We start from the raw sequence: 72089 nt of genomic DNA, 5'->3' as shown, positions 1-72089 counted from the left end.
TTAATGCATATTGACCTATTCAATGGAGGATAACATGTAGTATTATTATTATATCATTTACATATTCAGCATTGTTAGGACAGTAACACACATCACAAAAATGCATCCCCTTAATGACAATTGACATGCCTACCACGTTATGGGGTTAAACGAGCGTAAAAAGCAATCAACAATTGCTTTTTTCACTCAGCTGGTGTTGCTGCACTGCCTTAACATCTAGGCATCCACCAACACCAACAAAAAAAAATTCAGTGGCCCCATATGATCGCTTCTAGGAGAGGTCATACTCACCATAATGAAAGGCTACATGCATGGTGGCGCCTGGCGGCTAAAAAAGTACTTGATCAACTCCTAAGCTTAGCCAGTGTTCCTGAAGTGCCTCTATCTAGAGGCATTCAGCGACACAAAAAAGTCAGGGGCCCTGTTTGATCGCTCCTAGGAGCATTTCAAATGGCTACTTGATAGAGACATGCTTCCTCTTTCAAAATTAAAGAGTTCCCAGAGGGCCACAAGTACTGCAGCCAACCTTCAGGTCAATGGAGCCCAGAAAATGTGTCCAAATAGTTTTTTAGAAAAATGAAATTGGTGCTGTATCTTCCCAAAATCTTGGCATGAAGAGTGTTAAAATACCAGCATTTGAAATACCCTGCGGTGTCTAGTTTTCAAAAATGTATGGTTTGATGGGGTAAAATGAATTGGCTGTTTTCAAAGATGTCACAAATAGGGCATAGGCGCAAACTGACTAGATGTTGAAATTTTTAAAAAAATGTGCCCACAAACAACCAAACACACTTATGCTTGGGTGGTATCACTGTACTTGGGAAATGATGAACACATATTGGTGTGTTTTTTTAAGTGACATATACCAGGAGTGGTAAATTCATACCTGAAGTAAAATGTGTGTGGAAAAACCCACAAAGTTTGACACAGGCTGGTGGCAGAATTGGTGAATAGAAAGAGTTAAAATACTAGCATTTGAAATACCCTGGGGTGTCTAGTTTTCAAAAAAATATATGGTTTGCTAGGTGTAAATTGAACTGAATGGCTCAAAGATGGCCCAAATGGCACATGGGATAGAATGACCAGGTTTGAAAAAAATGGTTTTGAAATACAATATGTTACTTTTACTTATTACCCCATAACTGGCAAAAAAAGCAAAAAATGAAAACATTGGATATTTCAAAACTCAGGACAAATAGTAGAATCCATTTTATCATCATCCTTTGTAGATGAGTAAAAGACTGGTTTTATAGAAAATTAGATGATCAAAATAATGGTATCTTGTCCAGAAAAAAACCCAATATATAACTTGTGTGGCTTCAGTAAATGAGAGAGAAGAAAGTAACATCTAACCACAAGCACTGCAGCCATTGTCTTGAAAGGTACAAAAAATAAAATCAGCCATTGTCACAAAGGAGTTAAATAAAATAAGAGAGAATTGTACCTTAAATGTTTCCTACATGCACTGCGATTTTTCCTAGAGTTGATCCACATCATTTCTTAAATAGAAGACTAAGGTTACCTTGGTTTTCTTTCAATTATAATAAAGTGAATCTATATGAATATGTCTGCGGAGATAAAATTGAAAACTGGATTTACATGAAAATACTCCACAAGGAGTCCTGAGTCTCAAATCTATGTAATGTGTACCACATAACTATATGAAAAAATATATATATATATATTACTAAAACAAACCTGTGTTTAAAACATGTCAATATAGTGTGGCAAAGTGAGGGAGGTTGTCTATATCAGATTGGAGCGCTCTCTATTCCCAGCATGAAAGGGTTAATAGATCGAAAATTAAATGCGGGGGTGTATATATACATACAGAGCAAATTCACCTAATCGAAACTATCATTGACCTTAAATGGCTAACAAACTGAAGTTTTTGAGAATTAAATTCTACTTAAGCTCCCTGTGTGATATTAATTACTTTCCAGAACAAGTGAATTCATGGCCCAAACATAATTGTTCATGCAGTGTTTATTTCACCCAGTAACAGGAACCAGCCGTTCCAAGCTAAATTCTGATGTTCCTGCTATACAACCATCAGTAAAGGAGATGGCTTTTTTAAACAAATGAAATTGTGTCTTTAATTACCACTTGACCATTAATTAGCACTGGGTTAATAACTTTAAAAAACTAGCTTTCATTTGTAGTTAGTTAATGACTTATCGGGCCATTAAGTCTACACATTTTAACCGACCAAGATGTTAATCTGTCCTGAATCAGCTTATGTTTGTCCCATGGATGTTTACATTCTCTCACTGCATTACACTCCTGGGATGTTGTGTATAAGGAGAGGTGGCACCTCCTCATGTCCTTTTCAACCAGGCTCAGGCAGGGAGAAGATCTTGAACTTTCCCACCCTGCCTGCCTGGAATGGATTGCTAAAACCAAGCCAGTGGTGGCCAGTTTGAAGCTCTTGGTGAATATGATGCTAGAAGTGCTATCTTGGCTGTCAACTGCCAGTGGTTAATCACTCAATTTCTCAAGTGAATAATATGGATTAGTATCCTGCGGTTTGTGGTCACTTTGCCAACGCCTAGGAGGACTATATGATATCCACAACTGTGGAAATTGTGAGGGGACCAAGATAGTAGGGGCAGGTTGTTAATGTCCTCAAGTTGGCCTGGCGGTGGATAGATGTTCACTAAAGCTATGACCAAGCCCTTGTCCACATACTTGTGTCTGGTGTCTTATTGAGGAAGCGTAAAGGTATTCTGCTGATATCTGTATGGATGCTATAGGCCTAAGCAGTGATGACATATTGTCCTTACATTGATATTACTATTGTATATAACTAAATTAAAATTGAATACATTGCACCTACTATAAAAAACTTTTTTTTTTAAATCATAATTTTCACAACACTTTCCAAAATCGGCTTCATGTATGTTCCATAGCGATATAAAAACAAAATGTTGTCAGTGATAACATAGCGCTGCAGAGTTTAAGCATCCAACATGAAACCACTAAACTATAATCAAATTTGCATGTCTGGCAAATATGGTAGTGATTAAAGTTCTTTTTTAAACACTGTATTTATCCTTTTAAATCCTCAGTTACAACTGTCCCACTTAAACACATCTACAAATGCCTAGTGTTTTGGGTTTTAAACACTAATTTTGTAGAAGATGTTTAACCCCCTGCTACAACTGGGACCTATCATTTGGAAGGTGGTAGTAAGGGTGGCTGTAATTTGGATTGTTAATGCAGTTAGAAATTTAATTGGAGGGTAAGCAAAAGGAGGAAATTAAATGTGTATTAAAAATATGATATATTTTACTTTCCTCATGTACAATGAATAAAATACATTAGTGCAGAGGAAGTATGTATAGTTAAAATAAAAGATATACAGCTAGGGATGTTTGTAGGATTTGGGCAACTTTAGGCTAAATGAAGAGATGCCCTAACTGATCATAAACATAACTGAGAAAAGGTTTAAACCTTTACAATTTAACATTTCAGTTTTTCAAACAATTTTCACCTATTTAGACATCTTTCAAGATCCTACAAAGCACACATGATTTTGAGTTCAAAACAGGTCAGTGTATCTTGCGATTTCCTTTTGGGTTAAACCCAATGTTCTCTCACACTCAATGTATTATACCTAACCAAGCAGTGAAAATAATAAATAAAAAGTCCCCAAAGATTAGAAAGTAAAAAAATATTTGGCCAAATAATGTTGGTAATTAACATTCCACTAGTGAAGCCCATAGTTGTTACTGTAGGCCCAGATTAACAGGTTGGCAACATTCTCATGATTGTAAGCTTGCGAGGAGGGCTCTCTCCACCTAATGTATCGGTTTGTCTTAGTCTGTCAATTCTTGTCTTGTCATACCCCTTGAATATATGTATTGTATTAAGCGCTGCGTAAATTGTTGGCGCTATATAAATAAAAGATGCTAATTTACCAGCTCTAACATTTAGCACTGACGAGGTCCATTTTCCATGGTTCTGCTACCCAATGTAAGGGGTAGACAAGGTGTGCATTCACAACCACAAGTGACAAAGATTGTGGCTGTCACTGGTTACCTTTGTTGGCAAAACTAATCAGATTACCTGGGTCAAAATGTACATTCATGAGTTGCAGAAAAGCACTCAGTTGTAAGACATTGACAAAGAAAATTGTAGCAGATTAGTAATGTCTTCTATTCATACTTGCTCTTTTATGTCTGACAGTGTCGGGAGCATACTGCTATCTCTGGCAATTCCCTACCTGGGTCACCCTATTTTAACTATGCCCCACCCTTGTATAGTGGTAATATTCTGCCCCCAACCCCCCTCCCAAGAAAAACTGCAGCCGTTAAAGTGGAGCTGATGGCCTCTCAGTGAATTTGAGTGTTGATGTCTTCCGTTATGACTCACCCACCTCTTGGACTGAATGTAATGGAAGCAAAGTGCTTGAAAGCTTTTTCTATTCATTTTAGTTGAGATCATTTGCTCTGCAGCTGTCCGGTGAACTCAGAAGGACCCTCTCTTTTGTGCTCCATCCATGGAAAAAATATATCTGATGCGCTACATATGAAGTGTGTTTCAGACTGTGCAAAAATGCGTGGAGAACTTAAAACAAATACATTGTACTATACAAAAAGGTATAATACTAAATACGTGGAAGTATGAAATAGTAGGGAATTATCAGACACTTATCTTCAGCATTTTGTACAGTAGTTTTTTATTAAAACATGCAGTGGCCAACAGTGCTTATTAATACAATAATTAATACATTATTCTACATTTATGGCACACACACCTAGCCCAAGTACTGTATGTATTCAGTATCATTGAAATATATAATTTCAAAGCATAAAACAAAAGCGGTATTGTATGGATAAAGATTTGGATTAAAGTCCAGTCAGGGCCGGCCCAAGGCAAAATGGCGCCTGGGGCGAATTTTAAAATGCCGCCCCCCCCTTATCTACCCTTCCTCTCCCTCCGTCCCTGCCGCCCCCCATCCCCCATTATCTACCCTTCCTCTCCCTCCGTCCCCCCCCCCTTGTACTTACCTTTCAGCAGTCCTGCGGCGAGTCTCCCTGTTCGGTCTCGGTGCCGGCTTGTAATGCTGAGCGCTGGAAATCTTCCGGCACTCAGCATTACAAGCCGGCACCGAGACCGAACAGGGAGACTCGCCGCAGAGGAGAGAGAGAGGGGCGCCGAGCGCGTACTGACAGCTTGGTAAGCGAAAACCACTCGGCGCCCCTTTCTCTCTTTCGCTTTTTTTTTTAAAAAAAGGGCTTGGGGCGGAAAAGTGCCGCCCCTTCAAAAGTGCCGCCTGGAGCGGTTGCCCCACTTGGCTCCATTGTCGGGCCGGCCCTGAGTCCAGTAATACCATACATTTTGAGAATAAAGTGATAACTAGATTGCCTTTTTCACAAAATAAAAGCTTCTTGATACTAAAGTGCAATGACAACCCCACAACTCTCATCTCACAATACCTAGGAACTCTCGGGAAATCTGTAAGTACAATGATCTGGGACCACATGTTGGAAGTCCACCTGGGGCTAGTTTAATAAAGGATGTTCTGTATTGGGTGGTCTTCATGACCAACATGCAGATACTATATATTATGTGGTTTTATAATACATTTCCCTAGGTGGCATTTCTAATTTTGCGCTCCAGTTTTTCCATGAAACGTGTTATTTATTGCTAAATTTGTTATATGAAAAGGGACTTTCAAATGTAGTAGTGTGTCTAGACTTCATTGTCTTGGCATTTGAGACCAATAAAACACAGGACAGTGGAGTGTTTTACTCATACACTATTCACACATGCTTGAAATGAGCAGTTGCCATGTATAGAAGTTTTTAATGATAGAAGATATGCCAGTGGGCTTCCTGCTGTCTGCCCTGCCAGTGGGCTTCCTGCCGTCCGCCCTTCCAGTGGGCTTCCTGCCGTCCGCCCTGCCAGTGGGCTTCCTGCCGTCCACCCTGCCAGTGGGCTTCCTGCCGTGAGACTTACCGCCTGTACTTGTTGTACCTGTTACCTTCGTTAATACAGTACCTTATGTAGTAGTCTGGCGTTGCTGTGTTTCATTGCGCCTGTCTGTACCATCCCTCTAGCCGTCATGCATCGTGGGGTACAGACAGAACCCCTTGTATCCCCTGCGACAGGGCTCCTACCCGACCTGCTTACCACGGTCATGACATTTTTGGCATTAGACTGACATTAGTCTATGTTTCTTTTCCTGACATGCCACAGCACTTGTGATATTATTATGTCTAAACAGATCAGCCACTAGAAAGTAGTACTTTAGAAATAACCCCAATTAGGTGGTAAAGGCTTAAGGAAGGTGATGGACAACTTGGGCCATCAGGTGTAAATAAAAGAATGGAAAGTTTGTACAATAAACACTCCAGCAAATTGGCAATGCCAGGAAATGAATCAGTGCAGTATTTTCGAGTTACTCCAAGATGCTTGTCTAAGTAGGAGGATACTTTGTCCATGGATTTATTTCTTCACCATTATCAAATATTTTCCTATTTCCATATCTTTCTATTGGAATCTACTCAAAATCTGCTCCCTCTCCAACAAATCTACTACCATAGGTGACCTCCCTACAGCTTCTTGCTGTTACCGAAACGAGGCTCTCTCAACATAAATTGGCTGTGGGAGCTACAGTCTTACGTGGAAACATGTCCATACACACAGCTCACCCAGCAGGCAGAGGTGGTAGTGGTGTGTGTGTGTGTTTTCCTTCTATCACTTTCAGAACATACCCATACATCTGTTCTTGACTCTGCCTCTCTTATACTTGAGATACTTTGATTCCCTTGGAACTCTTAGATTCTTCATCTATTTTAGCCTTCATCAGCAGACTGAGTCTAGTACACACAAAATTATCATTGTCTTGGCCTTGTCTTTACTATGCATTCCACCTTATTAGGTGTATATTTATTACCTCTCCCACTTTCTGACCACCACTTCATAACCTCCTTTACATGCTCACAAATATGCTTTTTCTATCCCTGTACCCGTTCACGTGTGAAGAAAGTATCTATCTTGGGCAGACTACCTTAACTACAGATATCCCCTATCCTGCTTAAACTTTTGGCCTCTTAGTTTGCTAGAACAGCACTATTATTCTCCATGGATCAATTTTACCAACCCTTTTACTTTTACTATAAAGTATATCTGTTAGTGCCTAATAAATCAAAATACATACATAAATGGCATTCATTTGACATGTCATGCATGGTACATTTATTATGTTAATCATAGTATAATATGTTTTAAAGAAGAGGCTGTGTTCTGTGAAAATAATAACTATTATATTTTCTATTATTTGTGACTGAACATAATCAAGAAAACAAAGAAAACCGAAACTGTGTTTCAGTTTAATGGTGTATGCTGTGAGCCGCTGTTCTGCTAGGACAAAGAAATATAATTACACAGCTTCCAGTCCTCTGCATGTTGATCTTGCAAGCTTTTGAGTGGGAAATCATTCCACGTATAATTCTACCACATGCTAAACAGAGCGCTGACAGAAAAACATTAATATACATGTTCATTACAAGTTCTCAGTCTGGTTTTATTATAGGCAGTTGTGCTAGGAATTAGCTTTATATTTCATATATGGAAGATGAGACAGTTGCCTTTTTGTTAAACATAACATTTCTAGGGCTCGGTAAAATAGCCAGATATTTTTTCTTTTCATACGGTTTCTTTTACTCGTTTTTACACTTTTTTCATACAGCTAAAATGACAGGCGATAAGATAAGACTTCGTCGATAAAGAACATAATTTCACTCATAATTATTTCTAGTTAATTTATTTTTTATTTAAGTTGTTTTCTTTTATAAGGTTACAACATTTTGCAAGTTGCAGGCATGGACATGCAAGTTAGTTTGTCCCATTTATTCGCACATATTTGCAACCAAATGGTTTATTAGTGAATATACTGGTTGCTTTATGAGTTAAGTTTGCATTCAACATCATTGCATAAATAAGGAGGCCACTTGTTGCCTAAAAGGCCACAATTTGTAGCATTATTTTTTGCAACACTTGGTCTCACGCAATGGACGTCATAGGTCATTGGCTATAAATGGTGTCTGATGAACCAAACTGAAGCTGTGTGCTGTCAAAATTTGGAAACAAAATCCATGTTCCTGGAGCAGTAGAGATGATAAAACAAAGCCAGACTGCCTAATTAATTTATCCCATATATGTTTTCAGGTTCAGTTGAGTAATGTGATTTTGGGGGGTTAGCTTGCCCATTAGAAGCTGTTATAATTCATCTACCAGCAATCAGGGGAGTTTCTACAAAGTCAGCACAAGCGTGCTCTCCAAAGACAGAAGAAAACATCCCTTAAGCAGACAATAGGTTGTTTAAGTCAAGGTATGTGACAACGGAGAAAGGAGGACTATAACATCTTTAGAAATCATTAGAATGTGAAAAGAAATTACTATACTGCTGTTTTCCTGGATACTTGCCATAACATCTTCCTAAATGTCTGCTTCATATACTATTATTAAATTAGAGTTGGCTTTTGTTTCAGATAAAGACATCTACACATGGAAGTCATTGAAGTGTGTTTTTTCCCCCTCGTGATCATCCTTTAATCTAAAGAAAAATATATGGCTCATCCGTTTGTTTCGTACATCAGAACCAGCTGTAAAGTAAGAGTACATTGATCTCATTCACACAATGTCTAAAAAATCCTAATACTTACATGGACATGGAATGCCCTATTTACATAGAACAGTTTAAAAAAAAAAAACTTGTACATTCAGATTAGTATGAATTTCATTTTTTTAACAACATTTGCCACTATTGTTAACCCGTATGAATGTCCAAAAATGAGGAAGGACCCCAAATGAAACAAATGAAAATGAAGCAAAGAGCTCTGAATTTTTGCTTACATTTCATAAGTATTTTCACTCACAGTCTTGATCATGCACTCTCACACACTCTCTTTCACTCTCTCTCACACACACTCTTTCACTCTCTCTCACACACACTCTTTCACTCTCTCTTAGAGTCTCCCTACTTTCCCTGCCAACCGCTTTCATGTCCCCTTCTCCCTTTCCACAGCACTGCTTCTTGTCTTGTCTCTTCTAGTTCTACGGTCTTCTTTTTTCCTTCTTGGTGTGCTTCTTCCCGCTATTGGCTCCGTTAACCTGACCTCCTGAAAACTCTTTAGCAGAAGAAAAAGGGACTAGAATGGCAGTCTCTCACTGAAGGAATTTATTACTGCTTAATGTGCCTCCTGTTGTTACCTAAAGCCTATAAAATGGAATCAAAATCAAGGCATTAAACTCCTTTTTGAAACATACTGCATTAATGCGTATCACATACAACCATGTGGACCATACAAGAGTCTTTAATAATAAAACATTCTAATAAAGTTATTGCTAATTACCAAAGTCAGACATTTAATCTTGTAAAACCTTGTAAGAATATATATATGTATTGGAAGAAATCTATTTTACATTGTATATCTCTCATCAACAGCAGAATTAAGTAACTTATTCTTAGATGTTGTCCAGCTATGAGATAATTTTCAAAGACTTTTTTATGGCTTCTCAGCATCACTTGTGTGTCCTCTAGGGAATTTACTTGAAACTGGAGAAAAAGGAGTGTAGCTTTCTGCATCTGGCATCCCGAATTCTCCCTGCACAAAGCAATGCTCACATTTGGCATCGTGATCCGAGCGGTATCATATTGTGCTGCTGATGGAATCCTGGCTAAGCATATACTTGCTGCCCGAAATGAATTATGATACCGTTAATTGCCCAAGGAAACCAAGCTTCTAGTTTTTCCATTTGTTAAAAGAAACCGCAAAAAAACACTGTTTAATTGTATTTTTATTGTCCATTTTTTTGTGGAACATTCTGAAAGCCTTTAGTCCCAGTGACATTAATTGGTTCTTATGATTTATGGAAATAATTTGAATATTGTCCATGATATAGCATCATAAATAATTCTTTGACTTTATTTCTACTGAATCCACACAATCAAACAATTAGATACCCATAGCATTACAGCTGCAATAATGCACAGGTTTTCTCAGTAACTACACATGAGCATGAGTGAAAGATTAATTGCATTAATACTAAAATTACAGTCAAAAGTAAAAAAAAAAAAAATAATATGGTCTGTGGCATTGACGTTTTCATCTGCTATCAGTAGTTGAATGAGTAAGTAACTGTTCACATGTCTTAATGTAACTATTTACTACAGCAACCAATTGAATGATCCCATCAGCAGGAGAACTTTTTGAACTTTGCACCAGAATCAATGTCTATACATAGCATCTACTGTGTTCAAGGGTCACATGTTAAAAATATGAATACATGGGTCTTCTTGAAGTGGTGATTTGTAAGCTTTATGTGAAAGGCCCTTGTTGGTTTGTAGCCATATGGTAGAGCACAGGTACACAGAATATGTTGATATTTTATAAATATTTTACAAAATATTACTCTTATATATCCAATGCCAGTGGATTGACAGAGGTACCAGTAAGTCTTTCTTAATTTGTGTTAAATTGACACCTCTGTGTCTCCTGTAGCCTTACCAAAGAAGAATGCATAGCAAAGTACTCTGTGAGTACTTTAATATGCATTGTTCAACCTGTTAAAAAAAAAAAAACACTTACCTTTAGGAGAAGCTACACCTCCAAAGCCCAGCACAATACCCCCTCTGTTGAACATTTTTTGCACCACTGAGTTTCTGCTTGAAGCAGCCAATCAATTGTAGGAATCCGCTCCCATTGAAATGAATGGCATCTGCACTTGCTAGATCCCCCCAGAACTCTCTAGCCAGCGCTAGAGCTGACTGGTATATGGAGGTATTCTACATAATCCCCTATGCATTTACAAGTGGTCCACACAAAACTTTAAGGGGGCCACTCAGCTATCATATGAATTAACCTCTAGTAAAAATACAAGAATAGACCTGAACTCTCACAGTGAAAAATGTGTCCCGATCCCATGAATTCAAAGGGTTAGTGTACATCAGGCTGGACTGTCCCTTTAGGTACTGGAACAGCAAGACAAGCTGCCAGTTTGGGAATGCTGGAACAAGAACACACTTGTCTAAACAGCTGGACTTTCCCTTGCAAGCAGGATCAGAAGGAGAACATGTAGGTGTTAATACAATCTTTTTACTTAAATGAGCGACAAGTCTCCCCCACAGCCTCCAAAGAATAACATCGCTAGATGAATGTATCTGCCTTCAGAGCTTTTTTCCATCTTATAACAGCTTAGTATATGTCATCTGTTATAAACAAAGAACAAGATAAAAGATATGCATATCTCTCTTGCTGCATACAAAATGACTTTTGTGGATAGTTTAGTTTGGGGCTTAGACTCCTTTGCATCACTTAAATGCCAGGTCAAATGATCAATTATCAATATAAAACCGAGCTAGGAAGCTATCAAATATATCAAATATATTCACATTTTCACAGGTGGAGACCAATGATAAGGTGGCTGTATCTTCATTACGGCAAGTGAGAAACTTTGAATACTTATGCAAGTACCGTACACTAACGAATGTGTAGTTGTTCCCCCTTAGCAGCTATAGCAGCCAATCTTCTGAGGCTTTCCACAAGTTTTTGGAGTGTATCTGTGGGAATTTGTGCCCATTCAGCCAAAAGACCATTTGTTAAGTGCAGGCCCCCAAGCCAAATTCGTCAAACCTAATCTGTATGGACATTACTTTGTGCACAGGGGCACACACAGATGTCTTTGTAGGCCGTAGCATAAACTTTACACTACACTGGAACTAAGAGGCCTAGCCCAAAGCCTAAAAAATAGGATTACCATTATCCCTTCTCCACCAAATTTTATAGTTTAACTACGCATTCCAGTAGGCAGAGCTCTCCTAACATCCACCAAACTTAGTTACGTCCACCAGACTGCCAGGTACTGAAGCATGATTCATTGCTCCAGAGAATATATTTCCACTGCTTTACGCCATTCCAGCTGATGCTTGGCATTAGCTATAGTGATGTTTGACTTGTGTACAGATGGACCAGGGCAGATCTAGTATGGCAGAAATAAAATTAACTGACTTGTGGTAAAGGTGGCATCCTATGAAGTTTAAACTTACTGATCTCTTCCAGTACTTGTCTATAAAGATGGCTGTATATGTGCTTGATTTTATACACTCACCTATTCCCCACATACCTTTATCATGTGCACACTGCTAAAAGGTGGGAATATCAACTCAGAAATGTATGAAATACCATATTGGCTCGAATATAGGCCACACTTTTTCCCCCCACTAAGTCTTTAAAGTGGGGGTGCGGCCTATATTCGGGGTCTAGCACCCGACGCCCGGGACATGCAGTTCCGGGCGCCGGGCAGGCAGCAGAGTTAGGATACAGATCCCCCGCAGCGATGCAGGGGACCTGCATCCTACTCTCTGATACGCTCAGACAGCCTCCCCTGCCAGCACTTCCCACGCATCGTGCGGACGTTCACCGGCAGCAGCGATGCGCGTAAACAGCCTCCGATGCCGCCACGTCTGCACGATGTGCTTTAACAAACTCCCTTGCCGGTAATTCCCAGGGGGGGAGTCCCGGCAAGGGAGATTGTTAAAACACATCGTGCAGACGTGCCGGCAGCGGAGGTTGTTTACCGCGCATCGCTGCAGCCGGTGACCGTCCGCACGATGCGTTTTACCTCTGCCCCCAGGACTTACCAGAGCAGACTCCCGACTGTCTTGGGGGGCCGGCGGGGGACATCTACGCAATACGCGTATACAACTTCCGGTGCTGGCACATCCGCTGAGTGCCGGCACCGGAAGTTGTATACGCGTATTGCGTAGATGTCCCCCGCCGGCCCCCCAAGACACCCGGGAGTCTGCTCTGGTAAGTCGGGGGGGCAGAGTGGCAGCATATCTCGGGGGGGGGGAGGACAGTGACAGCATATCTCGGGGGGGGACAGTGGCAGCATATCTGGGGGGGGGCACAGTGGCAGCATATCTCGGGGGGGAGGAGGACAGTGGCAGCATATCTCGGGGGGGAGGAGGAGGACAGTGGCAGCATATCTCGGGGGGAGGAGGAGGACAGTGGCAGCATATCTCGGGGGGGGGACACAGTGGCAGCATATCTCGGGGGGGGACAGAGTGGCAGCATGTGTATGAAAAAAACTTTTTCTTTAAAAAAGCACCAAACTTTTAGGGTGTGGCCTATATACGGGGGCGGCCTATATCCGAGCCAATACGGTACATTACTAATAAGGCACGTTAACTGCCCCAATAACCCACCTGAATTAGTACACACAAGACATCCCGCAAAGCAGGCATACTCTTAAGTCAAGCACTATGAGACATACGGTATCCACAGTTTTACCTCAGATTTCTTTGCCTTTGTTCATGGTCTGATAGACACAAACATCTGTCAGATTACAAAGACAATCAGCATGAAAACGACTCTGATTTTACCCAGCTTTACTTGTAAAAAGTGACTTACTGAATGCTAAAGAAAAGAGAGAAATCAGCATCTTTGATAGAGCAAACTAAGTATTTCATTGTATCTCAACTAAGAGACTTTAAAGAATGTGTAGCAGATTGTCCCACCAGAGAAAGGTTCAAGTGAGGGTGAATGCCACAAACTGCAAAATAACATGAAATGTTTGCATATATTTATATCACCCATGATCGCTAAGGATTACTTAATGTACATGTATTCATTTCCTCCAGCATACATGATATGATGAAATAGTTGCTTATAATGTTGTCCTTTTTTGACTCTATCCAGTATTCTTCCTTCTTTTGCCTCATAACTTTGTGAGCTTAGAGCTGTTTCTGTTAACATGGAGAATATCATCATTGGGACAGGGTTTTCCCCCCATGCAGTTCAAAACCTATTATTATTTATTGTTTTATATAGCGCCATCAAATTCTGTAGCGCTGTACAATGACAAAACATGTATTATATAACATAACAATTTGACTTAAAGAAACAATATATGACTGATCCGTAGGTTCGCCGTCAGGAGTTAAAGTGCCGTGCAAGCGACTCTATTGGTCGCCTGCAGCGGCCTCCTCTGGCATCAACCAATTGGTTAGTCTCCCCGCTCCAAGAGTTAAAGGTCCGTACAAGCGACTCTATTGGTCGTTCGTACAGACCTTTAACTATTGGAGCGGGGAGACCGGTAGTCTCCCCTGGCCAAGTTGCAGCACCAGGATTTTAAAAGTCTGTACTAGCGACTCTATTGGTGCGACTTGCACTTCATTGGTTGATGGGAGAGAAGGCCCCTGCCGGCGACCAATATAGTTGCTTGTACGGACTTTTAAAATGCTGGCGCCAAAGCTGCTGCATAGTGCGTACTGCGTTAACCCCTTATTAACCCCTTCTACAAAAAAATAAAGAAAAAAACGAAGATGAACATGAAAACGAACACGAAGAGTTGGCCGGCGCCCAAGTCTACTTACAATTATACATTTAGAACACATACAATGTACTACTATACTCCTGCCCCTACACATTATATTATATAAATGCTAGAATTGTTTTGTTTAAAATTCAGTTATACAAAGGGCTCACTTGCTTGCACACAATTTTTAAACTACATTTTTATTTTTGATACATTTATAATTACATGACCAATATATAAAATGCTACTAGACCTTCAGTTCTAAATTTAGCATTTATAAAAAAAAATCCACATCAGTACAAATGAGCAAATTGTGATTGTGACTCCATCCTGTCTGTTGCAATATAATTTCCTTAGTGGCTGGCAATTTACACTCAAAATGTGCCACTTGTGATATTCTTGGAGAGGGAAATTCCAGCCGTTGAAACAACAGTTGTTCTTGCTCCATCTTTGCCAACTTGGCTTCATGTTGTCTTTGTGTTTTAACCCCTTTTTGCTTCTATGGTGACTACCAATAGATTGCCGACCTCTCTTTTTCGCTAGCTTATTCACAGTGTAGAAGGAAAGCAAGGACTAGAATAGTGCCCTAAAAGCATACAGTTTGTGAAAAGAATTGGCAAAGAAAGCCAAGGCTTTTGTCTGCAATAACATGATCCAATCCGTTTATGCCAAGAAGCCAGAACTCAAATTTATATTGTATCTTGGTCATTTTATATGCTACATATATCTCACAAAAGAACACACATGTATCAGAGGCATGTTTATGTTTCATAAGTGATTGTTTTCCATTAGCGAAAAACAACCAAAACTAAGTTATGTTTATTTTTTGAGGGAAGGCAATATTCTGCCTAATATTTTATGTTCTATTTATTTAATGTCTCCTTATGTTTGTAATGAATTTCCTCCAAAACCACATAGCATGCAATAGCTTATGATGTCAGCACTTAAGGTATCCTCTGTTGACATAATCTGTAATGATTTATTTCCTTTCTCGTCTTGTGACTATTAGTAAAACAGGACGGCTATTTTAAGACTGTTTAAATTTTAGGCTTCTTAAGGCCAAATAATATCACGCCAGACAAGTTTCAGATCATACTGTGGACAGATCCACACATTATAATGTACACATCCGGGTGTTCTAGAGAATAGATGGGTAATAGATGAATAGTGATGGGTAGTGTTGCTTATCGGGTAGGTTCAGCAGAGAGTCATATAATATATCAGGGGCGTCCAACATGCGGCCCTCGAGGTGCGGCCCGCGTGAGATCGGCAGCCAGGCTCATAAGAGCCCTGCTGCTTACTTGTGGGAGGGTCTATTCTCTGCTCCAGTCCTGCCTCCTCTGTGAGGAGAACGAGGGAGGCCGCGCCCCCTGCTGAAGTCTGTGAGCGGCATCGAGAGCTGTAGAGCAGGTAAGGGGGTGGGGGAGGTTGTGTGAATGAGTATGTCTGATTGAGGGAACGAATGAGTATATGAATGACTTTGTGTGTGTGTGTGTGTGATAGCATGGATGTGTAAGTGCTGGAACCTAGGCATGATGGGACTATGATTGCTGTTAGCAATCACACTCCTATCATGCCAAGTCAGCCAGTACATGCTGAAACCTGGCTAGCTGCCCCCCCTTGTGTATTGAGGCTGCCAGCAGTATGGGGTCTGCACTCACAGCCACCCTGTACCAGCATGTATTGGCTGACTTGGGATGATAGGAGTGTGATTGCTAACAGCTAACAGCAATCTGCTAACAGCAATCACAGTCTCATCATGCCTAGGTTCCAGCATTCACTGGTTGCTTGGGTATAAAAAGATTGTGTTTGCTGTTAGCAATCACACTCCTATCATGCCAAGTCATATTGTTGATTTTTTTTGTCCAATTTTGGTGTGTAACTTACTTTTATTAAAAGTGTGTGTGGGGGGTCATTTTCAGTTTCGGCTAAGTGAACCCTGAATTTTTGGTTTTGGTCCAGAATTTTCATTTTAGTGCATCCCTAAAATAAATAGAACTATTTTATTTTTACTTATCCAGAATCCTGAATTTGTAGGCCCAGAAATCCCAGAAATCAGTGAGAGGAAAGTAAAGGTTTTGTGTCATTTACTTTATTTTAATCTGCATATTTTATTAAAGGCCATATTTTCTCTCAGTGAAAAATGAGTGCGGCCCTCGCACGTATACAATTCTGATGAAGTGGCCCACTGCAGAAAAAACTTGGACACCCCTGTAATATATGACTGGTGTTTTTTTTAAAACACTTTTTTTATTCAAAGAGGATAATGGCACATATTGAGTACTCAGTATAGGCAAGCCAAGAGATGGTACGTAAATACAATATACATGTATCAGTGTCATACAAGGCATACAAGTCACAACACATAAACTGTCATATCAACAATCAGTGGGAGAGAGTTAGACAGTATAAGTAGGCAAAGGAATGAGCATCTTTCCTGCAAATGGCGTTCCAGAGGAAAAGAAATGCAAATAAATAAGTAAATTAATTAATGAATGAATAGGCGAGCTTGCCGGACCCCTAAATCCATCACATAAGTGAAACATAGGCATTTAGCACTGTGTAAACCAACAGTTTGCTTTACTGATCCTTGAAAAGCATCTGTGCAGAGTAGGGCTGCAACTAACGATTATTTTAATAATCGATTAGTTGGCCGATTATTTTTTCGATTAATCGATTAATCGGATAAAAAAAACAATATGCAAATTTTTAGTTTATTTAAAATAATTTAATGAACTGGATGTTCTTTGCCCCAGCCCTGGCACTTTGCACCCAGAACTTTGCACCCGGCCCTGGCACTTTGCACCCAGCACTTTGCACCCAGCACTCAGCACTTTGCACCCAGCCCTGGCACTTTGCACCCAGCACTTTGCCCCACCCCTGGCACTTTGCACCCGGCACTTTGCCCCCAGCCCTGGCACTTTGCACTCAGCACTTTGCCCCAGCCCTGGCACTTTGCACCCAGCACTTTGCACCCAGCCCTGGCACTTTGCACCCAGCACTTTGCACCCAGCCCTGGCACTTTGCACCCAGCCCTGGCCTGCATCCCCACCCCCACTCTGCCCTGCACTCAGTCTCCTACCCTGGCCTGCCCCCCCACCCCCACTCTGCCCTGCATCCCCTGAAACCCCACCCCCACTCCCGCGAATCGCTCTGTGCGAACGGAGCCACTCGCACAGAGCGATTCGCACAGACATGAAGAATACTTACCTCCGGAACGCGTCACATCCGTCACGGAACTAAAAGAAGGCGGAGAGTGCAGTAGCGGAAGCGGGGAACGCTCGCGGAGGTAAGTAAAAGGAGCCAACAACGAATCGATCACTCGATTAATCGATAACGGAAATCGACGACAACGATTTCCGTTATCGATTATTATCGATTTTATCGATTCGTTGTTTCAGCCCTAGTGCAGAGACAAAATGTTGTTGTGCCATTAGGCAAAGTTATATCCATGAGTTTGGGTGAAGCATTGGAAGGCGTTCTGTTTTTCAAGGAGCAGCCACTAATCTAAGACTGCAGAATCAAATATTTTGGGGTATTTTATTTATGGGGTAGAGCTATGCATTCATTTCATGTAATGTTCACACTTTCATTTTATATAAACCGTTTCCTTGTTTAATGGATGCATTGACAGTCAATAGAAATGAAACTTTTGTTCCTTTAAATTGCCCCATTGTGCTTGTGTCTGTACTAAATAATTCATTTGTGTTCTTGGGAAGCCTCTTCTCTTTTATCACTTTGACTGCCGGGATATATCCTCTACACATTAAGTACACATTTTTGCTGATAACTGTTATTTTATTGTACATTTTAGACTAGAGTCTAGTATATATATGTCCTTGGTTTATGGAACAGTCTTGGCAATTTCTAAAATGTTATGTAAGCAGATTTCATTACAGGGAATTGCTTGCTTGTTTCGTGTCCACGGTACCTTATCAAGCAGATATTTCTGTACAACAAATGCTACATAAAACTCGTTGCCAAGAAAAATCTGGAGTACAATAAACTTCCTTTGTTTTGGAAGAAAATACAAGCTTCCAGCAGAGTTCTAGTGTTATGAGGCATTGGTCTACCCTCTAGACGTGAGTCTTCAAAGCTCTTCTTTAAGCTAGTAAATGAATACTTAGCATCAGTTTGGTACAGTATATAACTGTAGTTTGGGGTAGCCGTATTAGTCCAATGCATTCTTGTACAGTATATAAAAAAGAAGCAATTTGATCATTAAGCAAAAATGCACAACTGGTTTGCAGATAAATAGGATTGGCTTAATAAAGCCGTAGACTTGGTCTGGCATTAAACAGACATGCACTTCATCAACTCGAGCAATACAAAGGGATTGGTAATGAAATTCTCAGAAATTGAATAGTTTTCGATTTTGTCCATTCATTTTACATTTCAGCCAAAATATTGCAAGATTCTGACAATATATATTCCGTTGTCCAAACAACATTAAAAAAGAGACCCTTTTAACCAATGTGTTTTCATAATCATATTAAGGAAGCATAATAATGATCATGATGCTCCGGCTATACTGTTAATATGATCTGTTTTATAACCATTTAGGTGGAGAGCTATATTTGGCACACAGTTTAGCACTGACAGCGTTAAAATAATATTGCAATTTCCTTTCTCAGTTTAAACTACCTCCTGATGTTGGTTTTTTTCCCTTCCCCTGTTTAGTCACACAACATGTCTTACTTTTAGCATGTGGTTGCAATGGGAGTATGAATGGCCTCCAAGAGAGACATCTGCAGTGAAGTTTAAGGATATTTTTATCCATGACATGTGCACTAAAGAACCCCATTGTACTGCGCCACGGAATATGATGGTGCTATATAAAACAATAAATAATAATAAGAAGAACACATCTTAACAATACCAATTGGCATCATTCAATATCTAGCTTTGTTTCTGAAATCTCCAAGACTTCTTATACTCTGGTCTACATTTGCATTTCACAAACCAGGTCCAGGTCCATTGACCCTTCAGCCCCCTGTTCTGTATGCTCTGCGGTTACTTCAGGCCTGTACTCACCACCACTTATGAAATAGGGTTTTTGCATATTTTGTATATACATTCTTCATGAAAAAATATAGGGTAACTCAGAAACGGTGTGACTTTTTTTTTTTACAACATGAAGTTCAGAAGTCAATACACTGGTGTGCTACAGTGACACAAATTGCACTACTTTTCTACTTCTTAGCACTGATATCTTCCAACAGATGCTTAACCAAACCCCACACCCAAATGTGGTTATTTAAAAGAAAATGACTTATAGCCCAACAAGTTATTCAGTATAGAGTCGCATATTGTTTATGGAATGCTTAAAACCACTTAATACGATACAGGTTTCCAGCAACTCTCTGTAATATTTTTATTTAATTATCTCATTACATTTATAGTGTGAACCCATTGATACTATATAAATATGTAATAACAATAATAATAACATCTTATTTAGAAATGAGGAGCAATCTTAAGGGCTTTAGATTGATATCCAACCAAAAATCAGACTAGATAACATTTCAAGTAAAAATACTGTAGTTTTTCAAGATATTTCACTGTTTTTAAGACAAAAATACACACACATGACTTTTTAAGTTACTGTAGTAGCTATAATTATTTTTACTGTACTGGAAAAGCCAAAGTGGCCATGTATGAAATGGAGCATGTAAATACTATAAAACCAGCTTGCAACCTGGAAAAATAAGATTATTTCCAGAACACGCCGCAAAGTGTCTGTTTCATTATGTAATGACGCAGCAAACTTTTCCTTGCTTTACTAGTAATATTTTGACTGGGAGACTTTTTTAACTTGTTGCGGTTGTTTTCACATTGCGGTGATAATTAATGTTCATATTATTAGTTGATTAAATTATATAGCACCATCATATTTCACAGTGCTGTACAATAGGTAAATAGGACATAACAATATTGCATCACTTAAAAATTAGGATTTACAGAAACAAAAATTGAGGAGGGCCCTGTTCAAATGAGCTTACAATCTAGAATACTGACTAGGACCATTTAGAAGTTATAAAGTAGTATTGCATAGTTTACATAACGTGGTACTTTTTTAGATTGTAACGTAAGTGGCCGAAATACTTCAAGTCAAATAATACCATGTATGATTTTCTAAAATAGGCTGTCATGTGAGATGACAAGCAGAGCGGTTATGTCAAGGCGGTTAGTTAAGCGATTGCCCTCTGAGCCCAGTACTTGAACCTCTTTATCTACACTTTACTTCCTCATATAACCACCAGGGGTGTAACACGAACTCTGTCTCTATAAATGATTTCTACCATATCCTGATCCTTTCTGAGATCTTTTTTCTAATTTTCTTAGAAGTGTGGCTAGTGTGTGTTAAAGTAACCAATCTGTTTTGGGCCATCACATAAATGGATTTTCTGCTTGGCATGTCCCTTCTGGTCCTTACCAGGTGGCAAGCAAGTTTCAATTAAAATGTGCCATTCAATGCAGGCTATTATGGGTTAAATGCACTTTCCGTTGCTAAAAAAAGGCTACTATTGTCCATTCCTTGGCTAATTCCTTCTAGTATTCAATCCAGGATTGCAGCTGCTTTATGTTGAGTCTGCTGGGGTGACTGCATTCTCCTCTGGCTAGGATCCGCATGAGGCCAGGCTGTGCATGAAAAGCGTATCTGCTGATGATATATCACCCAGGGATATACAGGAACCTCTAGGATAGATGTTTTCCGAATGCAGGGTCTGAATTAAAAGGCCATCTGAGAATACCCAGGCTGCTTGAGGTGTCTGCACAGCATCACTCACTCTCAGTGGGATTATTATATGGCCAGTATATACAATATGAGCGGGTATTGCATGATCCCTGCGTGGCTGGAGATTGTCAGAAGCAGCAGAGGGGGGATTCTCTCCTCCCTTTGTGGTCTTTGTGTCTCTCTCCCCACCTTCCCCCTATCCCGCCCCTGCAAGGGGGGACAGCTGTACTCCATGCACATCCCATCCTAAAGTAAAGTGCAGACAGCGCTGGCCGGTGCCCCCAGCGGTACCTCCATACACCCGGGCTATGTGTCTCCTGCTGCTGGGACCCTGTGCACTGCTGCTGTCATTGAAAGGTAGGAACTGGGAGGGCTGCAGGACGGCACTAACGGGTTAAACATATACAGCATGGGGGGGCTATTACTTTGTAAACGTAGAACATTGAGCGAAGTGATCGAAAAGCATCAGCACACAACTAGTGCAAAAGTGTCGGTATTAAGGCTACAAGTGCTGTATGCTGAGTAGAGCCATGGAAGGGTTAACGAGGGCGCTCGCCAATTGAGTAAATCCAGGGATAGGGTGCAGCGCACGTAAGGGTTAATCTGCTGTGCGCTTTTGACTCTAACCTCTGTGATCCTTTAGATTGGATCTAAACGAAACCATCAAAGTCAATTTACACGACAGAAAGGAACCCTGGATGGCAAAATGGCACATCAAGGGTTAATTCAGTGGAGGTGAAGATAAAAAAAGAGGTTTAGAAAGCTTATCACAAACTATTAATCAAGTTGTACACAGTGCATGGTCTGTGGGCTGGGGCATGGTGCAGATAACACTGGGGGGGCTGAGGTTTATTCTGATAAAGAATAAATATCTGATATTCAGATTGATAAAGGGAAAAAAATAGATAAAAATAATATAATCTAAATATATTATGTATCATATGTATATATATGTATGTATATATGTATATATATAGTTAATTGTTTTATTTTTTTATTAGGTCAGAAAGACAACCTTTAAACAAAAAATAAAGCTGAAACTACTATATAAATTTGGCTTGTGTACTAATTTTTTTATGGCATTATGTGCCCATATTGCCTGAGAGAGGCCAACAGGTAGGCACAGGAATTTGGGGCAGACTTTTTTTTAATCTCTTTTCAGATGAACAAACACGTAATTAATTGTGAGGTTAACAATTAAGTAATGTTCTTTAAAAGCAAACATTGCTGTACTAAAGCTATACAAAGTATAAATGATACTGTAATAAAATATTTATATTTTCTGAAGGGAGCGGGGCTCCTCTAATATTGGTGGTATGGTCCTGCATGTAGTATGATGTATAACAAGATATATAATATAAGGAGAAGTTTAATGTAAATGGTGTAGTGAAGCATGAGCATGCCACCCTACATTATACTGACCTGTATTAACATTAATCTAAATCCCTTTTCCATGTATCAGGAAACAACATCATCCTAAACAGCAATGTGAGTCTGGATCACATCATATTTCATTTTTTTAAATTAAACCCATACGGCCTTCACCTATTATTTCACAGGTTTGGAATTTGTGGAAATTCACGTTCATCCCAATACTTCATTAGGTCAACCACCAAAGGAACAAGATTCTACTTTTGAACTTCAAAAAAGCACAGCCTGTGATTAAATGTACTGTGTTTTGAGTCTCCGCGTGGCTCTTGGAATAGATTCATGCTTTACTATACAGAAAACCAATAGTTCCGGCCGATGCTAGTAGTAGTTTAACCTGTGCGGTAATCCTATATCACTGCGGCACAGTAATATGGCACACAAAGCATATTTGGCCAATGCATTCCTCTTATTCATTCCAATACACTTATGAGTTTGGGGCATTTTCCTGCCAAACTTCCCCTCTGTGCTGTTCATATTCCCTAAGAGGCCCAGCAAGCTGTGGCACTGAATGCGGGTAATTGCAGCTTCCATATAGCCACCTTGCTGGATGGATAAGGTAGTCCGAAAGTCCTGCAAATGACTCTAACCCCACCCCACCTCCAGCCCCATCCCACTAATGAAGGCATGCCACATGCCAATATTGGGGTATGCTAATAGAATACAACAATATGCTTAATATTGTCTTTAGAGCAGATCGCATTGTGTTCTTGAGGTGCTTTACAGACTTTACCTCTACATTGTGCCAGCTGATTTCATGACAAATATATAGATAAATATATTTATGTAGGGCCCACAAAAGGTGCCCTTGTTTGGCTATTTTGAATGGACACTTCACTTGGTGGAGGTAGCACTGCCTATTAATACTTGAGTGATGGAAGTGTCTTATTCTGTTACAAAAAGTGTTGTTTACACAGTGAATGGGTTTATATTTGGGTTTAAACCTAGCAGCCGCTCCTTCTAGGACGTTTGTTTGGGTATATTGGAAGCAGACCTGAGAACTTCCCAAGGATACTGGCCTAGAAGTCTCCCATTTCCTCTCTGTAATGAAGCCAGGAGGACAGCAGAGGGGCATAGTTAGTTGCAAGTTTGTGGCACAGTAGCTGTAATTGGCCATGAGTGGCCTGAACTAACAACCCCTAACCTGAATATCAAAAGAACTGCCCTGGTGGCTTGGCATCTACTACTACTCTATACTCACAGCCACTGGAGGAGATCCAAAGAGTTGCCAGCTGTGGTTATAAATGATCAAAATCTTCTTTGATACTGGTGAAAATGTTTTATTCAGAGCACACTGTGGTATTGAAAAGCTAAATATTTCCCTGGAATGCTAGTAAAGTTGAACTTGACTGATAGATCCACAACTTTTATGCCAGACGTTTTTCACAATGTTTTCACTGTCAAAATAGAAGACAGGGCATATTATATTCACTGCTACTCTTCGGAAGCAGAAACACAAACTATACCCTCTGGTAAGTTTACCTAAAGCAAAGTGTGCTTTAACTGTAGCTTCACTGCCTGCTGTGTCTGTATTCAGGATTTACAGTATATCAAAACTGACAGCATAAAAGCTAGTTTAGTATATATGTTAACCAGGCGTGGCCCCAAGTGAAAAACTTTTGGGGCCCCCCATTCTTAATTATACATAAACAGAGAATAATATTTATAGTCAATTCATAAACAGAATTAAGAATAGTGAAATACATTTAAGAGAAACCTGTGCCTCACCTCTCCCACATCCGCTGGGGGTCTGAAGACCCTATTTAATGTATTTATATGGTAGCACCACCCCTAATGTTAACAATTTTTATAAATGATCAACTTGTAACTTTCATTTTACTAGCTTCTTGTGCGTGGAAAATAATACATTCCGGGGGGGCACCTGGATGACCATTCTGATTGGCTGCTCATTTTCACATTTCAAATCCTAACTTTGTGATTTTAATTTGTAACTTACTTTTATAAATTATGACTTCCCCTTTCTGTGGCTTTCTGTGTCATCTGGCCATCTGGATATGTTACGTGGTGCCATGCTACAACAAGCTGTTTATGGCATGGCACGGTACTGTGCCACATTGGGCCTTTTGTGAAGATTTCCAGAGTTAGGGATCTAAGGTTTTCTCAGTGGCGGAGACATTGGCAGTACTTTCACTCACTTCATTACTGCAAAGTCCATGCCAGTTATCAACTGTAAGTAACTGAGCTTTCTTTTTGTTGGCAGTTGTGTTGTTTACTAATGGAGCTGAAGTCTCTTCTGGATCCTGTACTTTTGAAAACAGTACATGCTCCTACAAGTCAGCTTTTGCGTTTCTTCCATGGACCGTTAATTCTGAAGGTAATAAATTTAAACTGATTTTACTTCTGCACCTGTTCATGTAAGTTCAAAATATAAAAAAAAAAGAAAGCCTGCATTGACGTTTTCTCAACCAATGAATATACATGTTTGTTTTTTTGTATAAAATGGAATCTCGCGCTGACATTTTGTTACGAATGCTTTATACACAATAGTTAAATTCCTTCATTGTGAAGAGTTAAAGAAAAAGGGATCCAGGTGAACAATAAAATATAACATACTAAAAAAAATATTACAGAGTAAAGTAGTAACAAATTAACCTCACCAAGCTAATCAAAAAGGTTTAATGACCAAATCCTGAATAAATTATACCCAAATACAACCAATCAAACATTTTGCCTCTAAAAGAGGCAAAAAGGCAATACAATTGGAAAATACTGCTATGCACACTACAAGAAACTTTGTTAATCTGAGGCCACACATTAGTCTGGAGCTGGGGAATTTGTCATGAGGGCAATGTATCTGGTGGACACAAAACTGACAATGCAAACTGTTCAGTGTAGGGTGATTAATGTTGGATCAGCATGAAATTCTTCTAACCCTCTATTTACAGAAAAAGACAGAGTAGAACAGTGCTACCTGCTAACTTCATGAAATACAGTTAGTTTTAAACCTCAGCTCACAGAATGTCACGGAAAAGTGGCATGCATTCTATGCTTTAGGTGCATAAGATGGCTACTTTTAGGGAACAACAACTTAACTGGTAAATGTAGGTGTTTAATGAAAGTCTTTTCAACAGTTCACTGAAATCATAGCTGTACCACAGATTACTACAGGAAGTTCAATGTATAAAAGAATTGTTGAGTAACTAAAGCAATAATCAGTGCATGGAGCAATCAGCCTAATGTGGCCACTTGCTATCATGCCATCAGTGGTAAAGAAAATAAATTTCAATGGAGGAGGCCTGTGTGGGTTAAATTCCTTCTAACATGGCTTTTTATTATATTTAACCTTCCCATTCCACTGAGGAAAGTATTGGCGTATGAGGCACTCACTGGCCCAATTTCCTCCTTGATATCATAGTTGCTTTGAGAGTTGTAGCACACAAATTGTCAGCTCTTGGCAATTATGTATGGTGAACTTATAAAAGTGAATTATGACGATGCTAAAACCATCAGAAGGTTTGAAGTGATTCTGAATATTTTATTGTAGTTTGACAATTTGTTATCCAGGTGTCCAGATACATTATATTGTGAATAATTGGAAACAACTGTTTTAGTTGCTGTGTGCTTATGTTGCATAAAAATCTTTTTTTTCTTTTTAAAAGTTAATTGCACTTAAAAAACGTTAATGGTGTTTACAAAATGGCCAAGATTGATGTGATAGAAGCTGGCCTTACATAGAGGCTGATTCCAACTGCTAACTTATTTTACCCTAACAAGGCATGAGGAGACAACGCTTGGTTGTTGAATGTGACAAGGGTGAGCGAAGAGACATAGCTAAGGGAGCACCGAGATACCGCTATTTCTTACTATAAAGAAAATATCTCCAAAAGTATTACATTGAAAACAATAAGCACAAGCTTCACGGAGTGGGGTCGATTGCTCTATTGGGTGATCAGGCTTCCTTGGGCATCGCCTTAATGATCTCTCTGGAAAGGCCATAGCTCTCTCTCTTGTAACATTAGGCACAGCCTTCATAACATGCAGTATCTGTGTCGTGCATCCTTAAGATGTCCTATCCCAGCCGTCAGTAGGAAGGATGGAGGTGAGTTTAGGGGGGCGAGACCACTGGTTACATGTAATTTTATTTAAAGCATTTACGGTACTTAGGCTAAATGCTATGTAGAGCAAATATTGCATCTGCTCGTGTCTTTTTCAGATCAAAAATAAGCATTAGACAAACTTTGCTTTTAAAATAATACATTCAAGCATGTAAAACAACATTATAAAGCTGTCGACCTATGATACACCAAACCTGTATAATATTTATATTGCAAAAGCTAAATAAAAAGATTTCAACACAAAAATACGGTTTGTTATTACAAAGTAAGTAAACATCCATATTTTGTTCATCTCCATAGCTGTGGAAGATGTGCTCTTTGGCATAGATTTTTGGGGACAAAATGCCAAAAATGCCAATGAAACAGGATTGGAAATAGAATAGTACAAAAAAGCGAGATTTGTCAGAAATATTTATAGGATGACTTTACAGTTGAATATCTGATCCTTAATCTTTTATTGATACTTTTGCAGAAAGTGGTGTGGAATCATTTCATGTCTTAAGGTTAAGGTATCTTGATTGAGGAGAAGGAATATTCTACTTAATCAATTGAAACTGTGAATACATTATTTCAGTTTATAATGTAGGCCAGTTGCAATAGTATTGTTGGGATCATTAGATTACATGCAGATGTATGTACATTATAAAAACTTGCAATTTACTGATATTTACGGCTTATATCATCTGAATATATCTGGTTTATTTAAAAAAAAAAGACCCCACAATTCCCATAGCAATTAAATAATCTGCATAAAAAAGGGTGATGTATTTTGAGACAAATCTCGGTTAATAACAGTGTCCCAGTATCTTCCGGTTTTCTTTCTTCTACATGTGTCCACCAAATGTAACACAGATGTTTCCATATTTTCATGTGCACATAACATACCACATTAGAATTCCCTCCACATTTGGGGAAACATGCGGCGGTGTATTTAATATTTCTAATGACAACCAAGGATGACATATATTTATTTGCATAGACATCACAGGCATCAGTAGAGCACAGGCGAAGAGCCTTTCTTCTTGCTTGATTTGGCATTCATTAGCCATTTTATGTCTCTTCCCAACATTATTAGAACTATATCCTTTTCACTGCCCCCTCCCCAACCAGGCTTCAGGCTCATTCCTGCACCTATTCCATCTCTCTCTTGTCATCCCCATTACTGCTGCTGCCTCATGATCATTCTTACCAGTTGTCTAAGGACTTCTCTAAACCTCACCCCTAATGACTGTTTTCAGGGGTATATTCGCTACAGGAAGACTTTGCAAGTGAGCTGCAGTGAGTAGGAATAATTCAACTCTGAACCTATAAGCTTATAATGCATAGTTAAATCAATGAGATTTTGTGAGCCACCTCGCCAATTAAACTATGCATTATGCAGGGGCAGCTCACAGTTACTTGTGGGAGAAATCTGCCAAGGCTGAGCTTTTACACAGTCGACAAGGTGAGATTTACCTGCTGGTTTAATGAATAAGCCTAAACTCTTCTGTTGAATTCATTTAAATGAAATGTTTTGCATGATGTCCTTAACAAGATCTCCAAGCATTTTATTACTGTTTTAACAATGATGATGGAAACTTACATTATATTCCCATGGGCATTATTTGTAAATAGGTATTATTTCAGTCTTGTCATCGATTCTTACACAGTATCTCTCATATATGGTTGCTGCTTGCAAACACAGCTTGGCTACCCTACCTCAGAGTCCATTTATTCTTCTTGATTTATATAGTTAATCTCGATTCCAGTCACAATTTTATCTTCAAAGCCATTTCTGAACAATGCATTAGTATGAAATATTTTCCGTCATGGTTTTTCAGTTCCATTTTTATATTCAGACCTTTAGCAAAACTAATCTAAGTCACCTAATTCTGACCTTTCCATCTGGATACTCCCATAAACTCTTTATAACCTCTTCTTTTAAGCTTAAATTTAACAGACCATAGAAATTCATGCGTTTCAGAAAACTCCATATAGACTACTGATTTTATGTTTCAGAACAAATGTGACATAGATCATTCTGTCAAATGGCACAGGGAATTGTATCAGCATTAATATGCACTACACATACTTTGTAAGAATAACATATAAAGCTGTAATAGCCCAAGATAAAATGGAGGCTTTAGTCAAAGCTAATACCGTTTATTAAAAAATATGTAAAATTACATAAAGTTTTAGGACCTCTGATGTTTTTTCTACAGATGGAATGAGACTTCTTATTTCACCCAGAGAAGGGACCTGAATTGTTCCAAAATATTAGGCAGCTATATCTTTTCCAATGTTGGCACAATAAAAGGTATCGCCTTGGACTAAAGATGCCATACCATTTTTAACATTCTGTTGGCATCTAAGAATGCTCTAGAATCTAGAAAGTGCCTGTATTTAATGGGTATTAAGAGCTCAATTTCACAGTTTGATATAATAAAGATTGTTGCATTCTAACTGATGGGTAATGACGCATCAATTTTTCATTTTCTTCCCTTATCATGAAATATGCAAATTTGGTAAAGATATTGCATTCGTTATCTAACTGAAGAATAATAGATTGCAGACTTTCGATACTATCTAGGTCTCTTCTTCAGGCATAGTATACATTTGAAGCAGAAAGTATTATTCAAATGTATAAAATGCCTACAGAAGCAGGGGAGGGCTGGCACATTTTGGCCTAGGAGGCTTATAAGATCAACATACGCACTGCCACGCATGTTTACACACACTCTCACACTAACACACTTACACAAACATGCACACACGTGCTACACACCCATATACTTATACTAACATACTGTCGGGGTGCTAGCTGGAAAGGTAGGGAGCGTAGAGCAGGGTAGCACCAGATGGAAAGAATAAGCCAAATACAAAGTCCGAGTGATAAATCCGGGTCAGGGCAGGCAGCGAAGGAGCACTAACGAGAAACAAGCCGAAGTCGAATACCAGGAGGTCAAACACAAAAAGGCAGGATAGCTAGAAGCTCAATAACTAAGCCCAGACTGAAGGGTGAGCTGGGTTTTATATTCAACAGGCCAGGTTCCTCCCACTGACTCACAGGTGTTACACCTACACCCGAGAGCATAAGTATTCCCCACCATGGGGGTTAATTCAGGGGTTAACTCAGTCTGCCCTGCACTACCGTGCGGCGGCCAGCAGAGGGCGCCTGAGATTGGGATTGTGCGGGAGCGCGCCTTGCTGTAATTGCCGTGCGCGGCCGCAACAGCGTGGGGGCGCGCCTCGCAGCAACTGCCGCTGGCAGCCGTGATGGCCGGATGATCTGCCGCGTGGTTGCCGGCACGGGAGGCACCGGAGGACGAGGACGTAGTCCGCCCCGCAACGGAGCACGGCGTCCAGCCAAAGACCCCGGTAAGGGGCATGATGAGGGGCTGGGGGCCTGACAGATCCCCCCCCTGAGACGCGACCTCCGGGCGCGACATGGTGCTGGACGGCCAGGATGGGCCCGATGGAAAGCTCGTAGTTTGGCAGGAGCGTGGATGTTGGACAAAGGTTCCCAGGATCGTTCTTCTGGACCATAGCCTGTCCAATGGATTAAGTATTCGAGGCGACCATAACGAATCCGGGAGTCAAGGATTTGGGCTACTTCGTATCCCTCAGCATCAGCAACTGGGACAGGAGAAGGAGTAGCGTGAGTTGATGCTTCCGAGCTTGGGTACCATTTCTTGAGGAGGGACACGTGAAAGGTAGGGTGTACACGCCAAGACGGAGGAAGGTCAAGGCGAACTGCCACTGGGCCGATTAAGGAGGTGATGGAAAATGGTCCAACGTATTTGGGGTTCAGTTTCTTCGCAGGACCGGGTAATTTGAGGTTGGATGTTGAGAGCCAAACTTTGTCCCCGACTTGATAACAAGGAGCGGGTCTACGTCTGCAGTCAGCATATCGCTTGTACCGTATTTGCTCGATTATAAGACGAGGTTTTTTTCAGAGCAAATGCTCTGAAAAATACCCCTCGTCTTCTAATCGGGGTCGTCTTCTAATCAGACCTCAAATAGAGTCTGATTAGGAGACTAAGATCCAGATCCCCCGCACCGCTGCAGGGGACCTGGATCCTCCTGTCTCACCCCCCCCCCCATCATACACACACTTACCGGTGCTTCCTGCTGTATTGCCGGGGCAGCGGGTTGACGTCTACGCGATCCGCGTAGACAACGTCCGTTGCAGCCGGAAGGAGGTGTGGCTAGCAGCGGGGGTTGTCTGCGTCCGTCGCGCAAACCTTCCCCGACTGTCAGAGATCAGAGTTCCCCGCACCGGTGCGGGGAACTCTGATCTCTGACAGCCGGGGAAAGTATACGCGACGGACGCAGACAAACCCCCGCTGCCAACTCCACCTCCTTCCGGCTGCAGCAGAAGGCGACGTCAACCCGCTGCCCCGGCTGGAAGCACCGGTAAGAGAGGGCTGAGAGGGGAGGGGAGGGGAGAGTGTGTGTGTGTGTGTGTGTTAGTTAAATGGGGGTATAGGGTGTGTGTGTGTGTGTGTGTGTGTGTGTTAAATGGGGGCATAGGGCATTTCTGGAGTGGCGTTAAGGGGGCATTTAATAGAGCACTCTGCCTCCTGAAATGCCTTATACACCTATATGCCACTCTGCCCCATAATATGCATTTTAACCCCCTAAATGCCAGAGTGGCATATAGGGGTATAAGGCATTTCTGGAGGCAGAGTGCTCTATACAATGCCTTTTAACTCCCTTAATGCCACTCTGCCTCCTGAAATGCCTCATACCTCCCTATATGCCACTCTGCCCCATAATATGCATTTTAACCCCCTAAATGCCAGAATGGGATATAGGGGTATAAGGCATTTCTGGAGGCAGAGTGGCATATAGGGGTATAAGGCATTTCTGGAGGCAGAGTGGCACATAGGGGGTCAAAAGGCATACCATGGGGCACAGTGGCATATAGAGGGTTAAAAGGCATATCATGGGCCACAGTGCCATATTGGAGTGGCAAGCCTGGGGGCAGATGTGCGTAACTGGGGGACAGGTTGGAAAATACAAGAAATAAAAACAAAAAAAATATTTTTCTCAATCATAGCTTTTATTAAAAAAAATTGTTTACATGAATTAACATTTACTGGTAAAACTTTTTTCCTTTAGGGTCGTCTTATATTCAGGCTTTTTCTTTTTTTCCTAAATTAATATTCAGATTTTGGGGGGTCGTCTTATAATCAGGGTCGTCTTATAATCGAGCAAATACGGTATTCCTTTTGGGCTCGGGAGAGATGTGATTTGAGGGTGTCCTCAGGTAGCATTGGGGACCAGTCGTCTTGAACGGAGTTGATATAACAACGAAGATAGGTCTCCAGTATTTGGTTTGTCCTCTCAGTTTGACCATTGGTATGCGGATGGTATGCGGTGGATAAACGACGGTCGATACGTAGTCCAGTACAGAAGGCGTTCCAGAAGCGAGATGTGAACTGGACCCCCCTATCGGAGAGAATAGAACGTGGAATCCCATGAAGACGAAAAATAGCGTTAATGAAGAGCTCAGCGGTAGTGGAGGCCGTGGGTGTTCCGGATGTGGGGACAAAGTGGGCCATCTTGGTGAGCCGGTCAACTACTACCATGATGGTGTCACAATGGTGAGACAAGGGTAAGTCGACGATGAAGTCTACAGTCACATCGGACCAAGGTTGTTCAGGAATGGGTAAAGGTTGTAACAGTCCAGCGGGTTTTGTGGTATTCCCTTTAGAACGGGCACAGGTATTGCATGATTGTACGTATCGCTGTACGTCTCGCCCCATGTTTGGCCACCAATAGGTGCGTTGGGCCAATTTTAAGGTGCTTTTGACGCCTCCATGCCCAGCTAAGGGATGGTCATGTACAAAATGAAGGACAACGGTTCTAGCTTTGGTGGGCACAAAAAGGAGTTTGTCCTTATATAAGAGTCCATGTTCGCAACGCAGAGGAGGGAGACCAGTGGTTTGTTCAGGATCCCGACTGTTTTCACGGATTTGGCTGAGGATGGAGCCTTGCGTGGCTAAAAAATGACCAGGTTGAAGAATGGTGTGGGTAGGTGAGGGACCCTCTTCGACGGGATCATGGAGTCGGGAGAGAGCATCGGCCTTTTTATTTTGAGCCCCCGGGCGATAGGTGATGTGGAGTTGAAAACGAGTGAAGTATAGGGCCCACCGTGCTTGTCTGGGACACAAGCGGCGTGCCGACCGTAGATACTCCAGGTTGCGGTGATCGGTAAACACCGTGATAGGATGATCGGCCCCTTCCAGAAGATGTCGCCATTCCTGTAAAGCAAGTAAAATGGCTAGCAACTCCCGATCTCCGACACCGTAGTTCCGTTCAGCAGGACTGAGACGTCTGGAGAAGAAAGAAACAGGGTGGAGGAGGCTCTTCTCTCCGTGACGCTGTGAAAGCACGGCACCTACCGCTGTTTCCGAGGCATCAACCTCCAGGAAGTAGGCTTTGCGGGGATCTGGAAGGACGAGGATGGGTGCTTCAGTGAACCTCCTTTTCAACTCATCGAAGGCCTGTTGGGCTTGTGGGGTCCACGCGAAGCGAGCATCCTTCTTGGTTAGGCATGTGACAGGTTGCATGATTCGGGAAAAGCCTTTGATGAAGCGCCGGTAGAAGTTGGCGAACCCTAGGAACCGTTGAACCGCCTTAACTGAAGTTGGTACAGGCCATTGTAGTATGGTTGAAATTTTCCTGGGGTCCATCTCTATCCTCCCCGGCGTAATGATGTAGCCCAGAAATTCTACTTTAGTAGTTTCGAATACACACTTCTCCCACTTTGCATATAGTCGATGTTGTTGGAGACGTGTTAGAACTTGAATCACGTGTTGTCTGTGTTCCGCCAAGGTGGGTGAGTAGATCAGTATATCGTCTAAGTAGATGACCACGAACCTGTCGAGCATGTCCCTGAACACATCATTCAAGAAATGTTGAAAAGTAGCGGGTGCATTGCATAACCCGAATGGCATTACCCGATACTCAAAGTGGCCATATCGAGTCCGGAACGCTGTCTTCCATTCATCCCCTTTGCGAATACGTACGAGATTGTACGCCCCCAGTAGATCAAGTTTGGAGAAGATACGAGCCTCACGTAGCCGATCCATCAATTCAGGGATTAGGGGAAGAGGATATTTATTCTTTATCGTTATCTTGTTGATTTCTCTATAGTCCACGCAGGGTCTTAGACCTCCATCCTTCTTCCCGATGAAGAATATCCCGGCGCCGGCTGGGGATGTTGAAGGCCTGATAAAGCCCTTCTTTAAACTGTCATCCAGATAGTCCTTGAGCACCACCAGTTCAGGTTCTGATAGCGGAAAAATGCGACCGAACGGTATGGCCGCTCCGGGTTGCAAGTCTATAGGGCAGTCATAGGGTCGATGTGGGGGTAAGTGCTCGGCTTCCTTTTTATCGAACACCTTACGGAAAACCATGTAGGGAGCGGGGAGTTGAAGACTTGAGTTTTCTCCCGGGGTGACTCCATTGGTGAGAGCCAAAACGGAGTTAGACAGACACTGATGGCGACAATAGCGAGATGTAAACGAGATAGTACCGGTCGCCCATCGTATGAGAGGATCATGGAGGCGGAGCCACGGTAAACCCAGGATCAGAGGAAACAAAGGTGATTTGACTAAGTTAAACTTTATTGTTTCACAGTGTTTGACACCAGATATCAACGAGATAGACACAGTCTCTTTGATGACAGGTCCCGATTGAATGTTGCTCCCGTCCACGAGTTGGATCGTCAGTGGATGGTGCTTGACTTGCGTGGGTATGCAGAGGGAGTCTGCCAAAGACAGGTCAATAAAGCATTCGCTGGCACCCGAGTCGATAATAGCGGTTAAAGCTATCTTCTTATCTCCCCACTGCAGGGAAACAGGGAGAGATAGGTGAGGAGCGTTATTTCCCAAAAACGTTGACGCCAAGTAAGTAGGAGGCTTACCTCGGGAGGCGAGTTCGGGGCAGTTGTGCACGATATGGCCCGCACCACCACAGTAGAGACACAAATTAGCTTGGCGTCTTCTATTCTTCTCAGCGGCGGAGAGAGGTCCTCGAGTCATCCCGATTTGCATGGGTTCCTCGGCTGGAAGTTGTGGTGGGTGGTCGGGAGTGCGAATAGGCACTGGGGAGCGCAGGCAAGGTGTGGAAGGAGTGGCACGTTCCAGTCGTCGTTCCCGAAGACGTCGGTCCATCTGGGTGACGAGGAAGATAACTTCTTCCAGGGTGCCGGGAACCCCTACCCGAGCTAGCTCATCCTTGAGTGTGTCAGACAGGCCTAGGCGGAATTGATGCAATAAAGCAGGTTCATTCCATGCCGTTTCAACTGCAACCCGCCGGAATTCTGCAGTATAGTCCTCAACAGGTCGACGTCCTTGCTTCAGGGCACGCAAAGTGGTTTCTGCTGAAGCCATTCTATGGGGATCGTCGTACAAAGCGTCCATAGCCCGACGAAAGGCTTGCCATGTGGCTAGAGCCGGGTGGTTTACATGTAGGAGGTGGTGTGCCCATGTCATAGGGCCGCCTGTCAACAAGGAGATAGCCGTACGGACTTGTACGAAATCAGTGGCGTACGTTCTTGGTTTGAGCGCGAAGAGGAGTTCACAGGCCGTGATAAAAGATTGATACCGTGTACGGTCCCCGTCAAATCGTTCGGGGAGCTTGACCTGTGGCTCTGGTGCAGCGGCCGCCCCCTCATCATGGAGACCCTGATAAGGAATCGGGGGAGGCAGTGGGACCCCCATAGGAGGGCCCGCTTGCAGTGCTTGGACTTGAGTCTGAAGCTGGTGTTGCTGATCCTGTACACCCTGAACAGTCTGTGTCAGCGTAACAAGTTGCTGGGTCAAAGCTTGAATGGCTTCGGCCACACCTGCAGGCTCCATGGCTTAGTTATTCTGTCGGGGTGCTAGCTGGAAAGGTAGGGAGCGTAGAGCAGGGTAGCACCAGATGGAAAGAATAAGCCAAATACAAAGTCCGAGTGATAAATCCGGGTCAGGGCAGGCAGCGAAGGAGCACTAACGAGAAACAAGCCGAAGTCGAATACCAGGAGGTCAAACACAAAAAGGCAGGATAAATGGGGAATCGCACAGAGCAGAACACAAGGCACTAGAAGCTCAATAACTAAGCCCAGACTGAAGGGTGAGCTGGGTTTTATATTCAACAGGCCAGGTTCCTCCCACTGACTCACAGGTGTTACACCTACACCCGAGAGCATAAGTATTCCCCACCATGGGGGTTAATTCAGGGGTTAACTCAGTCTGCCCTGCACTACCGCGCGGCGGCCAGCAGAGGGCGCCTGAGATTGGGATTGTGCGGGAGCGCGCCTTGCTGTAATTGCCGTGCGCGGCCGCAACAGCGTGGGGGCGCGCCTCGCAGCAACTGCCGCTGGCAGCCGTGATGGCCGGATGATCTGCCGCGTGGTTGCCGGCACGGGAGGCACCGGAGGACGAGGACGTAGTCCGCCCCGCAACGGAGCACGGCGTCCAGCCAAAGACCCCGGTAAGGGGCATGATGAGGGGCTGGGGGCCTGACACATACAATCTAACCCACACCCTTATGCTAGCGCACTTACACATTCACACTCTAACACACATACTTACACATACACACCTATGCTTACACATACACTCATGACAGCACACACTAATGCTAAGATACAATTACACATAAGCACTTATGCTAACACATACATGTCATGGATATAGGGCTGCAAAAGACAATTTCGTTGCAGTTTCCTTTATTATTTTATATATTTAAAGTGTTTTTTAATGTAAATTTATCAAGATAAGAGCATGATATTATGTCCCATACATTCCTTGTTGTTTCCCTGCGATTTCCTGGAACTGTTTGGCGACAGGCAATTCGTGCTGAATTTTTTGGACAGTCGATATGGCTGCCTGTTGCCTTATGTGAGGGCCCTTTTGGGGATATGTTGGACTCACAATGGGGCACAGGTTGGGAGCTCATTCTGGAACCCTGGTTTTCCCTCCTCACCTGAAGACCGGAGTTCTGTAGCCGCGGCCATAAAACTCTGGTCCATCTACATTTCGGACTGCGTCTGGGTAACATTCCATCACAGTTGCTCGGAGCAATGCCCTTAGATTAGGACGCTTTTTGAACAGAGTCCATCTGTACCCCGGGATTGCCGCCACTCCCCCGGAACACCCCAAAATCAGTGCTGGCTGTAGTGGCCAGACTGTGGCTTCGGGCTGTCTGGGCAGGGCATTGTTTGCTAATGGGATCATGCTCTTATTGCGTATATATTTGTTGGTATTGTTTTCAATAAAACCCAGTCCATGTTTTACCTCCACAATAGTCCTGTCTGGTGCTTGGGGTAATATGCAATGAGCTGTATTCTCTTAACCCTTTATATGCTGGATCTTGAGTTCCTGTCCTGGGCTTAATGAGCTGCTTCTGATGGTGCTTCCGTCACAATATGCAATCATGCTAACCAACACACTTTCACTTATACACTTATGCTAACACACACTTACAAATACATTTGTATATACTCACTCAGTACCTAACTTCCTTATCCTCTCACTCTCTTACCCTCTCTCCCTTACTGTCTCACTCTCATTTCCTTACTCTTTCTTCCTTAACCTCGCTCTCACATCTTCCCTCTCTCCCTCACCCCTTTACTTTACCAAAGCCTTCTTTGTAGCTGCTCACACACACAATAAGGTTTAGAAATAGTTTGGGATTGATCCAAAACTGTATTCTCTGTCCTTCCTCAATATTTGATAATGTGATTGCTCTTGTCATATTAAGGTGTACAGTGAGTTAAGCGTCCAGAAGGTATTGGACAACAAGATCAGATTATGATAGCACATGGTTTGTTTTAATTTTTATTCTAAAAATAGTCTATTCTAATCTAATTGTTTTGTATGTACTGAAATATTATGACAAAACCATAACTTATTAAGTTTCAGTAATGGAAAACTTGTAAGCTCCCTGTCTAATAGTAAATAATGGGATTCTATCATTGTATAACACGCTGAGCCAAATGTATTAAGACTATTTCCATGTGTATGCATAAAATATGGAACAACTAGTGATTAAGGGGACGGTTTATTGTCCAAAATGTCTTGGATATGCTGAAGGGGACATACAAAGACATTTTGGACAATGCTATGTGGGAACAGATTGGGGAAGACCCCTTTCTTTTCCAGCATTACTGTGCCCCAGTACGAAGAATGGTCTATAAAGGCATGGTTGAATAAGTTTGGCGTGAAAGAACTTGACTGGCCAACACACAGCCCTGACATAAACCCCATCAAATACCTTTGGGGTGAACTGGAATGAAGATTGCGATTCAGGACTTCTCGTCCAACATCAGTGCCTAACCTCACAAATGCTCTACTGGATAAATGTACAGTGCCCTCCACTAATATTGATACCCTTTGTAAATATAAGCAAAGAATGCTGTGAAAAACCCTTTGATCTGGTCTTAAAAAAAATACAGAACAATACTCTGCTCTCATGGATATCAAACAATTGCAAACGCAACACAGGTTTATACCAAAAAAGTGAAATATGTGTGTGGCACAATTATCAGCACCCTTATGAACTCATATAAGAAAAATATATTTATTCTTATTGATAGTTTACATTTTTAGTATGCTTCGGTGACTAGGGACAGGAAATTGTTCAACCATTACTTTCTGTTTCACAGGGGTATAACTATTAGGTAACATATAGGTCAGATTCAATTAGTAATTTTTCACAATGGGTAACACCAAGGATTATAGCTGTGATGTATGGCATAAGGTTGTTGAGCTTCATAAAATGGGAAGTGATTGTAAGAAAATAGCAAAAGCATTGAAACAGCCCATTCCACTATCAGGGCAATAATTATGAAGTTCCAGTCAACTGGAAATGTTATGAATCAACCTGGACATGTGTCTATATTGTCTCAACGCACTGTGAAGAGGATGGCTGGAGTGGCCAAAAAATCTCCCAAGGATCACAACTGGAGAATTGTAAAAATCAGTTGCGTCTTAGGGCGAGTCTCCACAACTATAATCCCACATCACCTACATCACCACACGTTGTTTGGAAAGGTTTCAATAAAAAAGCCTCTACTCTCATCCAAAAACAAACTCAATCCTCTGTCAGAAAGCTTAAAATGGGCTGTGATCCAAAACATATATCAACATCAACAGAAAAATGGTCTACTGACCATAAAGTCAAGGTCCAACAATGGCCATTCCAGTCCCCTGACTTGAACCCCATAGAAAACCTGTGGGGAGAGAAGAGTCCACCAGCATCGAGCTTGAACTTTGAAGGCTCTGGAGAGATTCTGTATGAAGGAATGGTCTCAGATCTCTTGTCATGTATTTTCAAACCTCATCAGGCATTATAGGAGAAGACTCAGAGCTGTTATCTTGGCAAAGGGAGTTAGCACACTGTATTGACTAAAAGGGTGTCAAAATTAGTGAAATACATTCGTTTCACATTTTTTTTTCCGATAAACCTGTGTTGTGTTTGCAATTGTTTGATATATAAGAGAGCATAGTATTTTTTGTATATTTGTTTGATCAAAGGGTTTAAACAATAAAGACAATTTTTCACAGCATTCTTTGCTCATATTTACCAAGGATTTAAATATTAGTGAAGGGCACTGTGTATACATAAATATCATTTCTATTGTCTTTGTAAACAAAGTTGATTTTAAAACAAATTTAACCGGTATATAGTTTCATTACTGTCACTAATTGTGCTTTGATAAAATATGGTTTTGTCCTTATTGTTTTCTCTCTGCTTCGGCTGGTTTGCTTTTCGATTAGTCACATTATGAGCTGTGAAAGTTAATGTACTGAAGGATGGCGCAATGATTCAGATGTGTCACTTAGCATTCTATTGACACCAAACTAATAAACAAGGGAATAAATACAATATTTGTGTTTGGTATTAAATGTAAAACATTTATTACACTGGATTAAATATTGCCTGTCTACTAACCAAAAGTTTACCCTGGACTGGATGACAATTTCAGAATACTTTGTGTTAATTCATTTATGGTCTTCATTCAAGAGGTGTGTAGTGAATGGAACGTTTACATTTTGTTGCACACGTGGGAATACATGAAAAATTCTGGCATTAAACCTAAAAAATCTAAATAAAAATAATTATGTGAAAATGAAATGGGTTGCCCAGACAACTACTGACCCCTTCACAATGTGTGGTGGGTGAGGTTTAATTAAAGAAATAACTCTTGTGTTCAGTGGCATATGGGCATAAATTAGCAACCTAAAGATAGGCCAGTGTGAGATAAAAGAGTTAAAGTACCCTATACGAGGCACATACTGTAAGAGCCTTTTGGTTCTGTGTATCACATGATATGGTATAAAATATAAAAAAAAATAAAACATACCTTTTTCTGCCAAATAAGTTTCAAAAAATCTCCAACCTCCTTAGTTAATTTATTATTGCAAAGTTATATGTGGTTGTAAATACTTCTGAATTGCACACCAAGCCCGTGTAAAAACAACATACTGGTATGTTAGGAAAGGCACACTTATATGCCACAGTTATACTATAATGATATACTACTGAAAAACGTCTAGCGAGAAAATGCAAATGTTCTGTAATATGACACATCCGCTTTACTGGGGTATGGCTTCTAAGATGGTTGTCATCTTTCTTCCTTTTTTTAATATATTTGTATAAACTTATGTAATCTTTTAATTGATTATTCTTTCTTATTATCATATATTCCTGCTCTATTGTTATGTTTTTGATTTCTGTTGTTGCAATTTACTTTGCGAAATAAAAAAAGCACTGTAAAGTGCATGTCATATTTATGTCATATTTATGATCAGGAAGCATTAGTGGAAATGTTGTTCCACTTGCAATACTGAAAGCCCACAGCCAAACTGATCACGAAGTGCATTAGAGCTAGTATTACTTTTTTTAGTGTCTTTTCTAATATACTGCTGAATTGCCAGGATAAATTCCATTAGCATTAGTTGTTCATTAAAACATTGGCCATGGAAGTTGTTATAGTTTTGTCCTCAAAAAACAGGCCTTATTAGTCATCGAGTTATGCAAACTAAAAGGTTCTTTAAAGGAAACAAAGGGAATGGCCTGTTTCAGTAAATCTAAAACACTTTTGTTTTGAACTAATACTTTTTTTCTTCCGCTGCTTAACCAGTATACAGGAAAACAATTACCTATGGCCCCTTCTTTAATAGAAAAAGGTTACTACTATAAAAAAAGCCCAGAAATTAGAAACTGTTTGGTATGCGAGAGGCTGATGTGCTTTCTCCTTATTGTTTTGGAAGGGATGGTGTACTACCGACTGTGTAGGGCTCATCAGAAAAGCATTAAAATAGAAAGAAGCCCGGAGGAAAAACTACAAGTGTGATTCATAGGTAATTTAAATACTGTATATGGTGAACATGTCACACTTCTTGCTCTATACTTTTTATTTATGGTCATCTCAATTTAGGGTTAAATGAATTATGAATACTGATGATTAACACCTTTACAATCATACAATCTCAATTAAAGGGTCAGGGAAGCTACTCTTGCCCCTGTTCCTACAAACAAAAATATGTCCATGTTAAAGCATGTGTATGATTAGCCAAGGCTTAAATTCGTCCAGACTAGAAAGCAAACCCTTTGTATGAAAGGTGAGAGGTCTAACTAATAAGTGGTACCTTTTAATGGACCAACATAGAAAAAGATGCTCCGTTCCATAAGCATTTGTGATCTAGCTGGTCTCATCAGCTGGTGAAGACAAGGTCTCAGAGGTTCCTAAAGCTGTGTAACTCAATATAGTGAAATCATAACCCTCTGTAGATGCCATATTTAACCATGAACAATACATTTTACACAGAGTTTATGATTTTGCCATAAATTCTGGAAAGTATGGATACGAGCCAGCACCCAGCTCTCCTCCTGTCCTTTTTAAATGTTTCATTCAGATTCTGGTTTGAAGGCCACAGTGGCAGTTCTTGAGGAGGTTGGTACTGTACAGGCATTAGCCATTAAAGGGAAAAAAAGAAACCATGAGATTTTCATTCAATAATAATACAATTTGGATCTTATCCCAAGACTATTCATCAGTTCCTAAAATATGAACCATTGAAGTCTGTGGTTTTTTTTTAATTATCAGATAATAATTCCAGATGGTGTATTTCCTAGTTTCTGCTGTTTAGACGTATTGTTTAAATATGTATAGTATATGCAGTGTAGATAGAGATTATAGTGAAGGATTTTTGTAGAAGTATGCTAAAGCAAAAGCTTATTATGGTGATCAGTGGATTGTCAAAGCAACAAAGTAATTTTTAATTCTTTGATACTCCGTGATGAAAATGCTAGGCAAACTAAAAACAATCGGAATGGTTACTTCCATTCAACAAGCAAAAGATTCCTTAAAAATATGAACACTCTGGACACAGGATTGGATTAAACTAATGTGTGTGATGCTGGGGTGACAAGGGACCTAATCCCACCACAATTGTCCATGGAGAACCTGTAGAATGTGTATGAGGCACTACTCACCTCAAATGTGTGTAGTATTATGAAACTAGGAACCATTTTTTGTGTTTATATTTTCTTTATCATAATCTTCTAGAATTTTAAAATGTAATCACGGAGGAATTTGTTATGTGTTGCATTAAAAACATTGTGTTTGCAGCCCTCAAGGACTAAGGAGTGCAACAAAGTTAATCATCCTAAAATGTGTGGGAAATGTTAATTTAGGCTGCATTGTGTGCGCAATGTATTTGCTAGAAATGTATCTAGCAAAATATAAGTACTAGGTTACTGATATACTTTAGTTGTTATTTTATGTAAAAGTCCATGTAAGGGACCTTGACAGCCTACTCTGTAAGTACTTATTATGAATTGTTGGAAACACCAAAAAGCATCTAATCTGAGGTAGAAACTGCAGCCCCGTAGCTGCCCTCCTCCTCTGTAGTGCAACAATTCTAGCTAGTGATGGCTGCTTGCCAATTAGTGCCAGGAAAGCCCTCTCATTGAAACCACAATCTGCACATGTGCATGGGGGCCACTTTAGACCCTTTGCCCGGAGCATATATTCTGCAGAATCTCTCCAAACATTTGCAAGGAGGACACCAAGAAAATATACATAGATATACCTTAAAGAACATTTGAACGCTGGAGTGTCCCTTTACGACCTAGTCCCCATTAGAAATAGTCTTACCCATGTCTGGGAAGAAGGGTTCAACCAGTCCTTAGGTTTAACCCCGATATTGCAGTCATTTGATTACAAATATTTTAACTTGTTAATGAAAGAATGCTAACAATCATATACAATGATGCCAAAATATAGAAAAGTATGCATCTGAAATACCAATCTAAAAATAAATGATATATACAGGTATTGACTTGGATTTTAAGAAAGAGTACCAGCTCAGTTATGCGGGTTTGCCATCATTCTTTCATTTCATAATACCTATTTAGAAATTCTCATGGTTATGGACTAAGGATTTTTATGTAGAGTCTATGTATTTTAGATTTTAAGACACAGGCATCATCTCACATAATTAAAGAGGGGCAGATTAAAACAGATCTTTGCAAGGCTTACACCCTGTATTTAAATATATTTTTGGAACTGGTGCAAGCCTTCCAACATATGATACATATCCACACTATTTATATTTCCGTACAAAACCATTACTTTTTAAGGTGGTATAATAAATGAGAGTGAAAAAGTCTGCCATCTGCTTCTGAAAATGCTAGTTTACATGTTAATTGAATATTATTATAGTAAACTGTGTATTGTCCTCACTAATTACAAGGTTTTGTTGTTTAGGAAGTTGCTGGGATATGTTCTCCATACAGATTTCCTTCCAGTTAGAATCCTTGTTATATAAATTCCAACTCAACAAACAAATCGTAATAGCAAAATCATAAAACACTGTCTGTACCACATCATTTGCAACCACTCACTAATATCCTAGTTTTTAAAGTACTATGCTCTGGCGGACACCTCTTGACCACAACAGCTTGGAGAAGTCAAACAACAGCTCGTTAAGATGGTTCTTAACCGCCGTCAAGTTCTTTGTCTATATGCCAAGTGTGAGCCAGTGTCTTCAGCTCAATGTTAATAAGCAAAGATAAACCAGATTTGATGAAACAAACTACCGGTATAGGTTTGAGAAGGATAGACACATTGATTGCCAAATCATCAATATTTTTAAAGTTTATGTTTATCATCTGAATTGTGTATAATATCTACACAAACACAATGTACTTTTTTTGTATTTTAAGCATCCAGTTATGCAGATGTTCAATAATATTTTAGCTTGGTTGCATGCAGTGGGGGGACTAATCACGCAGTAGTTAAATCTGACATTATTAAGAATATTTCATGAATCTAGGGTTTTCAGATGGCCAGGAATCCAAATGAATACAATATTTACCATGAAACATCTTAGGCAATACATTGAAATCACAGCTTTTTTCTTTTTAAAAAGTAAGGTAAGGTTTTGGTAACGTCCCAGCTGTTCTAATGCAATTTTCTATTATTTCCTATGATCCCTAGTATTAATATTGTTGCAATGCTAATATCATTTCCATAAAGCTATTATCACAACCATCTTGTAAAGCAGCAATTTAAACATGATGCAGACTTGAGATGTCAGGTCTCAAATGCAGCAGAAAGGAAAGTGAGGGGTGCAGAGATTAACCTGAGATGACAAGGCAGCTCAAAACCCTGGCTTAAATCCTACCTCTCTGACCATACCTATAGCATGTGTTTCTGTGGTATTTGACCACCTCAGTGTTGGGCTTCTACTACACTTTCTCTCTTGGTAAATTACTTTTATTCTGAAGACCTCTGCTAGACTAATGTTCTTATTCAATTATTATTCATCTGCTCCTACTCTTGGCTAGTCCTTCAACTGGCTCACCATACCCTCCAGAAGAATATGTCCACAATTTCACCAGTGCTGTGTCAATACAACCCTACCTCTTTCTGTCAAACTCTCCTTTACTCTTACTGTGAACATTTATTAAAAACCCACCAGGTTAGAGAAGCATACAGTCTATCCTTTTGCTACCCCATAACCTGAATGCTGGAAAGAAACCATTCCCCACCCGCCTTCAAGATCTTCAAGCCACTGAGTTTTGCATTTGACATTTCCTACAATCAAACCATTATCAACCAGTCACGTCTCTCCCTTTTGGTCTCATTCCCCCTTAATCCCCCCAAAGGACATTTATCAAAAGAGCAGGCCCCCATTGTCCTTCTTTATCACTATATGTTATGTTTTTGTGTATTGTTATTTTTGCATTCTCCATCATTGTAAAAGCACTACTGCTGACAGTCTATAGGTAACATTCATTAATAATAGAATTTATAAATTATAAAGTCAATGATGCTCACATGATTAGATTTTTGTAACAGTATATACACATAATTATAAAATGATGTATTTCTGATGAAGGCTTCACATTAATAATGACAATACAGTATACCTATGATTTCAGGTCATTTCATTTCGGTGGACACATCCTATGGAACAGCAGGACAGAAAGCTGTGCTTGTCAGTCCAGACCTCCAACCCGAAGAGTGGAGCTGTCTCAGACTGGTCTATCAGATTGCTGGCACTGAGTCCTCTGCCAGTCCTAGTAAGCTAAATGTGTTTGTCCGGCCTGGTGAAGAGAGTTTTGATTACCTCTTGTGGTCATCTGATGAACAATCAGACAGCTGGTTAATAGCAAGTATTGATTTGAGACATACATCAAGAAAATACAAGGTAAATGATTTGTATTGTTAAATATTAGCTAACGCTAGGGAAAAAAATAATGGATATTTACAACTATAGTATGCTGTCTTGAAGGCTTTTGGGAGTCAATGCAATATACATTTAACATAAAGAAGACTAAGGTGCTCCTTTAAGGACAATTATTTTTCCCAAATAATGTTATTTTACTTAGTTATAACTTTTCAAGAGAGAAAATATTATACATGTAACTGCACTATCTTTGTTTCTACAGCACACAAGAACTGTTGTTAAACATGTCTGGTGTATGCTGACCAGTGATAATTTGTTGTTGCAAGGATTTTAAGCACAAGCATATGTTTATTCACTTTCTAGATCATATTAGAAGGGATTTTAGGAGCAGATGAAGTCAGTAGCATTGCTATTTTTGAACTTAAGATGACTACTGGGTACTGCATCGGTAAGTACAGTGTTAACTTGTTTTATATGATCAGACCCAGCTGCGCACACGTAGCAGATGATGTCCTTTAAAGTGTGTCAGCACGTTGCACAAGTACATTTATTGGCCTCTGGCCTTAAAGCGCCAGGGCCGATTTAAGGTTTCAGTCCGGCACTGCATATCATGTATTTGAAATGGCCATGACATACAGTATATCAAACATGACAATGTAAGTTAACATATATATTCTTTAGATATATATGTTCCTACAGATATTATTAAGAAACCAACAGCAACGTCAAACACTGTCATGGAAAAAATAACATGGATTCATATCAAATTAGTTATTAAGCTTCTTATGTCCCTATATGCTTCTATTAATATTAAATGTAAACTGTTTTTAAACTCTAGGCTCTAAGAATCTTTGGGTTTAGCATCTTTTCCTAGTAATTGTACAGTTTTTAATACACACTTTTTGATTGAATTATTCTGGAACATTTTTTACTTTAGATGAGAGGATCCATGTGGTTCTGACAAAAATTAATGTAACAGCTTGTTGGGTACAATTCGTTTTGCTTGGCTTTGCCTGTATATAGAGATATGAATAATTTAGTTTTCTTTTGTTGTTGCTTTTTCAAGTTACTCTTTAGTGTTTAGAATGATTATTTCACAGATTATGTGTCATTTTAGAGTGTGACTTTGAAGAAAACCATCTTTGTGGTTACATGAACATCTGGAATCCAAATGTAAACTGGTTTGTCGGTGGAGGAAATATCCGAAATACGCCGTCTATCTTGCCTAAAGACCACACACTCAACAGCGAATTAGGTAAGCGGGAATGTGGAACATGAAAACGCTAAATTAAAATATAGAATATGATTGTGATGAGAGTGATGACTTAATACCTAAATAAACAAACTAAACTAATATTAGACAAAATGAAGTCAGAATTTGAATTTAACAATCATTTATAGTTATTGTCTTTTAGTGTTCCTTTGACTGGAATCATTAATGCAATCATGCAAACCCTTTAGATTCGGTACGTATTTCATAAACTATTTTCTTCTTTTCTTAGGTCACTACATGTATGTTGACTCTGTTTATGTCAAAGCTTTCCAAGAAGTGGCTCAGCTTGTCTCTCCCCTAATTATTAGTCCTATTGCGGGTTGTATGTCTTTTTATTATCAACTTCAGAAGGAAAGTAGCAATGTCTTTGTGGTATATACCAGAGACTTGCATGGTTCATATGAAGAAATCTGGAAAATGGAGGGTACGAGACGAGGAGAATGGAATTTAGCAGAAGTCGATTTAAATGTCCATGTCCCTGTTGAGGTAAAGTAACATAAATCTGTATTGAGCACAGCTCATATGCTAAACTTTTCAATATGAAGATACTTACATAAAGAATGCTAGCTCTAATGGAACCCTTGTTTAAAAATGTGTTTGAAACAAGAAGTAGGCAAAGCTAAGCCTTTTTTGATATTGTTTTATGGAGTTTTTAACCTAAAGGTTACAGTCCTTTCGGGAGTAACTGATGGGTTGCTTAAGTGCATACCGATCAGTGAATATCACCAGGGGCACCAAGCTGATGAAGGGTGGAAGCCATACACAAACAACGAGGCAGCCACTTGTATTATAATTTACCTTGCCTCCCCTGTTGGGCTTAATGTTGATTCTGCGGATATCTCCAGGCTAAAACTAAGTACAGAAGGACATTGTAAGATTTGGCATTGACTGGAAAAACTTAGGAGGGTCTTTGTCCAACTTTGCTAACAAAAAATAGCTGATTTGTCAAAGCCGTGTCTTTGCTGAAGAAGAAAAATATCCAATTAAACATCAACTTGATTACTAGGAATATAGAAAGACAGAAGGTGGTAACCTGCAGCTTAGCTTGTCTGTGGCCTGTTGCGCAGGGTTATGGCCATATATTTCCTCATACGTGCACTTGCTTTGTCACATAATTGAAGTTCGAGAAAATCCTTGTGCAATAAGATTGGTTCTGTCAGTTTTTAATATGGATGTATTTTTTTCTACAGAAATAAGTATTTGTGCAGAACAAAATTAGTTTTCTTCATTTTACAGCAGAAAAGAAAACACTGGAACATTCATAAATAATGGATAGCAGTGAAAATGTTCAGATTACAGCTTAAATGTACAAAGACAGCTAAGGTCAAGTTCATTTCTTCCAGGTTATCTTTGAAGTCGCATTCAATGGTGTACAAGCTGGATACGTTGCCCTGGATGACATTTCATTCTCCGCAGAACACTGCTCTGGTGAAAGAGGTATAGAAACCGTCCACAATTGTATCTTTTTTCACTTTGAACCTGTAACGTTATTATTGTGTGTTCCTGAATTCAGAAACAGCAACCAAACCAATTGCTGCCATATACAGCGAAGGAAAAAAATATTTGATCCCCTGCTGATTTTGTACGTTTGTCCACTGACAACAGTGAGAGACAGAATAACAACAAATCCAGAGTAACGCATTTCAAATAAGTTATCAATTTGGCCCCTTTGCAAAACATGACTTAGTACTTGGTGGCAAAACCCTTGCTTGCAATCACAGAGGTCAGACGTTTCTTGTAGTTGGCCGGCAGATTTGCACACATCTCAGGAGGGATGTGCACCCTACTTCTCTTTCCTCCTTCTCACTGAAAGTCAATAGCACACCTCAACAAAACAACTCTCAGCTGGAGCAGTGGCAGGTTATATCCAACCTGACCGCTGCGTACAAGCAATATTGGTTAGTAAAAGAAAATAGTATCTTCTGTCGAATGTGACACCTTTTATTGGACCATGGTAGAAAACGATGTAATAATCTTTCAGAACTTCAGAGGTAGCGTCTTCAGAACCTAAATAAAAAATTGTAAGGTTGCGGGCACGGCTCACTCCACCTAACGTATTGGTTTGTCTTAGTCTGTCAATTCTAGTCTTGTCATATCCCTGGAATATATGTATTGTGCTGTGTAAATTGTTGGCGCTATATAAATAAAAAATAATAATAATAATAATAATAATAAACAAAGAAACATCTAGAATCCTGGTTGCCTAACTTTTCTTGGACCAATAAGTTGTGTTACTAAAAGTGGCAAAAAAGATTTTTAGTGGCTCTCTAAAATCATTCTAACATTAAATATGGCATCAAAGACATTATTTGTGTAACAATTCAATGTTGTATACATAATAAGTATTTACAAACAGTTTAGTCTCTGGTTTATTTTATGCCCGCCCCTTTTCCATTAAGCTATGTGCATTAATCCCAGAAATTTACTAAACATTTTATTTATAATTAAGTATACTTGAGGAAATAAATAAAAAGCAGCTGTGTCTCAATGTTTGCCTTTGCATGCTATAACACTTACCTAATGCCTTTGTAAAAGCCACCACAAGTGGTAACTATATAAAAGGACATTCTCAATACATATACATATATTCAAGGGGTATGACAAGACTAGAATTGACAGACTAAGACAAACCGATACATTAGGTGGAGAGAGCCCGGCTCGCAAGCTTACAATTTCTTATTTAGAAATGCACAATTTCATATTTAGACTGCACAATCCAGATTATCCCTGATCCTAGTTCTCACATTTACACAACAATGCATAATTTTTCCTATAAAAATGACCTGAGCCATCTTGGAGGTAAACTGCATTTTAAACAGGTGATTTTGTAGTAATAGGAACAGCACAGTTTTAAATAACCTCTAGCACTAGAAGTTTGCACCGGGTGCCGCTAAGCCGGCACCCCGCCAGAGACAGACAGAAATGTCCGCAGCAGGAGGAGCAGGCTTGGTTGGGGAGAATGCTGAATGTTTGTGAATTAATGTTTGTGAATGAGTGTGTGTGTGATAGCATGGATGTGTACGTGTGTGTGTGTGTAGGGGGGAATAGCATGGCATAGGGAGGCTGTAATCACATTCTTATCATGCACAGGTTCCAGCATGTACTGGCTGCCCGGGCATGATAGGGGTGTGATTGCTGTGAGCAATTACACACATATATATATATATATATATATATATATATATATATAGCATGCAAATAAAGTTGATGCACTTTTTAGAAAGTTTATTGGATTAGTAAAGTCTTTGGCCAATTTGCACATGTCTAAGTGTCTTTAGTTGATGAAAAAACTGTGCACACTATCTACTTAATGCTTGATCCTTCTCAACCATTTGATGGCGCAGTTAATGTTAGTATGTTACAATTACAATGTCACTTTTCTTAAATGATCCATATTATTCCTAGTCACTTTTTCCACTGTGTTTATTGTTATGGCAATATGAAATATTTCTCAAAAAAATGTGTAGTAATCCATGTTTACTTCTAAGTAGGGCTGCAACAACTAATCGATAAAATCGATAATAATCGATAATGAAAATCATTGCCAACGAATTTCATTATCGATTAGTTGAATCGATTTTTATCGATTATTAAATGAGGGTTTTTTCAGAGCAAACGCTCTAAAAAATACCCCTCATTATATAATCCGTTTCAGTGACTCACAGCAGCAGCTCCTACTTACCAGTCCCTCCCTGTAATCACTGTGACAACTGGCCCCGCCCCCTTCCTTCTCCCAGAAGGCCAGAACCACATGGCTGTGACACTCATCTAACTGTAAGTATAAGATTAATATTTGGGCTACTGAAAGTTAGGGGAGGTGGGGGTTAATTTAGGGGCAGTTATGGTTAATGGGGTGTTTAGGGTTAATTTAGGGGCAGTTATGGTTAATGGGGTGTTTAGGGTTAATTTAGGGACAGTTATGGTTCATAGGGTGTTTAGGGTTAATTTAGGGGCAGCTATAGTTAATGGTGTGTTTAGGGTTAATTTAGGAGCAGCTGTGGTTAATGGGGTGTTTGGGGTTAATTTGAGGCAGTTTTGGTTGATGGGGTCTTTAGGGTTAATTTAGGGGATGTTGTGGTTGATGGGGTCTTTAGGGTTAATTTAGGGGCAGTTATGGTTAATGGGGTGTTTAGGGTTAATTTAATGATGAGGACTGAGGGTTAATTTTATTAATTTAATAAAGTTAACTTAAGGTGCAGTTAGAGATAAAGGGGGGCAAACTAAGGGGAATCTAAATCCTGGGGGCAGTGAAGATTAACCCAGTATTTATTTATAAAAGTATTGTCTGTGGCTCTATGAGGGGACTATGAGATATCTGGGGGGTATAAGGCATATCTGGGGAGGACGGAGTGACATATCTGGGGGTATAAGGCATATAGGGTATATAAGGCATATGTGGGGAGGGCAGTGTGGCATGTCTGGGGAGGACAGAGTGGTGAATCAGGGTGTATAAGGCAGATCTGGGGCCACAGTGGCATATCTGGGGGTAGAGTGGAGTGGCGTATCTGGGGGTAGAGTGGAGTGGCATATGTGGGGAGGGCAGTGTGGCATGTCTGGGGAGGATGGAGTGGTGTATCGGGGTATAAGGTGTATCAGGCACAGTGGCATATGTGGGAGGCAGCGTGGAGTGGCATATGTGGGAGGCAGCGTGGAGTGGCATATGTGGGAGGCAGAGTGGCATATGTGGGAGGCAGAGTGGAGTGGTATATGTGGGAGGCAGCGTGGAGTGGCATATGTGGGAGGCAGCGTGGAGTGGTATATGTGGGAGGCAGCGTGGAGTGGCATATGTGGGAGGCAGCGTGGAGTGGTATATGTGGGGGGCAGCGTGGAGTGGCATATGTGGGAGGCAGCGTGGAGTGGCATATGTGGGAGGCAGAGTGGAGTGGTATATGTGGGAGGCAGAGTGGAGTGGTATATGTGGGGGGCAGAGTGGAGTGGTATATGTGGGAGGCAGCGTGGAGTGGCATATGTGGGAGGCAGCGTGGAGTGGCATATGTGGGAGGCAGCGTGGAGTGGCATATGTGGGGGGCAGCGTGGAGTGGTATATGTGGGAGGCAGAGTGGAGTGGCATATGTGGGAGGCAGCGTGGAGTGGCATATGTGGGAGGCAGCGTGGAGTGGCATATGTGGGAGGCAGAGTGGAGTGGTATATGTGGGGGGGCAGCGTGGAGTGGTATATGTGGGAGGCAGCGTGGAGTGGTATATGTGGGAGGCAGCGTGGCATGTCTGGGAGGCAGCGTGGCATGTCTGGGAGGCAGAGTGGCAAGCCTGGGCTCAAACGTGCATAAATTGGGGGGGGGCTGGTTGCGAAATAAAGGCAAGAAATGCATTTTATCAAAGTTTTTTTATTATGCTGTTTGTATTTAATATAATTTGTTTATTACATTATTTGAAATAAATGAAAAATTTACATTCATTTTTTTTATCCGATTAATCGATTAATCGAAAAAATAATCGGCCAACTAATCGATTATGAAAATAATCGTTAGTTGCAGCCCTACTTCTAAGTCCATCAAAGTTTATTTTAGATTATATGTTTTAATGTAGCTACAGTATGCCTGTCTTATGTCATTTTTTAAGTGCCTCTTGTATTTTGTAAAGTTCTTACATTTGGCACACATAACTAACAGTCTCATTGTAATGGTAACAGCTCATAATTGCTTCTATTTTCCATAAAAAAAACCATATAACTTGTGTTCTGCCTATAACTTGGATAAAATATTCATATTCGGTTAGCATTTTCTGTATTTTTTTTAAGAATTCCGACAACAATTTTTCAGTCCAAAGCATAATTGCTACAAAGGGAACAATACAACAAGACTCAGCATCCAAGCTCTATGGGGCACTTTGACATCTGGGACCTATACACCACCAGAGGGGATACTTATAACTGATAACAGTCTAGGCATAGGCATAGATCTGCATACTATGTCCCTCTCATCCTTCTCTGCCTTAGTGTTCTTAGTGCCAGGCTATGGCGTTATAACAGCACTCACATTTCTGTTTTGTGAGTAATTTCACCTTCCAAGCTCCTGGGAAAAGTGCACCCACTGTAACCACCACAGCGTGTCCTACTTTTATTCGACTTTTGATCAAGACAAAACTGATCTGCTTATTGCAGAAGCTGTGAGCAACTGTGAGCTACTTTATCACTGTACAGAAAGAGCTGTTCGATCAGATGTAACATGCTACTTTCTCTGAAGTATAAATCTGTTTCTTAAAATGTTGATGCTTCTTAAAAATTACTTGTTTCTTCAAAATAAACAGGCTGTCATGATGAAATATTTTAGGGTTTTAAACATTATACAATTATGCATATATATATATATATATATATATATACAAATATATTTCAGGCTGGAAAAAGAACCTATTTTATACAAATTACTTATTGGTCCCAATAAATCACTTAGGGTCCTTTAATGAAATTGTTCATAAATACTTTCATTGCTTCTGTGTTATTTGTCATTCTTTGAAATGAAGGTTTGAGCCTTATCTGACACAATTGCCACTTCTATGGATTTGTAAATATTTAATATACCTTGGGGTATCTCTTCCAAATTAGAAAACTAGCAACTTGAATGCAAGACGGGTTGAAATCCCTGTGGGTATAACAGAGCCTCTACTCTACTGGGGAGGCTTTCCACAAGATTTTGGATTGTTGCTGTGGGAATTTGTGCCCATTCAGCCAAAACAGCATTTGTGAGGTCAGGCCCTGATGTTGGATTAGAAGGCATGGCCACAATCGGTGTTCCAATTCATCCTAGAGTTGTTAAATGGGGTCAGGTCTCTGTGCACCAAATTCATTAAATCAGGTCTTTATAGACCATACTTTGTGCACAGGGGCACAGTCATGCTGGATCAGGAAAGGGTCTTCCACAAACTGGTACCACAAAGTTGGAAGCATAGCATTGTCCAAAATGTCTCTGAATGCTGTAGCATTGTAAAAGATTCTAACACATTTAACATATCTTCTAACCCCAATTAAGAAAAGGACCATATATAATTATTGGTATAGGCAATAGTCAAAGATATGTAATCATTGTTCATAAATAAATGATTATTAAGAGATATTAATAGGTTTCAATGATTTGCTGAACAGGTATTCTATAGATAGGACAGTAACTTGCTAATGCATGGTATAGTTGTAACTCTAAAAGGGCATTACAATATGCGTACAGTGACCACCTAAAATAGGGTTTCGACGTGTAAAGATCTTAGTGAGCATGTTTACCCAATTAGGTAAAGACCAATAGACTGACATCATTATCCAAACCGTATATAAGTTAGGCATTGGAGAAGCATGGCAGGAGAGGTAGAGGGGAGATGTACTTGCCATCCACGGACTCTTCACGTCCCGAACACTCCCTCCCTCCATCCTCAGGAATACATAGGACAGATGCCATCAACTACATTCCTTTCCAAGGTTTTGTAAGACTTGTTTTGTATTATTTTTGTTATCTACTTTTTATATTCTTCTTCTATTTTTGTTCACATCTAAGTGACTCTGTCTATTTTTGACGCACATACATTTATATGTGTTCCAATTGTTTGAAGTTTGTATTGGCCCTATATTTTTATAACAAGCATTAACACCACCCTTCACTAGAATAAAGTAACCACTAAACATTACAGTAGGCACTAAGAATTCAGGTAGGTATCTACCACACCCAGATTTGTCCAACAGACCTAAAGGTCATGAAGGGTGATTTATCACCCTTTCCAGTGCTTCAGAATTCAGTAGCCATGTGCTTTACACCACTCCAGCTGGTGTTTGGCATTGTGGACAGTGATTTTGAGTGTGCAGTTGCTCAGCCTGTTCATGAACCTCAACACACAGTGCTTGTGCTGATGTTTCTGTCCTGGGGCAGTTTGGAGCTCTGCACTTAATATATCCAGGCAGTGATATCAGGTGCATTCATTTGTATTACACTAGGATTTTGTTTACGGACCACCAGTGCTTTTTACTTCTTCAAGATCGCATAATGGAGTTACACTACAGACTTACAATTGTACAACCCATTATACGACCCACTTGTAAATCTATTGGCATAAATGAAGAATGTTTATGGCCTGTTTTTTAGGTTGTTTTATAAATCTGAGCTTAATTTGTGATTAAGGCATTTAATGGTTAAGCTGTAATCGATGCCTGTAGCTCCCATAAGCCGCCTAACCATTAAACTAAATTTTGGCAAAACAATGGACCTACACAATATATTGGTAGTCATAATTAACAAATGTAGTTGTGCTTCATGCTGTGAGGGCAGGAGTTCCCCCTTTTAAATTAATTTTAGAAGGACATAAGCAAAGATTTCCATTACATTCAAGGAAATAATCATGAATCCTAGCGAGAACGCCACATACTTTCAGATTTCACATGATTTAGAGCATTGTTTATACTTGCCAGTTCAATGTTCTTTTGCAAGAAACCAACAAAGGTCTTTTGTATTCATTCCTGTTCTGAGATTAGTACATTTCTTATATCAACAATCATTCACTCAATGCCATACGCTTGTATGCAGGTTAAGGTTGCCACATATACATATATATGTAACAGGACCAAGGTGACCAGATTAGTCTCAGGTTGTCATTGCCAAGTTTCCTTCTCTGTTAGCCAGTTACAGCAGAAGATGGGAATAAAAGGGGATCCTTTGGACGATCCACATACAAAACACGACAGGCAGAAATACAGGAACACACACACCTTTATTAGGGACGATAGCAGGTCTTTTATACTCACCAGAAGAATGGGAAGATGATTAAACCACAATATAAATTAGGGTTTGGAACATATTAACCAATAAGCAAAGGGACAAAAAATAACAACCAATAAGGTAATAGCACAACCTTGAGGTTGGGAAAATGTGGCTCATGGGAGAATTGCCTTGTCTCTCTAAGAAGGAGTGCAACCAATAGGAGAAGCTCCTGATTTCACCACATTATCCTAGGGCGTTTGGCACAGGCAGCCTAGTTCAACCTCTATAATATATGGCTGCCCAAAGCTGATCCTGGGATGGTTCACTCTCATTCACTCACTCTCATTACGCCTCCTTTTTCTGTCACAATATATATATATATGAGTTACGTTAAAGTTTTGGCACGTCACAGAAAGCACTTTGCCTTGTGTATTGAACCAAAATTTCACATAACTTTTCTGCTATATCTTTTTTTTATGTATGCATTTGATCGCATAATAGTAAACAATACACTTTTGCATTAAACCAGAGCTATTTAAGCATTTGAAACATATGTGCACCTGACAGTGGTGTATGTGGCTCTGAGTGATGTGTGTGGATCTGAGTGATGTGTGTGTGGAAGAGTGTTAACTGTGTGGCTGTGAGGCTGCAAGGCAGAATTAAAGGGTAGAGACCGGTATGCAGGAACGTACCCCAGGAATCAGCAGATAAGGCAAGTGAGAATAAGCCGAAATCAGGAAACGAAGCCGTGGTCAGGGAAACTAGCAAGCTGCGAGGTCAAAATCCGAAGCCAGGGTCAGGAACCAAAAAATCAGGAACGCCGTTTAGTAGCCAAGGGTCGGGATATAGAGAGCAGCAAAGTAGAGGACAAGCCGGGTTTGGTACACAGGAAATCAATAGGAAAAATCACCAAAGGGCACTAGAGCTCGAATAGAAAAAACAATCACTGAGCACTGAGCTAATCTCAGTGCTCAGCTTTTAAACTTGCCGCCAGGGGGAAGCCTCGCCCCCAGCCGTGACGTCATCGGTGCGCGTACCCCGGCGTCTCCATTTGGGGGCGCATAAAGTTAGTTGAGGGCGCGCGCGCGCGCGCCTAGCGGCGGACATGCTGACGGAGGTGGAGGGAGCTGGAGACGCGCCGCGGGATCCGGTACCCGCGGGCATCGGGTACTCAGGTGAGTCACTTCGTCGGACCCGGGGTTGCGGACCCTGACAGATCCCCCTTCCGACGAGAGGTCTCCGGACTCTCTCAGGGCCTGGACGATCAGGATGTTGATTGTGAAAAGACGTAAGAAGCTCTGGGGCATGTACGATGTCAGCAGGCTCCCAAGAATCTTCGTCCGGGGCATAACCCTTCCAGCGGATAAGGTATTGTAATCGTCTATGAAAGTACCTTGAGTCTAGTATCTCTTCGACCTCGTATTCAGGGATATTATCAACTAGAACCGGAGGAGGTGGGTTAGGAAGACGTCCTGGGAACGGATTATCCCTCCATGGTTTGAGCAATGAGACATGGAACACGGGATGGATGGACATGGAGTTGGGCAACTTCAATTCTACTGCTGTGGGGGAAATGAAACGGCTGATAACAAAAGGTCCAATGTACTTGGGACCCAGTTTCCTAGTAGGACATGATAGTTTGAGGTGCCTAGTAGAGAGCCAAACCTTGTCACCAGTCTGATAGTGTGGCGTATTGCTGCGATGGCGATCCGCAAAATTCTTGTAATGACGTTGAGCCGTCACTAGGGTCTCGTGAAGAAGGGAAAAAGTTTTGGTCAGTCTAGTAGTGTGTTCTGAGACCGAGGGGACCACACTGGGTATAGGAGATCCAGGTAGCATTGTGGGATGATATCCATAATTGGCAAGAAATGGGGACATATTGATGGAGCGATGAATATGATTGTTATATGCGAACTCTGCTAATGGCAAGAAAAGAGACCAATCGTCCTGTAAGTAGGCTGTGTAACACCGAAGATATTGCTCGAGCGTCTGGTTGGTACGCTCCGTCTGGCCGTTGCTCTGAGGATGGAAAGCCGAGGAGAGAAAACGCTGAATGTGGAGTTGTTGGCAGAACGCTTTCCAAAAACGTGAGGTAAACTGTGAACCCCGATCAGATGTGATGTCATCAGGTAGGCCATGTAAACGAAATATATTCTGAACAAAAAGCGTAGCCGTCTCAGAGGCGGAGGGAAGATGTCCATAGGGAATAAAATGTGCCATTTTAGTAAAGCGATCAACAACCACGAGAAGCGTAGTGAAGTGATTGGATGGTGGGAGGTCAGTGATGAAATCCATCGATATGCTTATCCATGGTTTGGATGGGGCAGGAAGAGGCTGTAGGAGGCCTGCGGGACGCTTAGGTATCTCCTTGGCTCGAGCACACGTGGAGCAGGATGACACAAAAGCCTTCACGTCCTCCTTAAGTGTCGGCCACCAGAAGGATCGCTGAATCAACTCGGATGTTTGCAGGATACCTCCATGTCCGGCGATGGGAGTGTCGTGAAAAGCCTGAAGAACTTGTAAACGAACCTCTGGAGGGACAAAAACAAGGTCATTGTGATAGTAGAGGCCATGCTGGTATTGAAGTTCGTGAACCTCTGGTAAGTGGTTGCGGGATGAGTACTGTCGAACCGAGTCCCAGATGGTGCGGGTCATGGCAAGGAACTGTGTAGGGGATAAAATCGTGTTATCTGTTTCAGGAATCTGCATGGTAGAAACGTCATGCATACGGGAGAGCGAGTCGGCTTTCGTATTACGGGACCCTGGACGGTAGGTAATGTGAAGTTGAAATCGTGTGAAGAATAAGGCCCACCTCGCCAATCGTGGTTGCAGGCGTTTGGCCGAGCGCAAATATTCTAAATTCTTGTGGTCGGAAAATACAGTGATGGGATACAGGGCTCCCTCCAGCAAATGACGCCATTCTTCCAGAGCTAGTTTAATCGCCAATAGTTCCCTCTCTCCTACACCATAATTTCTTTCTGCGGGAGAGAGAGTTCGGGAAAAATAAGCCACTGGATGTAGTTGTCCGTCAGATTCTTGCCTTTGAGAGAGTACAGCTCCTACAGCGGTATCTGAGGCATCGACCTCCAAGGTATATGGATTTTGTGGGTCAGGCATCCGGAGGATGGGAGCAGAGATGAATCTGTCCTTAAGGTAGTCGAAAGCCTTTTGTGCTGCCTCGGACCAGACAAACTTGAAATTCTTGGAGGTAAGAGCGGTTAAGGGTTGAGCGAATTTCGAAAAGTCTCTGATAAATTTGCGGTAGTAATTCGCAAATCCGATGAATCTCTGGACACCCTTCCGGTCTGTAGGAGGAGGCCAGCGGAGAATAGCATCGACTTTCTTCTTGTCCATCTGGATGCTGGTAGGAGTGAGAACATAACCCAGAAAATCAATGACTTGCACTTCAAACGTACATTTCTCTGGTTTAGCAAAAAGTCCATTTCTTCTGAGTCTAGAAAGTACTTGACTGACATGTTCCCTGTGTGTCTCTATGTTTGGGGAAAACACCAGGATGTCATCTAAGTAAACTATGACGTATTGGTCCAGGATATCGCGAAAAACGTCATTGACGAAGTGTTGGAAGGTGGCAGGTGCGTTGCATAATCCAAAAGGCATGACAAGATACTCAAAATGGCCATAACGGCACCTGAAAGCAGTTTTCCATTCATCATCCTTGCGTACCCTCACCAAGTTATAAGCTCCCCGTAAATCTATTTTGGTGAATATCTTAGCTCCACGAACATGTTCCAATAGTTCAGGAATGAGGGGAAGAGGGTATCTGTTTTTTACCGTAATATTGTTTAATTCTCGGTAATCGACGCAAGGCCGGAGTCCGCCGTCTTTTTTATGCACGAAAAAGATTCCTGCCCCCGCTGGGGAGGTGGAAGGTCTAATAAACCCTTTAGCGAGATTTTCATCAATATAGTCTTTTAATACGGTAAGTTCAGGTTCGGATAGTGGGTATATGCGACCAAACGGAATGGCAGATCCTGGGTATAGTTCGATTGGACAATCATAAGATCGATGAGGAGGAAGTTTATCTGCCCCCTTTTTCTCAAAAACATCTTTGAAGTGTGCGTAAGGAGGAGGTAGGTCTTGGGATGGTTGGGACAGGAGAGAGACGCATGCCGACGTTTTCTTGAGACAACCTTGGGTACAGTGGTTGGATGCAAAACGGAAAGTACCGGTCTCCCAATTAATAGAGGGATTATGAGTTCTCAACCATGGGAGGCCCAGGATCACCGGAGAGATGGGAGAGTTCATGATGTCAAATCGAATGTTCTCTGAATGGCCCTCCCCGATCTTAAGTAGTAGCGTAGTGGTCTCTCGAATGATGGGTCCAGTTTTCAGAGGGCTGCCATCCACCAGTTGAATAGTCATAGGGGTCTTCTTACGGCGAGCGGGGATGGAGAGTGAGCGTGCCAAATCAAAGTCCAGAAAGTTGCCACTGGCTCCGGAATCCACCATGGCAGAGAGGTTGACGGAACCGCTACTCCACTGCAAGGATACGGGGAGAGAAAGGTGAGCTGCAAAACGAGACATCTGTCCAGTAGATATTTGATAACGATGGATAATCTCCTTACCCTTACGGAATCGGGCGCGTGTTCTGCAGTCTTGGTAGGAATGGCCGGCTCTGCCGCAATATAAGCAGAGTCCCAACGATCTTCGGCGTTCCCTTTCGGCAGGAGACAGTGGTCCATGGATAATACCTATTTGCATAGGTTCCTCGTCTGGGAGTGAGGCATTGGGGACAGGAGGAGAGGCAGGCGACCAGGTAGAGGAAGAAGATTGACGCTCGAGTCTTCTCTCACGGAGCCGACGGTCGATCTGGGTGGATAACGTGATAAAGTCCTCCAGGCCAGAAGGGATGGAAGTGCGAGCAAGTTCGTCTTTAACCAATTCCGAGAGGCCCCAACGGAATTGATCGTGGAGAGCGGGCTCATTCCATAATGAGTCCAGAGCCAAGCGTCTGAAATCAGTGATGTACTCCTCGATGGGGCGTCTACCCTGCTTGAGGGTTCTCAGAGAGGTGGTAGCCGAGGAAGTTCTGAAAGGATCGTCATACATAGAGTCCATAGCCTGACGGAATGAGGCCCACGAATCCAGTAGCGGACTGTTGCTGTGGAGGAGGTGATGAGCCCATTGTTGAGGTTCGTCCGAGAGGAGGGAAATAACGGTATGGACCCGGACATAGTCGGAGAGATAGGTTCTGGGCTTAAGATTAAACAATATTTGGCAGGAAGTGATGAAAGTTCGGTACTTCTTGCGGTCACCTGTGAATCGTTCCGGGAGGGGAACTTGAGGTTCTATGGCCGAGGCGCCTTCCATGTTGAGAGGTAGAGGGGCCACGGCTGGGTCTGCAGGAGCGGCATGGGGAACTTGAAGCTGTTGCACCTGCTGCCTAAGCTGGTTTTGACTTGCCTGGAGGTCTTGCAAAGACTGGTTCATAGAAGTCATTTGTTGACTTAAGGCAGTGAACATGTCAGGTCTTCCTGCGGGCTCCATAGGGCTCAGTGATTATGTGAGGCTGCAAGGCAGAATTAAAGGGTAGAGACCGGTATGCAGGAACGTACCCCAGGAATCAGCAGATAAGGCAAGTGAGAATAAGCCGAAATCAGGAAACGAAGCCGTGGTCAGGGAAACTAGCAAGCTGCGAGGTCAAAATCCGAAGCCAGGGTCAGGAACCAAAAAATCAGGAACGCCGTTTAGTAGCCAAGGGTCGGGATATAGAGAGCAGCAAAGTAGAGGACAAGCCGGGTTTGGTACACAGGAAATCAATAGGAAAAATCACCAAAGGGCACTAGAGCTCGAATAGAAAAAACAATCACTGAGCACTGAGCTAATCTCAGTGCTCAGCTTTTAAACTTGCCGCCAGGGGGAAGCCTCGCCCCCAGCCGTGACGTCATCGGTGCGCGTACCCCGGCGTCTCCATTTGGGGGCGCATAAAGTTAGTTGAGGGCGCGCGCGCGCGCGCCTAGCGGCGGACATGCTGACGGAGGTGGAGGGAGCTGGAGACGCGCCGCGGGATCCGGTACCCGCGGGCATCGGGTACTCAGGTGAGTCACTTCGTCGGACCCGGGGTTGCGGACCCTGACAGTGGCAGAGAGTAGTGTGTGTGTGGTAAAGGGTTTCTAGATTGTGTGCTCATTTGAGTGGGGCCCTCCCCATCTTCTATTTCGGTAAGTGAAAGTTATGTGATGCAGTACTTGTTTTGTACTGTTCGCCCATTGTACAGCACTGCAGAATATGATAGCACTGTATAAATCAATAAATAATAATTATAGAGTGTGACGGTCGTGTGTGGCTGAATGTAATCTTTTTGGTGTGTATGTGTGGAACAGTGTGATCTGTGTGCCCAAGAGTGGTGTGTATGGCTGAGGAAGGTGTCTGTGGCTGAGAGAAGTCTCTGTGTGATTTTTGGTGATCTGCCTACCTGGCACTACTGGTGAAGTGTACTCTCAGCTGCAAGTTGGGAGTGGATAATTATTATAGGGATGCAGGACAGATTTGGGGTTACCCCACCAAAAATGGCTATAGGTGTAATTCTCACGGCTAGAGTGCTTAACTAATAATAGTTCTTTAAAAAACCCATCCACACCTGAGAGCCCACTTGTCATGATGGGGGTGTATATTTCTGGTTAGTTAGGTGAGGTCATCTTCCGGTAGGTAATATCTGAAAACTACAACAAAATAAAGCAAGTCATAAGTCAAATGTGCTTACAAAACAGTTAATTGTTTTGTATAATTATTTAGTGTACTGTTGTATAATGTGTTTGTATTTTAAACTGTTTATTTGGTTAGATTTAAATAACACTTAAATGTTCATACATGTTCATAAAGAAAACCAATAGCTATGAAATGTGTACAATATATTCTTTCATGAAGATAATATAACAATAATTGGATATACTGATTGTATGATAAAAAATATCAACAAAAGTAATATAATGGTATTTAACTTCGAAGCTACTTTTCACCACTTAATGGAATGCAGGAGGATTCACTTTTTGCTTGACTCGTGTTCTTTTCCCCCCCAATTTTCTCAAAAGTACATTTTTTATTTACTTATATGTAAAGGGCCATATGCAATTCTGTAAATTGTAAGTTGTACCACTCTTTGTCTCTTGGTCTTGTGCAGTTGATATGAAATTTTCTTTCTGTAATACCTACCAAGAAAGCAAAATATGGGGCATCAGCTTATGATTTTCATGTTGTGTATGTCATCTGATGTACATGCTAAGGAAGGCTGAACATTGTTGTTTTTCTTTTTTTCAGAACCCGTTTTTAATGTAGAGGAGGCTGGGTGTGACTTTGAGAAAGATATGTGCCGCTTCCATCAAGACGGTAGAGACGGTGCTGGGTGGAACAGAGTGAAAATAAAACCAAATGCATACAGAATAGGAGATCATACCACTGGTTCAGGTATTTATTTTTATTTGCTACACTTTTATATTGCTTAGCTGTGTTCAGCTTGAAGTTGATATATCCAGGCAGTGATATTAGATGCCTTCAATTGTATTACACTGGTAATTTGTTTATGGACCACCAGTACTTTTTAATTCTTCAAGATCACATAATGGAGATACAGTACACTGTGGACAATTGTACAACCCATTACTTTAAGTCTATTTGCATAAATGAAGCATGTTTATGGCCTGTTTGTTGGAGCTTAATGTTCTATTAAGGAATGTAATGGTTCCTAATAGTAAAAGGTTTATGGGAGCTACAGGGATTGCGTATATCCTTAGGGCAGCATTGTGAGTGAGGGTATTTAAAAAGTATTCACATAGCAAAAGAGGCAACTTGATTTGAAAAAAGGTTCCATGAAAGAGTGTTCTAGATAGTGACCAAGAATACCCTTGTAATGAGGAAACAGCCTCCTGGAAGAGGCAGCTGTCACCAGATAGTATTCATTTTCAGAAACATGCTATGAAAATAAATTTCTGGAATAAATGAATGACCCTTTTTATTAAAATTCGTGCTCAAACATATTTGCTGGAAAATAACAAACATGAGATCAAACTTATTTAAGTCAGCTATTCATGTATGTACAGAATAAATTGCAGGGGGTGTAAAAATTACACCCCCTGCAAACCACAAGGAAAAGTCTTAACAATTATAAAAAAAAAATCATGTCAGCCAACCTGTAGGAGGATTGCAAATTTACAAGGTATCACAAGTTATTTTGAAAAAAAATACAGCCAAATAATAAGGCTATTATGGTGCATGCCGTCAGGGAAACATTTTGACCTGGCATCTTACCAGGTCGTTATTAATTTTCTGTGGACTGGGCTGTTTATTGTTATTTTTAAGAGCTGGGTACTCAGTGACTACAATGCCAGCTAAATGTGTATCTTCTATAACTAATGAAGCTACTTATTGCCTTATTTGACAATGCAGGTTGTTCCCCATGATAACTAGCTCTTTTGTTTTGCAGGCCATTTCATGTTGGCTAACACAAGGTTTACCTCTCAGCCGGGTTACTTTGGACGTCTTTATGGTCCTTCTTTGCCAGGAAATATGCAATATTGTCTGCGTTTCTTTTACGCATTTTATGGCTTTTCCAAAATGAATGACGCCCTGGCTGTGTATTTATTTGAAGAGAACCATGTTGTCCAAGAAAAAATCTGGTCTGTTCAGGAGTCACCTAAAGGAGTTTGGTTACAAGCCGAAATCAACATAAACAAGCCAATGGCTTGCAAGGTACATAACATTTTCTGCACGTTACCTCAGGTTAGGCCAAGACTAACATGAAAAATGCACTTGAAAGGAGAAATTATTAATTGTTCTTTTTCATATACATAATTTATTACAACTGGGAGAAGTCCTCTTACGTTTCTTGTCAAGCTCATATAAAAGTATTTCTCAGTTGAGACCTTCAAATTTAAGTTCAGCAAGGAAGCAGAATACCAACAGTTTTTGGATGTTATATATATATATATATATATTGGAGATTTCAGGAGAATGATACATGCATAGTAATAAGTGTTTGTGCTGAACTTAGGTTTCTAAGGTAGACCGAGACCATAATACACAACGTTTATCTGATGTGCAGACCACCCTACTGCTCCTTATGAAATTTGAGGGGGGACAGAGTTGCATCAGGGGCAAGTAATAAATTGCAAGGGATATGAGCATTTTGGAGAGTTCCTAGGTTAAATACAAATTTTATTTATTGTAGTAGTCAAATGATTCGAGCTAAAAAAAACTAACTGCATAGGAAGGCAATAGAGGGGACATAGAAAGTATTTAGCGGATGCTTGTCTCTAAATTCTACAAATCTCGACTCAGGGCTACTGTGGCAGCCTTCGTCTGTAAATTTGCATGTATTGAAACTGCTTGTAGATAGTTGTCAAAAAGAACAGAAGGAAATGTGCAGAACGAACTGCAAGAAATGTTCTTAAAAAATATTTGCATCACTTATAAGAATATGAATCTCTATTTTTAAAAACAATCAAAATGTACGAAAAGCTTTGGCAAATACATGTATTCAATCTACATTAAAATGTTTGCTTTCCTATAATGATCCTCAATATTGTATATCTGTTTAGTCCTCTGGAAATATTGGGTTCTTTAATCATTGGACCTTAGATTGTTTATTGTTCATTTTATTGCTTTTATGCTTGCTGATCTTAGCCCCTGGAAGGAAAGCTTATATCAAACCACACTAATCAATGCGATGTTATATAGTCCTCCGAGAACACTTCCAACTTTATAGCTTGTGTGCTTTTTGATCTCCATTTTTCCATAATTTTAAATGGTTGAACTCATATAATCATACTCTTACTTCTCTCCAGGGGATACTTCACATCATAGGAGGATTTTAAGTCCAGGGAAATCGCTTTTATGTCTAATAATAGTCCCCTTTCAGTTGACATAGCCGCAAAGTAGATACAGAATTTCAATGTTCAGATATAGTTGTCCCAATTACCAAAATGTAAATGATCGACAGAGAATATAACATTTTACTTAAGGTTGGAGTAAAATATATTGCAGCTGCATCTAATAAGTGCATGTTTTGTTTTTTAAAGGACTAAAACAATGTCAGTATGTTCAAACGCCATCAGTTTTCACCTTTATAAAAAAGGTTTCTCGCAGTATAAATTATTCAGAGGTCAATAATATAATTAGGGTGAATTTTTGTTGGAATAGTTTCTTTGTACCTCACTGTGGGGTTCTCTGGCTATTATAAAGTAATTAGATGGCTTCTTCAGCACTGTCCCATTTCATATATATTAAGTGTTAATGGTGCTTTCTGGTCACCATGGTTCAAAATCTCTATTTTTAAACAAAAACAAAATCAAATGTATTTAATTTAGATGCTTAAGCCATAGTTTTTTGCTTCCATTCCCACATTTTAGTTTGTCCACATCACTGCGAAAATAATTCCCACTACTTATACTCTTGGACCTGTCTGCAGCCTTTGATATAGTTGACCACTTCCTCCTTCTATAAACCCTTCATGCTTGTGGCATCTGTGACAGAGCTCTTTCCTGGCACAAATCCTACATCTTCGACCGTACCTAGTGTGTCCTTCGCTGGAATTTGTTCCTCTCCCCTACCGCCATCTGTTGGTGTTCCTGCGGGTTCAATACTTGGGCCTCTACTATTCTCCATTTACACCTCATCATTTGCACAGCTCATATCTTCCTTTGGCTTCTAATACTACCTATATGTGGATGGCACCCTAATCTAAATTTCCTTTCCTGACCTTTCACCCTCTTTTCTAACTCCCCTCACCTACTGTCTTTCTGGAATTGTATAATGGATGGCACCGCACTACCTGAAGCTTAATATCTCAGAGACTGATCTTATGTTATCCTGCCATCCCCTCTGTCCACAATTCCAGTCATTTCTATTAGTATTGACAACTCCACCATCCAACCAACTGACCAGCTTCACTGCCTTGGTGTCACACTTGACCCTGCTCTCTCCTCCATCCCTCACATTCACCAAATCCTGCCGCCTTCACCTGAAAGACATCTTCCGTTCCTCACACAAGAAACAACCAAAATATGGATCCATTCCCTTGTGATAGCCCGTCTGGATTATTGCTCCCTACTAACCGGTCTCCCCCGCTCCAACCCTTCACCACTTCAGTCCATCCTCAAGAATGCAGCTAGACTAATCTTTCTCTGTCACTATTCCTCATCTGCTGCTCCATTGTGCCAATTGCTCCATTGGCTCCCCATACCCCCAGAATCAAAGTCGAATTGTTTACCCTGACCTACAGAGCCCTTAACAACTCTGCACTCCCCTATATCTCTGCCCTCCTATCCAAATACATCCCTAACTGCCCTCTTTGTTCCGCCTATAAACTGCGTCTCTCTTCTACTATCATTACCTCTTTTTTCGGGTTTCACATATGTTATACGTTTTAAGTTATGTTTTTGACTCTCTTGTAACAATTCTTCAGAATCTGTTGACGCTATATAAATAAATGTAATATAATGCTGAGCTCTGAGATATCAAATCGCGCAGCATCAAAAACTAGCACGCTTTGCAGGGGAGCAGTGAAATAGAGGTCTGTACGGAAAGACCTCATGCGCCCTTTATTTTGTTGGAGGGAGATCCATGATCTCCCCAACCAGCCCTGCTCCTCCTGCGACAGGCAGTCCAGTTCGTCTCTAGAGAAAGCTTGCAGGGTGGCGGACAGAACAAATTGTGGTGGCGGACACCGGTGTCCATGTACAGACACCTTGCTGACTCCTAGGCTCTACGGGTAGCCGCTTTCGATTCCCCATGAACGAATGGACCCAGGGCAGCTGCCCGTTTTACGTTACGTTAAAGATCTGTTAGTGCTCTAGAATTCAATGATAATAATCCTCACTGTGATTTCTTTCATAAAGCACAGACTTACATTTCAGAATGAAATAATGCGAACCTACTTGTTCCACTGGACTCTTCACATTTTCTAGAGTGTGGTTCTACTCTATATCGTAACACACATTGGGTGTGGCTTTATGCTAGGTTTTCTGAGGTCATTGGAGACTTTTGTGATAAATCAGTGATACACTGATCAAGGGTAGTAGTCTCTTAGAATACAATACATTCACAAGTAAACTGAGCTGTAGCTGTTGTATCTTGCATACCATTCTTCTGTATTTCAGGTTGTGTTTGTGAGCTGGTGTAAGAGCTTTTGGGATTGTGGCCTTACAGCACTCGATGATGTTTCAGTGAGCGTTGGAAACTGCCAAACAGCTGGTGAGGCATAATAAGATCTGATTTTTTTTTTTTTTAAAAAGGATAAAGAAAAAGAGTAACACTTATGGAATACATGGTTTCGTTATACTCAGCTTTCATCATAATAGGCAGATATTTATCTATGACTATTAAAGATGAGTGGTGGCTAGGACATTTGTAAACAGATCAAGATCAGGGAAGCCTACTGGAAAGCAATTTCAGCGGGCTGGCTTTGTACAAACTCCACTGTCAACACTGTACATATGGATATAGATGTATTGGTTCAAACGTGGGGAGTCTTAAGTTGAAGTTAGACTTATTATCTGGCCAAACAAGAAGTGATGTAGAGTCACATACGCTTTTAGGACCTCAAAGGATTTTTCTGCATTCCATCTGAAGAAGAGACGTGATGTCCTAAAAGCTTATGTTGCTCTTCATCTCTCCTATGTTGGTCCAATATAAAATGTTTTTCCTAGGGAAGTACATGCACCATGACTAGTCATTCCAGTTGAGTGCACAGTAGGTGGGGGTCTCCCAAGATACTTGCACTGCTGTCGCAACAAACAAGGCAGCAAGTGACTGTTGGGAAGTGACTAGACAAATTACCAGAACAAAATTTTTCCACAACTGGTGCTACATAAACATCTTTTGATGAAGCTATAAAACACGTGTCCTAAATTTTAGCTTCTGTAAGATATGCAGTGCCTCTCCAACAAAGCTGACACTGGGAAATGTGTAACTTTTTTTTTTTTTTTACAAAGGTTGTCTATCCGTAGGTTTATATTTTGTATTAATCACATTTTCAGAAAGACTTTTGCTTATGATATTTTCTAGAAACCTGTTATAATAACATTTCCTAAATAAAAAAACAGCCATGTTGTTACGTAAGATGATATAAAGGCATTTTTAACTGCAGATAGACTTCCTCCACCACCTGGAAAGTGTACATTTGAAAAGAATGATTGTGGATTTCAGCAGGAATGGCAAAGGAGAGGCATGTGGCACAGGATACGAGGAAGTACTCCAACATCATACACTGGACCAAGGGGTGACCACACTTCTGGGGTAGGTGAGTTGAGGAATAATCTACAACTGTTTGATGCACATAGTTGTTATGAATAATTGCCTGGTGTATATGTTACATTAGCTTGAGTTTGCACTCAACTACTCAAAGTTTTTTTGCCTCAGAACCACTTTTTTATATATAACACCTCTCGTTTTCCCTCTGTCACTAGCAAATTGCTGAGCATGGTTCCCAAATACTTAAGGTACACAACACTCATCACTGACCCAACTATAACATCCAGAAGTTACTTGTGTATTTCCATAATGGAGGAATATATAATTTTAGATATGTTACAGATCTTCTAATGTGATCAGGATCATATTCCAGAGTATGCTGTGATTGTTATATTGAATGCTTACACTTTAAGCAATCAGTTAAAAACACTGAATGAAAAGGCATGACTGCACAAGCCACAGATGCCTAGCTTTTACCTGTAAAGTTAATTATTTTTATTTGGTGCATTTTCACTTAAAGGCTACTATATGTACATTGAAGCAACCCATATGGTCTATGGGCAGAAAGCAAGATTACTATCAAGACCACTTTGGGCCATCCCTGGGAAGCAGTGCTTGACTTTTTTTTACCATATGTATGGAGCTGGTACTGGACTCCTTAATGTTTACTTGAGAAAAGAAAGTGAGAGACACAATGATACTCTGCTCTGGACAAAGAGAGGTGAACAAAGTATTAGCTGGATGAAGGCTCATGTGGAATATGAGAGCAATAAACAGCATCAGGTAAAACACACTTAATGGGATTTTATCATCAACATACATCAAGTGAATGATTTATTTTCCTTCCAGTTGCTTTGGCACTGTGGTCCCCATATATTAAGCAGAACTCGGGTACCTTGAAATGCCATTTTTGTTGATAATGGGTAACTATCGATGAATGATGTTACATCTACACAGCAAATACTCATTGTTTTATATAAAAGTTCTTTTATAACAGAAAAAAGAAAATAAATAATGAGCAAAAAATCTGGGGAAACAAAGCAAATGTAGATGTACCTTCACATTTTCAAAATAACTACGCAGCTTCTATTATTTACAGTATTTGTTAACAATGTGCTAAATTGTCTCAAATTCATTGTGAAAATGCCATCACTAGGTCTTCTTTAGTTTCCAACAATTAAAGCAGTAATGAAGGCTACTGCCATTTCACTAGTGTATTTTTAGGACACAGTGAGAAATGTTAATGACCGCTAAACATATGTTTTGATTCCATGCTTCAGTAATCCAATTATCCGGTTTCTTTCCTGATTCAGTGTGATAAAACCACTTTGCATTTTTCCAAAACTATAGCTGTAACTGCATTACTGACGCATTTCACACAGCAGTAGATAAAGCACAAATGATGTGTCATCAGAATGACGGAGCGACATGAGCACTACTAAGTATGCTACAAATAACCGGTGACTCAAAATTACTGGGCTATATTTTAGAGATGGAATCCTTGTTAATATAGATACACTAACTAGAATTATTTGACATGAAGTCCATGCATGCCATCTGAAGCAACCGCTACCACTAAATGTTCAGTTTAAAGGTCAGTTTAATGAACAAAACATCTTCAACTTAGTAATCATAGATGCTATTACTGCATTGTAAAAAGAAACGAGGAATTTCATGTAGCAAAACTTGTAAATAGAAAACTTTTTCTTGTATATTTATTTTAGTGTGCTAGTTGAAATGAGAACTATGCAATTGCGTTCATGAAAACGATGGCAGTGTATACTACACAACATGTTTTATGGTAACATGCAGTTAATCAAATGGAACATGTACCCCATTATTTATTTATGGCTATAATATAGTATCTTGGGGATAATACATTTCTAGTCCAAATTTAACAATTGAGCATCATTTATTTGGCCTTTTTCAGATTATCTTTGAAGCTATTCGGGGAGTTTCAATAAGAAGTGATGTTGCAATTGATGATGTCATGTTTCAAAATGGACCCTGCAAAGGTAATATCTCTTGGAGCTAAGAATCATATCTATGTAAAGATATGTGGCAGATTGCTAGTAGTAAATCATCACTTTTACCCCACCAACTTCCCTGCCTCACCGGACTTCCTTAAGAATTTTACGATTGCAGTCAGGGTCCTCATAAACTTCTATATCAGTTACAATGAAATCTTGTAATGGGAGTCTTACTTTTTTATTTTATTTTTATTCAACAGAAATTGCTAGTGAAACAGAGATAGGTCGTTTTGGAATTGACAGGATCATCTAACCAGCCATTCAAAACATAGCAAGCTATGTTTTCTTGACTTTTACCATATCATTCTTGGATTGCTTCTGGCTGCTGCCTAGTGACATAGCTCAGTGCTGGCTGCTACGCATGTGCCTCTACTGAGAACATCCCCATGTCCCACTATGCTTTCCATCACTGCTGGGTTCAAAAATGGACCCAGCAGTCCAGGTGTATATTGAACAGGCTGGTGTATTGGTGTGATAAATGAGGGGCTTAGCAGTAAGACAGTTTATCATAAAACACTCTTTAGAGCACACAAAGGCTTTGGGTCTTCAGTATCCTTCTTAAGTATATAAATAATGTATAAATATATATTTTCAAAAAGGTTTTGGGGATAACCGCTCCTTTCAGCATTCAAAACCCTCAGACAACTGTTTCATAGCTGTCAGTCAATACAATCCAAGAACAATGAAGGAAACTTCAGATTTTATTAATAACCACACAGTTTCTCTCTACTCCAGTACAGGCAACAGTGACCAAAGTTTAAAGAGACTTCAGAGATGTTGAAAGAAGGTCTTAGGGCAAGTCATAGTGTAAAAGTCTGATAACCAGGTAATTCCTACTAAACCTGAGATCTTTATTTCCACAGATACAAACGATTCCTTGACTCTGCAGTCTTCGGGTTATTCAGATGACTTCAATGAAATTGATCTCTAGCTCTTGAGCTTACTGAAAAACAATGTATCAAACTAGACTTTGGTCTCTTGTGAAACTGCACAGAGCATTATATTTTATAGAGAATTCCGAAGATTGCTTCGGAAAAAATATTTACGGATACATAGCACAAACTCAGAGCACTTGTGTTCGCCGTCATATAAAAACCTACTCAGGCCTAGATTTGTGTAACAATGGTATTTTTGCAATGACTATAAAGGATGTGTGTGCTGTGTTGCAGATTGCAATAAGAAATTCACTGTATAGCAATACAGAACATATTTAAATGTATGTTCTTTTGCTATTTTATTATTATTGCGTGGTTTCATTGTTAATTTTGTAATGTTTTTGATACTGTTGGAACCCCACAAAATTCACAATAAAATATCTAAATTGTGTTTTGTGAGAATTTGTTTATTCTCTTTACTGTTCTCCTTATATGTTATCTGATTCATGTATGTACTGTATAATCATCATGATGTTTACATCCTCAAATGCTTGTTTGGCTCTCTTCATGACCATTTTGGGGAAAAAAACACTTTATGCCAACTTAAATCACTGTGAAAGGGGAAGGACAAAATTAAATCCAAATTGGGTGCTTTGTATGAAATGTTTTAGGCAAAAGAGTTCTCTGAAAATACATTATTAGACCAAGTGCTAAAAAAAAAGTCCTAGATCTAAGAGCTAAGCTGCTGCTTTT

General features: G+C 40.6%; 1 protein-coding gene across 1 annotated transcript; it reads left to right on the top strand.

Annotated features, from left to right (window-relative positions):
* Positions 1–23825: 23825 nt before the first annotated feature.
* On the top strand, positions 23826–71392 carry LOC149300608 (thyroid hormone-induced protein B-like). The gene is made up of 14 exons (XM_089485107.1): positions 23826–23970; positions 24720–24833; positions 45010–45278; positions 45621–45705; positions 46375–46512; positions 46760–47016; positions 47874–47967; positions 62504–62650; positions 63666–63931; positions 67339–67432; positions 68328–68480; positions 68952–69214; positions 70362–70446; positions 71325–71392. The coding sequence occupies exons 1-14, from the start codon at positions 23826–23828 to the stop codon at positions 71390–71392; spliced, it is 2178 nt and encodes a 725-aa protein (XP_089341233.1).
* The last annotated feature ends 697 nt before the right edge of the window (positions 71393–72089 follow it).

The sequence above is a fragment of the Sceloporus occidentalis genome, unplaced genomic scaffold (genome assembly GCF_023333645.1).
Source record: "Sceloporus occidentalis isolate IW3139 unplaced genomic scaffold, rSceOcc1.0.p SCAF_24, whole genome shotgun sequence".
Classification (NCBI taxonomy): Eukaryota; Metazoa; Chordata; class Lepidosauria; order Squamata; family Phrynosomatidae; genus Sceloporus; species Sceloporus occidentalis.
Note: the sequence above shows the minus strand (reverse complement) of the source record. Positions and strands in the feature narration are given on the sequence as shown.

Bases quoted from the DNA above. Each gene is read 5' to 3' on its own strand.
- LOC149300608 (XM_089485107.1), top strand. From the start codon at position 23,826: ATGCTAGTAAAGTTGAACTTGACTGATAGATCCACAACTTTTATGCCA. The intron at 45,706-46,374 runs GTAAGTACAGTG...GTGTCATTTTAG, and splicing joins GACTACTGGGTACTGCATCG to AGTGTGACTTTGAAGAAAAC. The intron at 46,513-46,759 runs GTAAGCGGGAAT...TTCTTTTCTTAG, and splicing joins CACACTCAACAGCGAATTAG to GTCACTACATGTATGTTGAC.